Source organism: Cupressus sempervirens, chromosome 1, assembly GCF_028749045.1.
Source record: "Cupressus sempervirens isolate cs-2001-9-10 chromosome 1, ASM2874904v1, whole genome shotgun sequence".
NCBI lineage: Eukaryota > Viridiplantae > Streptophyta > Pinopsida > Cupressales > Cupressaceae > Cupressus > Cupressus sempervirens.
In genome coordinates, this window is record NC_143118.1 from 92595118 (window position 1) to 92667206 (window position 72089).

The following is a 72089-nucleotide window of genomic DNA, read 5'->3' on the forward strand; positions in this document are numbered from 1 at the left end:
GGCTAAGCAAAATAGACTGTGCATTTCTGTATCGCGAACAAGAGGAGCACTATATTTTTGTGGCAATCACAACTTGTTAGATTTCAAAGAATGAGATTATTTGAGCAAGGAAATATATTTTCATTATCCAAGACATCCTTGTGACCCTCCTTTTGTTTTGCGCATTAAAGATGCATCTTCTTTCAATCCTCTATTTTGCACATGTACTGATGATGAGCACAGAAATGCATATGAACAAATTGCCTCATCTCCATCTACTTCTTCTTCCCTGTTTTCCTCTTCTTTCAATCTTTGTTCAAATCAATCCCATTCCACACCACATAAATCTCCCTCTACTCTGGTTACAAATGACTTTCAAGAGGCTGCTTCATCGTTGCCTACAAATTCTTTTGAAGAGCTCATTCCATCTTCCCCATCCTCAAAGCCAGGTAAAAAGCTTCCCTACAATGTGTTTATCAACCATCGTGGCCCCAATGTCAAACACACCCTCGCAGCCGCTCTTTACAATACCCTCTCTGTCATGGGTTTGAGGGTTTTCCTTGATAAAGAAGAGCTTCAATTGGGGGATTGTTTCCCCAAAGAACTTCAAGACATGATGCAAAGTGCTTTGCTCCACATAGCCCTATTTTCAAAGAAGTATGCAAAACCCCCCTAGTGTTTGGTTGAACTTGCATATATGCTTAAAACTGGTACCCCAATCATTCCTATTTTCTACCATCTTCAGCCTAGTAACATCCGATATGACAAGGGACTGTATGCTAAAGCACTCTCGCGGCATAAAAAGAAGGGTCGATATAGCTCAGGAAAGGTTGAGGAGTGGAAGGATGCAATCAGCAGAGTTCTATACAATATTGGCGAGATCATAAATAATGATGAGTAAGTAGTAATTACTTTTTTTTCAGCACTTATTCTTTTCTTATTAGTCATCTTCTATTTACGCTAGGTGCCTCTTTTTGCTCTTTCTTATGCTTTTCGAAATAGGTGTCATGGTAAATGAAATTTGCCCTGTTCTGTTTTGTTTTGTTTAGTGACTCTGGAAGAGTGCTCAAGAATGTTGTTAATCGTGTTCTATCAGTAATAAAAAATGTTCAATTTTTGGTTGCCAAACATCCAGTTGGTCTAGATGAAGCTCTCATAGACTTTGAAAGAACAACACTTCAGCCTACAAAAATCCATCACACTCTGCAAATCTTGGGAATTTGGGGCATGGGTGGCTCTGGAAAAACCACACTTGCCAAACAATTATTTAATAATAAATACATAGATATGGAAAAGTCTAGTTTTCTATTCGATATGAGAGATGCTGATTCAAAAAGTGCATTGCACAAGAAATAGCAATAATTGGTAGAAGATCTCGGTATTCAAAATATATCAATTGAGAAAATAGAAGAAGGGAAGGGAATTCTCGCCTCTCATCTGAAATTTGTGAGGGTGCTCATTGTTCTAGATGATGTGGACAATATAGATCAGATGGATTTGTAGGGCTCTTCTCCAATGCGGTCACCTGTGTGAAAGCAGTTGTCATGATGGTAAGCATCCGCTCTATGTTGAACAAGTTCTTTTTCACTTCAAAGATTGTGGTCATGAAGAAACAAAGAATTGCTCACAAGATGAGGAAACAAAGCTCTATTTGGAGGAAATAAGCTACGGGTTTGATAAGTGTGGATCTTCATCAAATCTCTAGTTTCTCTGGCTGGTCGTTGGAAGCAGAATCTAGGTAAGTAGTTTGGATATTCTTTTATTTTTTAGGCCAAGACCAAATATATATGGTAGGATAGAAGATAGTACCTAAATATCTAATGACAAGTGTCCCTTCAAATCAAACAACTCATAAAAATTATTGCATGCGCTTGAATTGCAATAAATCTTCTCTTAATGCATTAAGTGTAGCTAGTAAATGCTTTTATCTACTATACTATAGATCACTGCCTTATGTGTCAACAAATAGAATCAATACCATGAGGAAAAATAAAAAACTTGTAGTAGACCCCTCAAAGCAAAGTACCCAAGGAGATACCACTGAAAAGAATTTGAAAAATTCATGATACTTTCCTGTAAATTTTGCCCATCTTTTCTCATGTATATACATAGACATATGAAAAGAATCATTCTCTATACATCAAGCTTTGATCTTTTGATCTAATATATTGACTTTAAGATTGGAACTCGTTATCTTCTTTTCATATTATCTAAATCGAACTGTGTCTCCCAGCAAGCATCCAGAACTTTATCCCAAATTTTTAATCATATTTGCTACAACCCGTGTGAAAAAAATGAAATTGTAGATGGGCTACTTAGATCCAAGAAACAAGAAGCATTTTCATATTTGCATTCTATCTTGTGTTGTGCTACATTTAAGGAAGCCTTGCATATGAAAATTTTTCTTGTGCGAAAGCTCCACAAATGGTTGTGTAGGTGTGTCTATGACATCAGGAACACAAAACAAAACTCAAGGATAGCTCTTCAAAGAGCAGAGGTAGCTACTCACTATACAGAAGCATTTTCCAAATATTTTTAAGTCTATCAGCATATCCCTGCATCCACTCTATGTAACTACTACTATTGAAAATAGATAAGAAAGACTTAGAATCAATTGAAAAACAACACATGATAATCTGATCAACTACATAAGAAATTCATTCAAATCAGGTCAAGTGACTTACACGAGGATTCTGCACGATTTTCTATTGTTGAGAATGTCGATGGGAAAAAATGATCATAGGTTGCTAGTTGAATATTATGACCCAACCAAAGAAGAACTATTTTTATAATGAAATGAACCAAGATTGCTTTCTTGCAACTACCACTACAATCCTTAATTGCCTATGCATAAATAGGTAGCATTAATAAAATGTATAATATATGTTCAAAATAGTGATCGATAAGATACAATCCATAAGTAGGAGGTATTTTTCCACAGCAAGTCAAATTGTGATATTGCTATCAAGGTTTAATTGTGTGATTTTTGAGTCAAAGTCATTGACCCATATTTCATGACTAGTGGTTCACTGAAACCATCTCTCATGAGAATGAATAGAACACTTAGCACTCATTGGATCTAGGTGGTGCTCACAAAGGTGAAGCACCGGGACTTCTTGGAGGTTACCCATCCCAGTACTACTCCAGCTCGAGTGCACTTAACTACGGAGTTTCATCCATGGTTAAACCCACTCTACTTGCAACCCCATTTGAAAAACCTTCACCAAGTGTTATGCCTTATGAACCATTCATTAGAAAGCCCCTTAAGCATATCAATTGATAAGTAAGAGTTATTTTTGCACAAGTCAAATTGTGATATTGCTATCAGGATTTAACTGTGTGATTTTTGAGTCCAACTCATTGACCCATATTTCATGAGTAGTGGTTCATCGAACCCATCTCGCATGAGAATGAATGGAACACTTAACACTCATTGGATCTAGGTGATGCTCATAGAGGTGAAGCACTGGGACTTCCTCGAAAGTCACCCATCCCATTACTACTCCAGCTTGAGCACCTTAACTACCGAGTTTACTCTATGGTTAAACCCACTCTGCTTGGAACCCTATTTGTAAAACCTTCACCAAGTGTCATGACTTATGAACCATACATTAGAAATCCCCTTAAGCTCATCAATTGATAAGTAGGAGATATTTTTCCACAAGTCAAATTGTGATATTGCTATCAGGATTTAACTATGTTTTTGAGTCAAACTCATTGACCCATATTTCATGAGTAGTGGTTCACTGAACCCATCTCTCATGAGAATGAATGAAACACTTAGCACTCAATGGATCTAGGTGATGCTCACAGAGGTGAAGCACTAAGACTTCCCAAGAGGTCACCCATCCTAGTATTACTCCAACTCTAGCGCACTTAGCTATGGAGTTTCCTCCATGGTTAAACCCACTCTGCTTGTGACCCCATTTACAAAACCTTCACCAAGTTTTGTGCCTTATGAACTATTCATTAGAAATCCCCTTAAGCTCATCAATTGATAAGTAGGATATATTTTTCCACAACAAGTCAAATTGTGATATCACTATCAGGATTTAACTATGTGAGTTTTGAGTCAAACTCATTGACCCATATTTGATGAGTAGTGGTTCACCAAACCCATCTCTCATGGGAATAAATGGAACACTTAACACTCATTGAATCTAGGTGATGCTCATAGAGGTGAAGCACTGGGAATTCTCGAGAGGTCACTTATCCCAGTACTACTCTAGCTCGAGTGCGCTTAACCATGAAGTTTCCTCTAGTTAAACCCACTTTGCTTGCAACCCCATTTGCAAAATCTTCACCAAATATTGTGCCTTATGAACCATTCATTAGAAAGCCGCTTAAGCTCATCAATTGATGAGTAGGAGATAATTTTCTACAAGTCAAACAAAGGCAAGATACTCCTACAATGTATGCATAAACCCACAAGAGCAAACAATTCTCAAGATGGGGCTATAACATAAAGAAATAATTTCTCAAAGATTGTTTACTTAAAATCTAAGTTATTGGCCTTTGTAGTGGTTTGGGTTCAGGTTCATAGGTCTAGTTTGAGGAGTTTATCAAAACGAATCTAGTGTTGAGTCCATCAATACAAAAATATTTAAAATATAAAATATGCATATTTGCAGCAGTATTTCAGTTCAAAATACTAATGATATATTAGTATAACTCAAATGTTATAATATATATTAAAATTAAATAATAATAATGTCAATTGTCAACAGTGAGTCATCATTTAAAATAAATAAATATGAGACTTACAAAATATCATCACCATCTATATTAGATGATATAGGTAGTGGTAAATTAGAAGAACCACAAATAGGGCTCCACTAGCATTGGCATTGGCACTGGCACTAGCACTCCAATGCCCACAAATTTGCCCATAGTCATCATCAACATCAAGTGCAACAAAGTGGGAAGTGGAAGATCCAAGTCAATATGTTATGGGCTTATTATCTCAGTCCCTTGTGTTCCCTCTTAGCCAATTTGTTTAAGGAGTAGTAGATTTGAATGCACGTAAACCAAGTCCTTTCCCTTTTTTCAGTCACTACTACATTTGACCTCATGTTTCGACCAAACATTTTGACCATCAATCAAAAAGGTTTAGATTGGTCAGATTGTAAAAGAAAATTTTCATTTAAAAAAAATCTAAGCCCATGTTGGTCAAAATTTTGACCAACAGAGGCTTAACTTTGAAACGAAAAATCATTTTCAATTTGATTGTTTCATGGAGTGCACGCGAAGGAGGTGGAGCTGGAGCATGAGCATGGTGTGAGGGTTTTCTTAATTTGGCATTTGATTCGCATTTTCTTCTTCTGCATTTGTCGCTTGTGCTCCCAAATTTCTCCCTTTTGCTTGCTTTTGAGGTAGTGGTGTGCATATCACTAGAAACATTCCTTCATCTTTTATATCAAGCAAAAATGAAAAGTCACAAATAAGAGCTTCAGGGGTTTTAGTAGATCTCTTCCATTTCCAGATGATAAGATGAGAGATCTAATTGAAAACTTTGCTGAATTGAATTTGAGTTGGGTGTATTATGCCTCAAGAAAGGTAGTTTTCATTTTGAAGGTTGACCCGCAGGTGGTCTATGCCCAACCCCCATGAAATAAATGACAGGGGTTGGACTCCTCTTCATATTGGAGCACGTAAAGGTGATCTAAAATCGATGAGTTTCTATTCTTTTATAGATATCTTTGTTTCACTCTGAAAGGGCTGATTTTGTTTATGTTAGATAATGGATTGTTTATTGTATTTGATTTTCCATTATTTATATATTACTCGAATCTTGAAGACAAATATATATGCGTAAAAAAGTATGCATGATTTCATTTCTTAGATTTATAAACATAAAAGCATCCTTTCAGACTTAAAAAATGTTATAACCACACATTATTTTTTCTTAAGAAGATATAGATGTAGTACAAGGAGGATCACTTAGTACCAAAGAAAATCACACAGTCAAAATTTTATTCTATGCTGTTGCAAGAGTTTGGAGAGTAGTTCAAACCTTGATAAGAAGTCAAAAAAGCACTTACAATTTGCAAATTAACAGTTAACCATATTAATTCCACGAAAAAAAATTGCCAGTGTGTGAGTATGTGTGATTTCATATTCTTGACGATCATGGATTTTCTATAGGATTTACTTCCCTTTCTCCAGAGATACTCTCTTTCTCTCTCTCTCTCTCTCTCACTTAGGGAAAACACTTCTCCTGCATCCACTGCATTAACCCGGTATATGGTAGTCAGATAACATAACGTGTATACATATATGAAAACATTTTTTGTAAAATATAATGCTTGTTATTAGCAAGATCATCAAAGGTATAATTTTATCATTTGACATAATTTATCCTCCTAATATAATGATTAACCAATGTCTTAATCATTCAACATTCATGTTCTTGAATCCCCAAAAAAGGCCATAATGGAAAAATGGGATGTAACACAATCTACTCAGGAAGGCTATCCATTCTACCATTGTGATGTGGGACACAAACTCAATAGAATCTCTTATTGTATCCATTCCACCATTGTGATGTGGAGCACAACTCAACTTCATCCCTTATTGTATTTTAGACCTTCACACTTGGCAAGCATGGATTGTTGGAGGGATTTTGTGAGTGAAGGATAGGAGGGGTATCCATTCCACCATTGTGGTTTGGGAAACAAACTTAGCTTCATCCTTTATTGCTAAGTTACCAATTCAGATGTGGATTCCAGAAGCAGGGATTTTTTTTTGGATGCTGATGCGGGAGGAAACATATATATAATTTGCACTAATTTTGTGTACAAATAGTACATGAAGAATAAGATCACAAGGCCAACTTTAGATGACCATTACTTCCTTTGTGCTGCTGCAAATATTTACCATAACCACCTTTTAAGAAGCTTGTGAAATTATCTTCCAAATGAATCTAAGATATCTTTGACTAAAGGCCTATCTGGGTGCATAGCCTTCTTCAACAATATGAGCTATTTGGGAAAAAATCAATAGAAAAAAATGTTCCAATTTGCTCAAATCAGAACTCTGAAATTAGATGTCACAGAACTGGCTAAGGATGTTAGAAATACTCCAAATTGTAATGGAAATGTACTCATTCATAGGATAAGCCCTAGAGATAGGGCAAAACCACATAATGCTCTCCTTATTGGAAGAGGGCATTCCACTTATATTTGCAACACGAGATCTCAAATGTGTACAATCAGTTCCTATATTTTTTTCTTACGTGAGCTCCACAAGATGTAAACATCCAACTGCTATGTGTGAGAAAAGTGATTTTAATTTCAAACTATTAAAATTTCAAAGCTAGCATACACCCAAACAGTTAGGTACAATTTCACACATGACCAATAAAACCAACATAAGGGACGTGTGCTACATGTTGGCATCTCCATAAACCAACTTGTATTTTAATATCATTATTCCCAGATACATCTCAATTTGCTTCTATAGCAGCATAGTATATTGATTATGATGATAAAATGAGTTTCAACTTTAACTAGCAAATTGAAATATAAACAGCAAAAACAAGTTTCAATGTTTATGGATTAGAAGTTGACCATATTTCAACATTTCAAGAGACAACCAAAACTTTAACCTGATGTATATGATTTCTCACCTACCTTACTTTTAGTTGGCCACCAAGATATCCATTTCTCATTTCAATTCCATATTTTTCGTGACATGTTGGATATTTGGATTGTTCATCAGTGAAGTGGATCTTCATGAAATGGTTTTCCTTAGTTGCTTAATTCGCAAGGAGGCCATCAAAGCTTATATAGGCAACTGGATAGTTATTGCTTGCGTTGAAGGTTAGATGTAACCTTTGTGCTTGTAGAAAACCCCCCTCCTAGCTAAGGTATTCCCTTCGCATACAGAAGCTCTTTGTGTTAGGTAGGTTCAAGAGGTCATTTTGTCACATGCTTAGAGGGTTCATCGGCTATAAGTTGCAAATTGTGACCATAAAACCAATGTAAATTGGTAGGCATATATATTTCTGGAGATTGGAATAGTCATGAAATTTCGTGTGCTCCATTTTGCTTTCTATTAATGGACATTTTTCCTCTTGCAAGATATTATGAGCTAGGGTGGGAGACCTATGTGAATATCCATTTAATCTTTGTATTAATCTAGATTAGTGTAAAAGCCACATGGTTTCATTTGAGCTCTAAGCTTCATGAACCCAAAATAAAAAGTTCTAGAATTCCTTTTTATCTTGGAATTTAATCTCCAATTTGATATATTTTACTTCAACAAAGTTTATCCTTTGCATTTTTTAACATATCAAGTATTAAATCCATGTGCATGTTACATGATGTAGCTCAGAATAAGGCTCTACTTTCACGAGACCAAATTAGATTTATCTAGTTCCAAGGGCATCTTGTGAAGAAATAGAGCAAGGCAAGGCTTCTCCTTTGTGTATGGCTTGATTGATCTTTTAGCAAATTTCTAGAACATTTTTCAATAGACGCACATCAAACAAATTCAAGGCTTGTATCTATTGCCCTTCTGTTTTTCTTTCAATTAGAAATGGAGAAATAGAGCAAGACAAAGCTTTCTGTATCTATTCCTCTTCTTGTGAAGAAATGGAGTAAGGCAAGGCTTCTCCTTCGTGTATGGCTTGATCTATCTTTTAGAAAATTTCTAGAACATTTTTCAATAGATATGCATCAAAAAAATTCAAGGCTTGTATCTATTGCCCTTCTGTTCTACTTTCAATTAGAATTTTCTATGTGCCTTGTGTTAGCTCAGGCAAACAATTTAGTTTGTGTGTTAATGATAAAGCTTCTGCATGATCTGTACAATTTGTTAGCACTATTACATAGGGTGAATGGTTTTTGATCATTGTTCAATTCTTTGTGTAGACCTCTATCTGTTGCACAAGCCTTTGCACCATTCAAGTTTTTCTATAACATGTGCAAAAAGTTCTCAGTGTCATTCAACAATTAAATTTGAATTTGTAAGGCAGCAGACATTTCATTATGTTTGTGCACAATCTATTTTTTGTTGCATACTACCTCTTTGTTATTTGGCACACTTCTGCTAAGTGTATAGGTCTATGGAAGCCTCATGAATGGGTTATTAAAATCATAGCTATGAGCTTGTATATTTTAAAGCCTGTTGCTTTCTCATTGGATAGCCAAGAAGTAATTGGAAACTCGTTAACCACATACCTGCTTCTTTTGATATTTAAATCATCCCGTGAGGATAAACCATAACTGTTTCCTTAAGTAGTAGTTACTAGATTTGCATAACTTGGCTTAGGTACTCACATGTTGCAGTAGTGAGTTGAAGACATCATGTAGGTCTAAAGATAATGAAGATAAGTGGAGCTCTTATATATGAAATGGTAGGGGTAGACTACAATTGATGAGAAGAAGACATCATGTTGTATAGGGCTGCATTTAGATTCACAGTATGTTGCAAGTTCCAAAGCTAATGAAGTTATTTTTGACTCTGTATTGCTTTATTGCTTTTGCAGTACTATTTTGAGGGGAGATTTGATCTAGTAAAGTTCATGAAGACAGTGCAACAGGAAGGATTATATGTCAGCCTTCAAATTGGTCCTTATGTCTGTGCTGAATGGAATTTTGGGTATAATTTTCTGTAACTGATCTATATTACATGCGAGGTTCTCTTCTTTCAAACATCCAACATGGTTTATTAAATGTGGATATTAATCCTATTGATCAATTTGCAGGGGCTTTCCAGTTTGGTTAAAGTTTGTCCCTGGCATCAACTTCAGGATGGATAACGAGCCTTTCAAGGTGCTTCTCTATGAAATGATGACACTTTTAAGACTTATAAATTCCTTGTATCTTTATAGGATTTTAATGCATAATATTTGATCCAGTTTCTCATATTGAATAAGTGATGAGTACTAAAGATGGCAATGTAAAGTTTTACATCAAAGGTTTTGGACTTAATGAAGAGTGAAGGGCTCTTTGAGTCTCAAGGTGGACCTATTATTATGTCCCAGGTGTGTGTGTTTCTTACAACATTACCATGAATCTGTGTTAAGGCAATTTTTTCTATCTTAAGGCCACTAATCTTACAAGAGATTAGTGAAACAAGAAGAGTTTTAAGTGTACATCTATATGGAATCAATGAATACCCTGACCTGCTAATTCATCCTCTTCATAGGTAGAAAATGAATACAAACCTGATGAATCTAGTTTGTTAAACAAGAATCTTGAATCAATTCAAACCTAAGAGTTTTCTTTTGCTAGGCACAAATTGGTAGTTTCACATATTAATACATTTGTTGTATCATGTATGGTATAGTGTTGAAGTTGGTGAGGATGAGAATTTTATAAAGAATGGTGGTCTTTCAGTTCTTTCTATAGATTCAGTACGTGATGCATTGCATGTTTTCATCAATGGAGAATTTGTAGGTATAAGATCATCCAACATCCCTGAATTCAGAGTGTGTTTTCTAATTTAGTGCTGTTGAGTCAGACAATCAGAGTGGACTAATAATTGCTAGTTTGGTCTGTGTTTTTGTTTTTGGTTTTTGGATGTTGAGACAGAAATTGAGAATTGGGAGGACTTTTCATGTTGGATTTATGCTTTTGACAAGCTCTCAATTTGGAAGCAAGGAAAACCCTAAAGTGAGATATCCATTCGGTGTGAAGCTTAGGGTTGGGTCAAACATAATTGCACTCTTGAGTATGACAGTTGGTTTATAGGTTTGTTTCAAGCCACATATGTGTAGTTGCTTCTATATTTTTGTCTTATTTGGCAGATGCAGAAGTGAAAATAATAGGTACTAATTCTTGATTTATTTGTTTATGTTATAGAATATTGGACCCCATTTTGAATCTTGCTATATAGGGATTCTTGGTCCACTTACCCTTAGTGGCTTTAAGGAGGGAACACGAGACTTGTCGATACAAAAGTGGTCTTACTAGGTATGAACCATGGTAATGCAAATTTGTTATTTTGTTTTCTTAAATACGATACTATAATTTGGAGTAGAAAAGAATAGTTTATATACATTTAAATTTTTAATTATTGATTAAATTATTTAGATATGATACATGTTTTTGAGAGCACAAATGGATAAGTAATAAAACACGGTTGAAGTCATCAATTTTGGATCAAATATGTCATTTTGTGTCTTCTTGCTAAGCTGGTGATATTTGTACTTTGCTTAATATAACACAATTTGAACTAAAATTGATTATTTTTCTTTCCAAACATCCCAACAACACCATATTTTTCTATATATGTCTTTGCAAATTATAATAACATGATGACTCTACACATTTTACCTGTGACCAGTGGACCTAGGTGTCTTTTAATTTTTTTCTCTTCAGATTCTAGAACAACTTAAGTTTCTTCCTTAATATTCAAGAATATGAGCATTAGTTTTTGAAATAAAGGATGTTTTTTTGGAGTTCAAATGTAAAAGGGTGAATGGTATTGAATGGATTACAAATGTGTGGTACAGATTTCTGGGAGAAATGCTTGTTTGGAATCTTGTGATTTATTATGATTGATAATACAGCTCCAACTCATTTTGTAATATTTTTCTATGTATATGCATATCTAATTTTTTGTGCATGCAGGTTGGTTTGAAAGGTGAATCAATGGATCTCCATACAATAGATGGGCATTCCTCTGTTGAATGGATGAAAGGAGTAGTTGTCCCTCAGAGATAGCCACTAACATGGTACAAGGTATGCTCCTGATGTTAAATGTTAAATCTACGATTGTGTCAGCAACCACGAGAACCATGAAAAGGTTTGCACAGTTACAATTTGTGTACTTTGTTTAACATTTTTTATTAAAATTTAAATTATTACTATACAGGCAACATTTGATGCACCAGCTAGTGAAGATCTAGTGGGATTGGATTTGAGCACAATGGGTAAAGTCCAAGCATGGGTAAATGGTTAGAATATTGGATAGTACTGGCCTTCTTATCATGTCAATGGTGTCTACTCAGATGGATACAACTATCAAGGAACTTTTCATCCAAAGAAATGTGCTGAAAATTGTGGCCAACTATCTCAACGCTGGTGAGATTTCTTATATTTTTTGTGTTCAGCTTTCTACTTGATGCCAATTTATGGATGATACTACAACTTTTGTGGTAAAATGTGAATTTAAGAGCTTTAAAAAAAAAGAAAGAGCTACTAAGAGGAATATGTAGTTGATAGACAATAATTTTTGTTTTTCAGGTTCTATTAGCCATCCAATTCATTTATTGCCAAACCCTTGGTTCTAGGGTCACTAAACTAGGGTCTATTCAATGAGACCTCTAACAACATCACCAAAACAAAAGGACTGCACCAACACTTCATAAATTTCCTCCCCATACATATTCCTTCACCAAATATCATTATCCTTGAAGGAAAGCTCATTCATGTTGACTGGTGCTCACACAGGCTCTTTCACAATCAACAAATAAACACTCAACACTGCTTCTCCACCAAGATTCTCTATTCTCTTGTAGAAAAAAAGAAAAAAAAAAGTATGTACAACATTGTGGAAATCTTCCACCAATCACATAGATCACAGAGGGTGTAAGAGTTGCCACATTGTAGAAAACTTCAAATCTAAACTTGACTGTGCTCTGCCAATCACTGTCTTACAAACACCAGCCCGATTATTTGAACCTAAAAACTATGAAATAAGGAAGAAAATGCGTGAAAAGAATAGGACACAACTTCCTTAAGACTCCTACATCATGATCAATCGAGAGCCAAACTCAACTATCATTTTAGAGGTATTGGTTATGACTATACCGAAACAGTGGCTAGTTAATAGAGAAAAAAATTGTTTTTATTACTTCCAGAGTCTATTACATTCTTATTATTCCAAACACCAACTCTCCATTTCCTTTAAAACTTGACCACCTTCCACTAAATAGCCAAACAAAGCCAATACCCACTGTTGTCTAACCGTAATAGTAACAGTCAATTATAAACTAAAATTTGTTGTCTAAGTTGACACAAAGTGTCAACTTTGACAACTTACAATCATATATGCCTTTAATAAATTTCACTAACCTTTTCAAAGGTTTTATAACTTCACTAACCCTTCCAAAGACACCTAAACCCCTTACAAGCCTTACTAGACCTAAATTGCCACATGGCAAAGTACAACTTTTGAGCACTTTTACAATATTTAATGGCTTTTAGAGACCATATTACATTGGTCCAATACCATATAGGTATTTAAATCCCATAACTAGGCTAGGATCCACAAAATGACCCTTAATAACCCCTTAGGTGCATTTTAATCTTTCAATACCATTTACCTCTATTACATTGCCTTTATAGTTTTAGGCTTCATTACATCAAAACATCAAATACAAAGATGGATCATAGATCTGATTACATTTAACTCTTAATCTTTCAAGCTCACTTTGATCTTCATGAGTCTAAATGACTCTCCTCTCATGCTCTTGCCAGGGTGCCATGCACCATGCATGGTGGTTGCTGGAGTCCATTGAGAACATATGCCAAGAATCTCTTCTTCCTTCGAACAGCCCCTAGACATGCCTAGGTGACCATGCATCAAAATGAGATCTCCTTCATCTTTACTAAAATAAATCTCTTATGGTATCCACTGTGAATGGAGCTGCAACATTTACCTTTGGTGTGAGGACTTGTTTTGTGGTTAGAGTGTAGTTTTTTTCCATCTCTAAAACTAACTCTATCCACTGATGTATAGGAGGGAAGACCGCTGCTTGTGCGATGCCACTCATAATGATCATCTTGATCACCTTGGATTGGTTGACTCCATACATTCTATCCCTTATAAAATTTCATGTCAAATGGCCCAAGATTGGTGTCTCCAATTTTCTCCCATGTAGAGGTGAAGTTGGATTGATGTGTCATTTCTTGTGTATCAGCTTTCAACTGTGCCAACCTTCATGCCTCAACACTTTCAACATTTCTAACTCCCTTTCCTATAGTTGCTTGTTCATTTCTTTCTTTCTCTCTTAAGGTCTATTTTTTTGAGTTTTGGGCCTCATTAGGCCTATTTTCTTGAGCAAGGGGCCAGATCTAAGGCCTCAGATCTACACGTTAGACAATTTGGGGCCTAATGCATTTCTTTCTAGTCCAATTTACAAACTCTAGCTCACACATTTCATGGTAGGGCCTAATGCATTCAGATCTCAGCCCAATTAGAGGCTCACACATTTGGATATTGGGGCCAATCATTGAACAATGGGCCACACATTTGGTTATCAGGCCCTTGCATTTGAAATTGGAACTGTGTGTTCAATTAGAGGGCAGATTTATGTCATGCCTCATTTAAATTAAGGCCTAATTTAGGTCCATATGGTTGATAGAATCAGCTATAAGTTTACATTAAACTTATCAAAATTGAATTAATGGCCTCTCTTATCAAAATGCAGCAACCGACAAAAAAAGTTGAGGGGAGCAGCTCTAAGGAGGATGAGAGTTCAGAGGAAAGTGACGAGGAGCCAAAGGCCAAGAAAGACATTAAGGTAAAAGAACATGCCTTCCTTTACCTATGATCATTTACATCTATGTTAATTTCTAAGGTACATGCATGGATGCAGACATACATTCATTTGTGCACTTATATAAAAGGTGTTTTATAAAATGGAATTCAGAAAGGTAAATCTGGAGTTCAGAATATTTTGCAGACAAAATACTATGTCAAAGTCCAAACAAAAAATTTCATGGTATCTTCTCTTTCTAAATCAATTTTTTTGGCATTTTGGTATCAAATAGAACTTTGATTTTTTTCAAAATATTGGAGTGAAGTGCACAAATATAGCTATTGCAAGAAACTCATAAAAAATATAACCAAAATTATCTCCCACAGAGCATAAGTTCAAATAATAGTAGAGAGGCTAGTAAGACCAGGTCCTAGAGATCTTAAAAAAGATTGAGTACACATATTTGGCAGATTTACACAAAACGGTGAGAAACTATGAACCAAGATACAACACAGAAGAACAACAGAAGTAGTAACTACAAGAATTATTCCCCCTTCTATTTTACATTGCCTTCTTATTAATAGGTTTGAGTAACTTTAGCATTTCTCCAAAAATTTGGTTCCGAACTCTCTACACTTCCTAACCCACCTCTTAGGATAGGTACTAACTGCTAACAATAACATCTGGAAATAGAGTAGATGCATCATCCATGTTTCCATTATCGGAGGAGCTATCTACTAAAGTCTGTTGAAACTTAGCTACATCCAGAATACCCACGTCACTAGGAGCCTTCTTGTTTTTCTCTTAAACAAATTGCATCCACATATGCTGGAGTAAAACTGTTGGAAGTGCTTTTATCTTCAAAATCTACTTCATGCATTGGCCATCCATCTGATTCATGGCTTATGTTCTAAGAATCAGCTCCTCAACATTTCCCCACACTTTAGGAATGAGATTTGGAATGGAAGGGTCCCACTTTAACAAACTTCTTCACATCTTCATGGCATCTTTTTACTTGAAAAGACATAATGGAGATGATAACTTCTCTGGAGAAGTCACCCAGTAATATTTTTTGTCCTATAACACATATTTAATCCTTTCCATTCAAATAAACAATAAGATTTCAGTGGAGAGAATTAACTGCAGTTTGGGCAAAAAGAAGTTTATCATCAGAATTAATAGATCCAAACACAATATCCCACCATTACATAGTAGTCTTTTTGAAGCATGCCATTAGAGATGGAAGAAAATACTTCAAAAGATGTTTCAATAGAGAACAATTACAAAGGAAATGGTAGAAAGAATTCATTTGACCACAGGCCACACACAACATAACTTAGCAGCAAAACAATATACAACGACAATAAACTTTTGATGAAGTTAACAAAAATTAAAACATGGATTTTTTCATTCCTAAACACGGTGTAAGGGTTTCCTTGATTTTTTCTAAAATATTTAGAATCTCTACTCTTTAATTCCTTCACAACATATCATGATGCAGCTACTGATGATCATGATACCACAGGCCAGATGCTCCGGATGTTGTGGGTGTTCACAGGGAATAGAATATTTAAGTTTCATTATGTTCCCTAATTTTTTTGTAAGGTGTTAAGGAAATGTTATGTAAAAAACTATTTTTGTTTCATTATCTTCTGAAAACTTTTTAGGTGTTTTAGAAAATTGATTTGGAAAAGAATAGTTGAGTTCAGAAAACTGATATTGAAAAAAATAGTTATGTTTATACAGTATGTTTTTAATTGTCAAAAGAATGATATGAAAATAATAAAAGTTTTTTTATTATGTTCTTCAAAACTTTTGGAATGTTGGCACAATGATATGGATAGAAAACTTGCGCTTCATTATTTTTTCTAACATGTTAAAAGAATGATATGAAATGTAATGGTAATGTTAAAAGAAACATTATATTCTGCAAACGTTTTTAGATGTCAAAAGAATGATATGGGAAATAATGTTTCATTACATTCTCTAAACTTTTTTAGATGTTACAAAATGGTTTTGAAAAAGTAGTCACATTTCAAATGTTCTACACACATTTTTTTGGAAGCTGAAAGAATTATTTGGGATGATAAATGTTGAATGCAGATGGTGGACTAAGGATACTATAGCTATGGTCACAAGGGAAAACAAAGGAATAGGTTTTGAAATTATACGTCAGTTGGCAGAAAATGGTTTGATGGTTGTTCTCACTTCAAGAGATCTCAGCAGAGGATTGAGAGCCACCAAAACCCTTCATGATGAGGGTCTCAACAATGTTGTATTCCATGAGCTGTATATAGAGAGCTTGCAGAGTATTTCAGAATTTTCAGTATGGCTCAAGGATAATTATGGTGGTCTAGACATCTTGGTATTATTCTGCCTTAAATAACTCTCATTATCTTCTCTATTTAGTCATCTAGAACCTCAAATTACACCAAACTTGTGTTTCTACTTTTCAGAAGACAATATGCCCACATCATTTAGGAATATAGGACTTTTAGTTGACCTTCTCAAATGATTTATTGTAGGTGAACAATGCCGGCATCTTCGGTACCACTATTGATAAGGAAGTTGCAATTCAAGCTGGATCAATTTCACAAATGCAACATGATTTGATGGTAATTTTTAACTTTGTAAGAATACATTTTCTTTTATTTGAAATCTATACTCAGTGGGTAAGGTGAGGTAAATTTATAATATGTAATTTTATTTTGCATAAGTTGTCTTCCACCTTGAAATCAAATATCTAGTAGGATTTGATGAAATCAATATCTACAACTTAATATTATCTCCTCTTTAGTTCTATTAATATGAATAACTCTCCATGCTGGAATCAATACTTAATAGATTTGATATATTACAATAGCCTCCATTAACATGAACTGGTAACCTAATATATTGTCTTCTTAAAGTTTGTAATAGTATGTCTTTTGTAGGCAAGGTTTTAGTTGATAGGCAAGGCTAGGATGTCTGTTTCAGAGAAGGCTTCCATTGATATCACTGTTGAAGTTCCAAAATATGTATGTAGGTGATTATACTTAATACTCTTGACTTTAGTAGTAGCTAACAACATATTTTCATTGTATATGCCATGGGATTTTCTCTTCACATCAGACACCCTTTTGGCAGAGTAGGATACAAGTTGGAGGGAGCAATCGAGCAATTAAATATTTATGTTGCTGGAAAAGTTGCATTAGACTCTGGTGTTTCCATAGGTGGCTTCATAGATTGCTTGCTTCAGCATGGTGCATCTTTTGTTTATGGAGTTGATGTAGGCTATGGGCAGTTGAATTAAAGCATCAGTTTGACAGAATACATGCACATTTCTACAATAAATATATTCAGTTTCATTTTCCCTTTGTTATTAGGAAGTCACATCAAATTTATGCAACTGTTGGATAATGTGATGTCTTACAAGTTAGCATCATATGTTTTATGATTACTTTGTTATTATTTTGATATTTGGATTGTCTTAAGATTCATGTAGCTAGAAGGATATAATTTTAAGATATAAATTGACAAACCTTGTGGAAGAGATGCATGTCTTCAACTTTGCCTTGTTGATTCAAATTCTGTATGTACATTACTAGAAAAACTTAGTGAACTTCTAAACTATGGTTCTTGTCAGAATCCAAAGAATTTCCACATGTTGCCTCCTTGGATGTTTAAATGGACAGTAGGATTAGGAAGGATTAGGAAGGATTAGTTACAACAGTAAAAAGAAAAGTTGGAAATTATTTAATATTGGTACCCCAAATTTGTGCAGTCATAACTCCTAGTCCATTGGGTGAAAATTGAATTTATTTGGTATTAAAAAAAGTTAAAATAAAGAATTGTATTGGGTGAAAATTGAATTCATTGGATATTACAAAGATCTAAAACACAATTTTTACCAATATATTTAATTTAATTTTTTAATTTTTTTTAAAACCATAATTGGTCAAAATTTTGACCAAAAACATTGGTTGAAATTTCGACCAACAATGGACACAAATGAGGAAATAAGAGTTTAGGCTGGACTAAGAAAATTGACAAACCTCTTGTCGGTAAGTCAACCTTTTTAAAGTCAAAATTTTGACAAAAAATCGATGAAAAAAGATCGACGACAGTTTTGGTCATGTATTCGACCTTTTCTCATCAAAATTTTGACCTTTTCTTGTCAAAATTTAGGGCTAAATTTACTAGTGTGGCCCATTGTACACGCACTACTTATAAAGTGCCAAAAGCATATCTTTTTGGGGGGGTCTTTTGATTGAGTGAAAAGGGGGTGTGTGTACTGTGTTTTGTCTCTCTCTTTTGTGCTCTTTTCATTTTCTACATCATGGGTTCATTTAAATGTCCACCTCTAACTTCATGCAATTATTCTACTTGGAAAGATATTGCATGGAGTAGATTAATGGAAAAAGGTTACAATGTTTATCTTGATGGTACAATTACCAAACCTACTGATGCTAAAGAACTCATTGAATGAAAAAAAATAAGACCAAAAGGCTTTAGGAATTATCAAGAGTTGTGTTCATAGAGATCTCTTCTTTCACATTGCCAGTTGTACAAAATCCAAAGCAGCTTGGGACAAACTTGAATCATTGTATTGTAAGGTGGATGAGGAAAAGGGATTTCAGATTCAGGATGATCTACTTCTCTTGGATCCAAAGAACTTTGACACAATTTAGGATTACATCAACAAAGCCAATGAATATAGGGTACTTCTTAAAGATTGTGGAAATCCCATAAAGGATGATTAGTTGATTCATCACATCCTAAAGAGGTTACCTTCAGAGTGTGCTTCCTTTGTTTTGAGTTTTAATACTCACAGGTTGATCATGGGAACTGCTTACCAAAAACCTACATTTGATGTATTTGCAAAGATGTTGATTGTTGAACAATCTCACTTGATGGATTTAGGACTTCTTGTGACATCAAAGACCAAAGCCTTGGTGGCTAGTGATGAGCAACAATCAAGTCAAGGAGGGAAAAGTTCTAGCAAAAACAAGAAGAAGCAATGGAAGTAGAAATCACAATCTGAGAAACAATAGTCCTCCTCACAACAAGGAAATTCTTCTTCCAACAAGAAGGGAAGTAATGAAAAGAAGGAAAAAAAATTTTGTGCATATTGCAAAAATCCAAATCATGACAAGCATCATTGCAAGCCTAACAGAATTGATGAGTTAGAAAACCTGCTTAGGAAGAACAAGATTCAAGTGCCAGGTACTTCCAAGGATTCAACTCCAACCTCTTCAAAGGGACAAGGGCAAGAACTTATGGCAAACTCAAGTTCTTCTTTAGAATGGATACTTGACTCAGGTGCCTCCTACCATATAGGTTCTTCAAAGGGACACTTTTCTTCATTGAAGTAGTCATAGGTACCACACATCTTCATGGGACATGATACTAAAATGGAAGTTGAAGTAAAAGGACACGTGGAAATGGAAAATGTGGAATTCAAAGATGTTCTCTATGTTCCAACCCTTAGCTCCAATCTCCTATCTGTTTACCAAATCACTCACTTTGGAGATGGTCACAAAGTTGAGTTCCTTCTAGATTTAGTGATGGTGCGTAGTCTTAGAGATGATTCATTGGTTGTAGTGGGGAAAGTCAATGATGATAAGAGGCTTTATTCCTTCTCCCACTTTGTGCCTAAGTCTCCTTCTCAAGCCTTTCTGACTCACTCTAATTCACAAACCACATTATGGCATGAGCAGTTTGGTCATCTTGCCTTCTGCCATCTTCAGCAACTTTGCTTCAAACACATGGTCAAAGGTCTACCTAACATCAAATTTTCTAAGGGTGACTATTCCTCATGTTTAGTGGATATGCATCTCAAAGAGAAGTATGATAAAGGGAAGTCTTTAAGAGCACTAGTTGATCTCCAGTTGGTTCACATGGTTTTAGCAGAACCTTTTGCAATGACTTCGTTCAACCAAGGTTGCTACATCCTTGCTTTTGTTGATGACTTTCATGATTCACATGGGTCTACTTCCTTCATCATAAGAGTGAAGTGGTTCATAAGCTTCAAACTTTCAAGACTCATGTTGAACACAAATTTGGGAAAGCCATCAAGGTTCTATGGATGGACAATGAAAGCAGATATGTGGATAGAAGACTTAAAGAATTATGCCAATATGAGGGAATTGATCTTCAAAATCCACCAACATTTAGTCTGCATAAGAAAATGTTGCAGCTATGAGGATTAGGACTCTCAAAACCATGGCAAGTTGCATGATAATAGCCAAATCTCTTGATCCTACACTTGAAGTTGAAGCCATTAGCAGTGCTACTCACATACTTAACAGGTGTCCTCATAATGGGCCCTAGACAGGAAGACTCCTTTTGAGGCATGGTGTGGTAGAAAACTAGTTGTGAGTCATTTTAGAGTCTTTAGTTGTCCAACATGGGTAAACCTATCTTCTAGGGGTTGCAAGGCATAGACACCTAGGCCTTGTAATTTCATTAAGTATGAAGACATAATGAAGGCATACTGACTCATGGATCTAGAGACTCATGAGATTTTTGTGGAGAAGGATGTTCACTTTGAGGAAAGTTCACCTAGCTTATCCTCTAATCCTCTCCACACTTCATACACTATGGAAACTGATAGTGACACTTGCAATAGTGCTTCAACAAATTTAGACATGTGGGGTTCTATCAACAGTTGCAAGGAGAGGTCACATCATCATTCTAGTCCACATGCATATATTGCAATAGTGAAAGGTCCAACACAACAGGGTACATGTTGTCTTCCAGCTCTAGCTTCAGTTGATGACTACATGGTAGACATTGTAGGTTTTTTTGTGGAGTCACACACCACGGACTTGGGAGACAACCTTGAGGATTTATATCTTCTCTTTGATGAAGATGATCCTTCTACAGTTGTTGTGAGGGCTCACTCTGACCCTCATGTCCATTCTCTACATGATCAATCTATACAAGTTGGCATGATTATGGATCCTTATGAACTATAGTTGTCGAAGGTCTCTTTATTAGGGTGGGAGATAGATGGTTCATTGGAATAGGTTCAACAGACATCCTTTCTAGATTTGCATTCATTCTTTTCACCAGTGTTGGAAGCGGTGAATATCAACATCAACACAGGGATACTTGAGCAAGTTTCAGGGCCACCATACATATTTAGGATTGTACCTTTGCCATTGTTTCTTCTAAAGGGGAGGAACATCATCCAACACTCTTGGACTAGCTTCTTCCTTGGAGTGGCTTTCATTGACAATTCTTCATTTTAGGGGGGGTGGGGGGCGACTACCTTGCCTCTATTCCTCTTCTTTCTTATGGGGGGACTTTTTCCTCTTATGAGGTCTTGTTCTTCTCATTCTTCACTTATGTATATACTAGATGTACCTCATAATGGGGGGGTCTTGATTACTCCATCCATCCATGCATCCACTAGTACATTTGAGCTCATTTTTCAACCATTATTAGTTGAAATTTTGACTGAGGTTGCTTGAAATTTGGACCAACCAATTGGTCAAAAAATTTTGCATCAAAATTTTGACCAACATACTAGTTGATCAAAAACCTTCTAGAGCCATGGTGCAAGTTCTACTAGGTAGTCGTCAAAATTTTGACCCATGCTTGGTCAAAAATTACCAGGCATTAGTCAAAATGTCGACTAATGCCTGGTAGAAAACACCCAGACATTGGTCAAAATTTTGACGAATGATGGTAGAAAAAATCCAGGTGTTGGTCAAAATTTTAACCAATGATGGTAGAAACACCCAGGTGTTGGTCAAAATTTTGACCAATGCTAGTAGAAAACTACCAGGCATTGGTCAAAATTTTGACCAATGCCTAGGTGTAAATTTTTTTTCAGGCATTCTATAAAATAGTTCACATGCCTTGCGTACATGTGTATTATTTTATAGGATTCCTGAAAACCATTGATAGTAACTAATCAATCTTAAACACTGATATTAACTAATATGCTTCTTCATTAATATGCCCGATAAAATAAGCGAACTCAACAACTATGCACAAAAAGTTATATGCTTACTTCAGCTAATTACATTTTTTCATATTTTTAAGAAGGTACATGCTCATATATGCATTGTGTTTCATTTGCTACAAGAACAACATTAGGTAATGGGGATGATATCACATTTAAGTATGAAAAAACTATTCATTTAACAACATGAAAAAATGACATTATTTTCTTGAGCATGGTAGTGGGTTTACAGGTAAGGATTCTAAAAAGAGACACTTGTAAATTGCCCCAGTCTGCCTCACCTTTCTTGGAAGGCTAGTAATTCTCCATAATTCTTATAGAATACTGCCCCATTACTCTATACTAATTCTTATGGAATACATTTATTGATCAAATACAAATTGAGCAAGTTATATCAATTGACTTCCTCTTTATGTTTTTGAGTCAAATTTAAATTATGGAAGTTGAGAGCTAAACTTAGGACTGACTACAATCAAAGATAATTATTATTGTTTTCAAGTTTGAGCACATAATCATGGGAGATGAAGGAAGATTATTTCTATTTGTCTAGTCAGGGATGGTGAAGATTGATTAGTATAACCAACAATTTAAGGCTCAAGTGAAGTGGCATACTATTGACCAACAATTCTATAAAGGATGGTCACAGGCTCTTAGCCAACAATCCTATCAGGGATGATAGCTCATAACTTGCAGTCTTGTAAAGTATCCTAATGAGTTATAATCATTTTTTTATTTTGGTAAATATAGTGATTAAAAAAGGCATTACAAATAACTAGTTCCAATCACAAGTCATTGAATTGTAAATAGGGAGCCTTTCAAAATTTCATTAGAAGCAAGATGCAAATAATTAGAGGAAAGAGTATTCTTGTAGATAGTATCCAATAAATAGATATAAGGGTATATCAATTGATGGTACTAGGTTGAATAATGGTGGAAAAATTGCCTACTGTAAGAGTCATTGGCGAAAGATACATATTGACAATAGAAATGTCAATGGTAATTGCTAAAAAAGATGTCAAAACAAATTGTTTGAAAGCTGATATTGTATGTCAGGGTACAATTAACATGACATAGTCATTTAGAGGATCTTGGCTGATTGTTCTTGGGCATTATGCCTAGAGTTCGAATACAATTGAAATATGATAACTTGTCCACAGACACAATTATTTGACTTCACATTCCTATTGTTGTTTCTCTAATACATGATTGGATTATTGGAAAGAATGTTGTGATGAGCTCTTCAATCAGCTATCAAATGATATCATAAAGTCCACTTTTTTCTAGAATTTGTATACGTAGTTTTTGCAATTGTGGGCTCCTTCATACAAGGGCTATGCATTTTACTTATTAAGCATACAGGTTTACCAAATTTACTAAACCTTATCCTATGAGAATGCAAGGCCTCCATTCTCTCCTATTTTCTGGTCAAATCTAGTGAATTTGAAGATTTCTATTTAGTTCTTTGAGTTCTTTGTTTAAAGCTATGTAGCTCTTTGGCATATCCACTAAAGAGTTTTGGATGAACCTGGCTTTTTGGGCTTGGGTTTTCATTCTAACCTACCATGTGGAAGTGGATTGAAGTGGGCTTGAGTGCTAATTTTAACACTAGTTATGGAAGGCCTGTGGAGTGTCATGAGGTTTTCCATTTAAAGATTGATTTGGGGAATGCCAATTAAATATCTAGTAGCTAGAACCAATGTTTCATTATTTTCAAAAGACTTAAACTATTTCTAAGTACTTGCAATGTATCTAGACTACTCATGAGTATATGTTAGGTGGCAAGCAACTTGTGCTTAGACTTGTCTGTTGCATGCAAAGAAGTCTATGCTAGGTTCTTGGCAAGTTTTTTGGTGAGTAACTAGCATGGTCTTACCTGCACATCATCCAAATATGCTCAAAACTCACTTCAAATGAAAAAAACTACTCTATTTCACTTCATTCATCCTCTTTTGTCACTCAGTCTCTTTGAGGTCATGATTGAAGGAATTGAAAGAGAATTATTAGCATGGTTAAAGATGAGGATCATCCTGAAGAGCAATAATTAGAATTGAGTTTGAGAGCAGTGTTGAAACTTGATGCAATGACCTACATAGAGGAATGGGACATGAAACATACAATATAAATGGGGAGGAGAAAAATATAAAATATTGTAACTTGGATGAAATTATATACTGTGAATCTTGATGATGACTTTTAATCACCATGTGTCACATCATATCATCTAAGATATCTATTTATCTATCTATCTATATTGTACTCTTACTTATTCATATCTAAAACAAATTACTTGCCAAAGGTCTACAGACGCATTACATGTGTCATGTTATAACTATATTTTGCTTGACATTTAGGCTTTCTTAATGATTTTAAATTTTCTTTTGTAGTCATCGAGTTTTTCTAAGTCAAAACTACTCTTGCCAAGTTTTGCTAAAATTCTAAAATTACTAGTAGAACCATCCAATATTTTGAGGTTGCTTATGTGATAGATTGGGTGTTTGGATTGTCATGGGGGCTGGCATTGGAAGATTAATTTGGAGAGCACCAACTACATATCTGATACATGTAGTTAGAACCATCTAGTGTATAAGAAATTGGTTACGAGATGTATGCGCATTGTCTTGAATGTTAACTTATTAGATTGATTTGGAGAATAACAGGGAATGAATAATGATGATTTATAAGAATCATTCTATCAACTATGGGGATGAGATGGAGGAGATTCTAGACCAACTAGACAATAAAGTTTGTGGGACAACAATGCTTTGGAAAAGTTTTATCAGAAAAATATGCAGCATCAAGACTAAGGCAATCATAAATATGCAATCAATTTCAAAATCATGGGAAATGTAATAGTTTGTAAAATTGTGTATGGTTGAGATTCAGAGCAATTTTGAAAAACTTTTTAAATTAAATATTCCTTGTGGTTAGCTACATCAAGAGAGGCCATTAGTTGAGTCATATTTTGTGTTTTTGTTATTAAATTGAGCAATGCATGTATGTACTTAAGTATGTAGTCTTATATTTCATTCATGTAACTGTGAGCATACTGTGAAATGGTCCAAAACAAAATGCTTAATTAAAATAATTACATTAAAAAAGTGATAAAATAGTCAAAGATAAAAAAAAAATCTAAAACAGATCAGACAGATTCTAGATTCCTAAAAATTTACAAATACACCTTGAGAACAATGAAGGTTATTTTCCTATTAATTTGAAAAACTGACTAGAAAATATAAACTATTTTGGTTCCTTCCATTGCAAAAGATCTATTCATGGATGTACATAAAAAAAAGTGATAAAATAGTCGAAGATTAAAAATTTCTAGAGCACATCAAACATATTCTAGATTCCTAAAAATTTACAAATACACCTTGAGAACAATGAGATAATTTTCCTATCAAGTCATTCTTGGATTATAATTTTTCTTTTTGCTCTTTCTTAAAAGATATGCCTAACAACATTATTTCAATAGTAAACTATCATATAAATTACCTTATACCAAGTCAAAGCTTGATTCTTAGGAGGACTAGCAACTTTTTCCCATTGCACATTTCCTATTCCACTCTCTACATAAAGATTCAATTGTTCACCTTTCAACCCAATCTGTAGAATCATGCAAAATCAAAATGAGATATCAATCAATTAAAAATAATGCAAATTATGAGCTAACAAACAAAGCTAAACAAGCACATTGAATGGCATGTACTTTTTAACACCTTTAATTTCATAAACGTCAATTTGCTACATAAACTTTTGTATAACTATAAATGGAATGACCAAGCATGTTGTTGATACATGACATCACCTGATATGTCCATGCATTTGTGGACAAGTCTATTGATCCATCTCAAAAACCTTCTAATTTGACCTTTGAAACGCCTGCTCCCACAAAGTCATAATGTGGTCCACCATTCTGTTACCAAAAATCACCCATGAATAGATGTAAGACCATAATATAAATAATATTTTTTTATAGAGGGAATAACTCCAACACAAACTAGGTTAGATCAAAATTGTGAATAATGATGCCATATTAAATACAAGGATTGGATGGTCAGATATTAAGAGCTTGAGATAAATTAATGTGTTGGTACCATTATCGTGATACTGACAAGTGTGTGTATGCATGTAAAAATGAAGAAATCTTAATTTGAAGAGGTCTTTGGTATATCCAAATTCATTTCAATGATAAGATTTAATTACACAAGTGACTCCAACTATTTCTTGATATATTGCTTTCATAGTCTAGTATTCTAAATTCATTATGTTTAGTAATAATACAAGTGTCAAGAGTTCTTAGTTTACAAGTGTCTCTTTTCAAAATCTTTACTTGTAAACCCATTGTCATGCTCAAGAAAACAATGTCACTTTTTCCTATTGTTAAATGAATATAATGCATGCATAACATGGGTTAGTATGATGTTGAGACTTTTGTCCAAATGCCAAGAGTACATAGCACACGACATAGACAACATAAAGCTCTGTTATAGAGCTATAAAGAACAAATGGTGGCTCATATAGTCCATTTTTCTAATTATTGCAGCTTTGACACAACCTTATGGACAAAGACCATAGCATAGCATGAGAACTGTACTACCAAACCAACAAATGCTGACCCAGTGATTGATTATTTCCAAGGAGCTAATGTCTGCATGATTTGGTTAGCATTGTCAGATTGACATACCAACAGAAATAGCCTATCACCAAAACCATCCAAACTCCAAGCATCTTTCTCACAATGACAGACTCCAACATATACATAAGAGATATTGGAAACAACCATCCTTCACACCCAATGCATAGCCCCCCCACCTTGTGTTGCAGTAGCTCAAATCCCTGAAAATAAGGAACAACTAATATTTAAAAATATGCAAACAAAGAGGCTTCCACAATAACACACATCAAATGGAAACAAAAAAATACTTGATCAACCATAGTTAAATCCACCAGATGGCACTTTTGGTTGTTTAGCACCGAAATTGAAAGTTGGCTAAGCAACCTCAGTTCTAGCAAGTAATGCTTGATCATCTTCTTCATCTTCCAGCCAATATGTTTCTAATATTTTTATAGCCTTCTCATAAATCTCATTGTTATCGTGACTTTGCAAGTTCTCAATCTTCTCAAGTCCTTCAGCGTCATCAATATACTGAGCATATAAATTCACACCTCTTGTATTACCAAGGTCCTTCTCTACTTCTCCAACTTTCAATATGTTCTCTAGTCCTTCAAGACAAATAGTTATAATCCTTGGATCTGGACAGACTAAAAGGTCACATAGAGGCTTTATGCATCCTTGATTAACTAGGTACCTACAAAATAATCAAAGTAGGCATTGAAGGTTAAATGCATGAGAATGAAAATTTGAACATATAATTAATGATTCTAGCACATCATTATCATTATTTTACCCATTCAATTATTTTAATATCTCCCACACTAATGTAGATTCACAATTTTATTGTGAGCTATCAAAAAATAAAATACATACTTAATTTTCTCATGTGCACCACCAGAAGTAGAATTTGATATGGTCCATGTTGCTTCCTTTTTAATATCAAACTTAGCAGTTTGAAGGAGTTGAACTAGTGGAGGAATGATGTTTGCATCAATCATAGCCTGAAAATGAAAATATTAGTTAATATATAGCAGGCCTTCAAATATCTTAGTTTCACACCATTCTACATTTATGCCTCTATACTCTAGATAATAAATTGAAAGACCTAAATCTATTCTTTGTTGCCAGCAGTTATGTTTGAAATGGTCTAGTAAGCTTCCTTCTTGATGCTCTTCTTATGATTATGGGTTAATAGTGCTAAAAGGAAAGGAAGTTCTTGGTTGTTGATTATGTACTAAATTTACATAAAAAAGACATAATAGAAGTAAATGAAATTATTCCAATAACACTAGCATACACTTGTATAACAACTAATTGTTAGTACGCAAATCTAGAAAAAAATAATGATATGAACACGTATACCTGAGTCTAAAAATCATCACCAGTTACAATATTACCCACTATTTAGAGAGTTGGGATAAGGTTGGATGGAGAGGGATGACTGAAACATGCATGCATTTTTTTATAAAAATCCAAAAAAAAGCTATAGTGCACATTATAAACATCTATTAACAATACAAATCAAGCTAAAATTTTTTTATCCATTATTCATGGTGCCTTACAAAAAGAAATAAGAACAAGAATGCCTATCTATCATTACCAAAAAACAATTTACACTTACAATAGGAGCTCAACAAGCCTGTGGCAGACACCAGCCTCAATCATAGCTTGAATTTTATCATTTGTACTATCAGAGAGATAAGAAAGAGCCCAACAAGCATCCATCAGAACTTCTTCATCTTTTGAGTGAATAAGTTGCTCTAGTGTAGGTAGAGTTGGCTTTGTCTAGGGGAAAACATAATTTAGCAAGTGGATGACACAAACATCAATATAAACCTTAGTTTTTTAGAAAAAATGTGGGTAAATTGACATACTTGCTCAATTATTGGTTGTGGTTTTCCTTAACATAAATTAGATAAAGCTTAGCATGTTCATTCAATTGAGCAAGAAGTGGCATGAGAGCGCCATGAGAAAGAGCTAGATCTCTACACTTGGGAGAGTCACCAACCACATTACCCAATGCCCAGACAACCTAACAATATAATAGAAAAACAAAATATCAACAAAAAAAATCACTAGTATAGATTAAGTCAATGGAGAAGTGAAACAATTTATGGACCTCCATATCCAAGTCCTACATCAATAATCCCCCATTAGCATAATTTTAATTGTAAGAAGATTACACCCTTGAAATAAAAATAAAGGAATGTATCCATCTCTCTCAATCCTTACAATCATTCTTCCACACAAACATGTAATTTAAAACCCTATACATCACCATTAAATTGTAGAGATATCATTAATATATATCATTTTCTGCTCTCAATGCTACTAGATTTATAAGGTAACATAACATCCCAATAAAGAGCTTATAAAAAGATCTAACAAACTCAAAATTGCATTGCTGATAAAGTATGATTATAGGTATTATGTAGACCAATTTGAGGCTTTTTCATGCAATTTCCCTCTCACATTATTAATTTTCAAGACTCAAAATAGTCCCACATTCTAACTATGAGAAATTTAAGGAGAAGATTTGCCAATGCTGATAACACATGGTACTGAAGTTTCCCAATTTCATTTGGTCATAATGAATGAATTACATTTGTTAACCAAATTATTGGACATTCTTTTGTGAGTCACTTATAGACACAGAGTTTGCCTTAATTTCTTACAAGCACAGGCTCTCCCTAGGTTTTTAACTGTAGTGTCATAGTCGGGTATCCTACGTCTTCCATCTGCTAATAAACAAAACAATAATAGTAATACCATATGGTTGACATTCATTGACTGTGAGCCACACTGTTATGTTCTTGTAATATTTTTATGATCTTATTATTCATAGATATACACTTTAAATTATTGTGTCCCTTCATGTTTGGCACAATCACAACCCTACCCAACACAACAAAAAATGAAAGACAATATGTATTTGACATAAGATTCAGTACATGCTTGACAACTCTGGCCAAAATAAGAAAAAATAAAATAAAAATAAAAATAAATAAATAAATAAATATATGTATACATACATACATACATACATACATACACACACACACACGTGCACGTGCATATATATATATATATATATATATATATATATATATATATATACATATATATATATACATATATATACATATATATATATATACATATATATATATATACATATATACATATATATATACACATACATATATATATATACATACATATATACATATATATATATACATATATATATACATATATATATATACATACATATATACATATATACATACATAAATACATACATATATACATCCTATCTTAAGACTAAGTGGGAGTTGGCATTTAGCCAACAAAAAAGGATATACATCTTTGCATTTATTACAGTTGTGTTATTTAAATTTGGATTCTCATTGCTAGCATGTTTTCAATGTCCTAGTGCCATGCCATGCCATACAAAGAAGTAGAGTGGCTTAGCTAGACATTTTCTGAGGACATGTACACAGGTCACAACATTAACTCTTTACAAAAAGAAATCAAGAGGGAGAAACAATCAAATAACTTGACTTGCAGCAGCTTGTTGGTGTGTTTATTATATGAACCCAATGCCAACTTTCATTTTCTATTTTCATTAGTTCTCCAAGCTGAAAAGATGAAATTGCTTGAGTATTAGACATTTTCTAGAAAATAAAGAGAAATATGAACCAACTATTCAAAATTGCATCTTTTTATATGCTTAGAATCTATTCTACTTCTGGATACACATTCCAGGGTGAGAACCGTCTCCAACAAGGTGAGGTGAATGATTCTACTCACCATTGGATATTCACTTAGCACAAGAGGACTAACCATTGGATATTCACTTAGCGCAAGAGGACTAACTTAGTCATTGTTTAAGGAATAATGTGCTTAAATTAAGGGAAATATTCCTTACCCTACCATCTCTCAACACGAACATAACAAAATATTTAGAATAGGGAACCCGACGAAGTGGTGCTACCTGACAATATTGTGCAATCCATCAAGTCCTCCAAAAAAGGAATAATTCATCCATTTCAAGTGTATTGTAGAATTCTTACAAGTAAAAGTGCCAATTGTATCTTTTGTAAAGGACAAAAATTCTAATTACTTTTGAGAAAAAACAAACAAGTCTTACCTTTTCATCACAGTCAATATCAATGAAGTAAATGTGGTGACCAGACATAGAACTTGGACTATTATGGTATTTAGTCTCATGCCTGAACTCCTTATTTTGTCCCTTGTAATCAGAATGTAACTTTTTTTCTTTGTATGCCATGTCCCTTAGAGACTCATTTGGAAAAGGATTAATGATTTCTACTGATGGAAAACCAAATCTTCTCCATTTCCACGTACTGTCATCTATATACCTATTATAGACTTCACCATTTGTGCCAACCAAAAACAATTGATTAACATCAAAATTTGGACTAGGAGTTGTTGAAAGGGTGACATCATTTTCTGGCATTCCATGCACAATCCATTTCCATCCATCTCTTGTATGCCAATGAAACTCTAGAGGTCCACCATCTTCTGACCGCATAAATGATGAAGCTAACATGGACATAAAAGATGGCCTGACAACCACCCTAGGTAACCTTTATAGCACAAAATGTGGGGCTTGATCATGTTGATACCAAGCTTTGTAACACAGTTATATTGGTAGAAATTCCCATCATTTCCTATCTCAAAAAATAAATTGTACCTCAACAGTTCATGATCTACAATGGAGGCAACTTGTGTATTATCTGGCTGACCACAGTCTTGCCATAAAATTTTTCTCAATGCAACCTATAGAAACAAGATTATTAAAGGTAAACATGACTATTAATGAAACACTAAAACTTTATTTTAACCAAAAGAATTTCAAATTTGAGAAAAGTTATATTCAATTTATTTCAACAAAGTTTATTGACTTAACTGTAAACTGAATAAGGTTTCCATTTTTGTCAATGAAAAATAGTGCATCCTCAGTTGTAGCCTTACAATCTTGACCATGAACATCCCATGGTGATCCTAGTGTCACTTGTCTTCCTCCTTCCATGGTACTATAGTTGAACCATATTAAACTAGTAGCATTCCTCTCATAGATGGAGAGATTACCATAATTGTCAACAACAAATAAACTACTATTATATACTCCTAATATGCCACGAACAACAGATGAATGATCATGTTTCAACCAAATCCATAAGTTTTCATTCAAAAGGTGCTCAAAGGTTATCCCATCATCTGTCACCAAGAAAAAGGATCTATCTGGTTGCATAGCACAAATTTGGAAAAGGGTGTCAATATTGTTATTGGGTTTGTACATATCATCGGTTTAAGAATGTAAACTATGCCTATGCATCTTTTGAATAGAAGAATGGCTTTGATAAACTCTTCCTTTTTTCCTTCTCATTGCTAATGATATTAAAAAATCAATTGTTTGATCTTAACCTTGTGCATCCTTGAGCCCTTCAACACAATTCCAAGGTCCCTGAGACTCTATACAATATCCTACATTTCCACCTTCACTTTCAGGTGCATCTATTACTGACCATTCATAACTAGTGAATAATTTTCATCAAAATAGACTTTGCAGAGATGGGCCAACATCTTCCTTGCCAAGGCCAAACAAATGAAGCTCCCCAAGTCAACCATCATGTAATGGAAAAACAATCCTGCCAACCTGAAGCAACACTCCTAGAATAGATCTTGCAACTTTAGCATCAAATGGTTGTCTATGGTCTATCCACTTTCAAGGCATCATATTTCTTTGTGCTATACCTATCTTTTATTAAAAGTAGGATATATGAGAAAATAAGAAGCATTCATACAAAAAAACTAATCAAAGTTTGATAGAAAGAACTTGAGCATAATATCACATGAAATGTAAATTGATATGTGAAAAAGCAAGGTCAAAGTGAATGGGGTTTTCATATTCCACATGTTTCTTGAGGAAATTTTTGGCTCATGTTAGTTGCATAGACAAATTCAATTCTAGAAAACCAAGTGAATTTGACATCTATAACCACAAAGGGTTTTATTCACGCTCTTAACATAAATAAGAATATTGCTTCTACTTAACATTCCTAACCCATATAAGCATAACATATTATGTATTACTAAACATTATGTGCAACATCTATTTGGGTAAACATTGAGATATTCAATTCATTGTAAATTACATATGCATGTTAATTATAGCCATAATTTGATTGAAAACAATTAATACCCAGAATAAAAGGTAGTATCATCAAGCAAAATTCTACTTACAACACCAAATGCTTTATATATTTCTCTTTCAAAAGGTCCACATTTAATTCATGAATCATGATTTTCTAGTCCTTAGAAGATGTAATTTAACACTAATTGCTTAAAGAAATGTTCCTAAAAAGACATACATTTAATAAGTTATCAATTTTACACTATGGTAGCTTATAGAAATGTTCCCATTAAAGCTCACATAGGTTATTAATTTTATAAATGTGTTTTCCTTGAGTCCAATTTGTGTTATAAATCCTAGAGATATTTTTAAAAACATCCATGTGAGCTCATAAAGCATAAAGAAGTCAGTTTCCAAGCATACAAAATAAGAAATGTTGTTAAATAAATGAAACTTCATGCAATGTAAAATATAGTGGTGGCATTTTCACTAGAAAGAACCAGATGCAAAACAATTAGGTCTATAGGAAAAATAAATGGTCACATTTGAAACCTAAACTATTTCTTGCATGTATGTGTGCCAAACCATTTTTTTTGTCTCTCAGCTTTTGTCACATTTCAAATTTCACAGACATTCAATCAAAAAAATCACCCTCATTTTCAAAAATAGCAACTTCTCCATTGCTCAACTTGCTTCTAATTGTTTGGTAAAAACTAAATATTTTTAACCATAGACCTTAGCACAAATGAAATTATTTCATTTCTTTTGATTCTTAACCTACAAAGCAAGGTGCATGAAACCAAAAAGACCTAGATATTTGGTGCTTGGCCTCTTCACCCCAAATGCAAGGCATGCATGTGATGGTGGGAGCACTTTAGGCATTAATTAAGAGCTTTTATTCTCCCACAAATTTCTTAAAAGTTGCCAAAAAAATTTGAAATGCTGATTTATTGAGACCAACAATGTGGTGAATAGCAAGTATTTTCTCCAGAGGTCTATACTTGAGATTCTTATGCATGTATCAATTCCAAAAGTAGCGACATTTTATTGGGTTTGAAGGAAAAACATTAACCTCAATGCATGGAATAGGTTTATGGCTTTTTTTTGCTTCTTACTGCTAAAAGTGTCAGGAGAAACATAAAATTTTATTATTTTCACCAAAAAATAGAGACCAGTGGCTATATTCACATCTTATGGCTCAAAGAATTCAACATTTTTATATATTTGCATTAAAAAGAGAGAATATACCTCAAAATTTTGGAAGCTGGTACTCATACACTAACCCTATTGTGGTTGTCAAAAATAATGAGAATGTCTTTGTTCCAGATGTTTCATTTACCAAAATAGGCCCTAGCCCTAGTTGGTCAATAGAATAATGTGCCCTAGGCATTAAGGCTAAGAAATCATATTGCTATGACCAAAAGACTAGCTCTAGCAAATATGATGCAGCTACCTTGTGATTAGGGAGCAGAGACGACCTGATTGTTAGAAGAATGACGAAGGCTCCACTTCCCCATCAATTTTTGCCCCTCTGTAATGTGACTACAAATAAATGCCAATGCCATGACTAACACCAACAATAATCCCAAACCAAGAAACATTGAATTGTGCAACCATTTTCACCTCTTCACCAAAACCTTAACTAGTTCCTTCAATCTCAATTTCAATTTCACAACAAATTTGAGGGAATCCATTCAAAAATTAAAACTTAAACCTACTTAACCATCCTCTAGCTCCTTCATGCACTTGGTCAAATAATTTTTCATTTTAAAGTTAAAGCCCGTGTTGGTCGAAATTTTGACCAACACGAGTTAGATTTAAAAAAAAAAAAGAAAAATTTCCTTCTACAATCCAACCAACCTAAACCTTTTTAATTGATGGTCAAAAATTTTGGTAGAAAAATGAGGTCAAATGTACTAGTGATCCCTTTTCATCTCTCCTTTTGGGGGAGGGTTTTTCCCATGAGGTTTTCCCTCTTTTCCCACTTTATGAGAGATTGCATTTCATTATGTAGATGAGTACCTAAAATGGCCTAGTAGCTGAGACCCATCCTACATTTCATCCTATTTTTCATAAGCTTAAGGGCATTCCCCTAAGTTGCACTTAAGTGGGGGTGTTGGTGTAAATACGTATTTACTATTTAAACTTACTTAAGTTTACTTAGGTTAATGCATTATTTTATTATATTGCATTATTTTATAATTTTATTTTGTGAGACACTTAAGAGTTTGTGTACCTTTTTGAGTTGTCATGTTGATAACACAGAAGTATGCAACTCTATTTTAGCACATGTTGTCTACAACACTGGTTTGCATGTTACACCCTTGTAGGCTTATCCTCTCATCATCACACTTACTTCCATGCTTAATGAAGGATAACCCATATCTGGTAGACATGTGCCTAGTTGTATGACTTATCATGTAGCTCTATAGTTGTGCTTGTGTTTGAGTTATTAGTTCTTGGGTGATTTTTTCCCTAAGGAAAATTCTTACAAATATAATTAGCTACCATTAGAAGATATAGTTACACAGTAACACTAGATTTGTTAACTAGGGAAACCTTTGATCAGAGGAAAAATCCTAGTGAGGATGATAGCCATAAAAGGATCTACTAATATAAAAGTTTCTTGGAAGAGGATGGACTCTATTAGGAGCCAATGAAATACATTCAATATATAGAAATTCCTATTAGGATACTTTCAATCCCTATTAGGAGATTCCAACCTTGTTAAGAGTTGTGCAAACCCTATTAGGGGTTGTAGAAGGTAGAAGGACCCACTGTCCAAACATCTTTAGGGGAAAGATCACTGAACTCACTATCTAACTGATCTTTGTATTATTCCTTGTAGAATAATAGAAAATGAATGATCTTGAACTCATCTATCCTCTTAACCAGACCTATCCTCTTCTGATCTAAATACCAGATCACCAACTTTGCATCCAAATAATCCCTTGGATTGCTTACTCACATTTACCAAATACTTCTCATATCAAACTTGAACACACACTTGCTTATCTTACTACACTTTTCTACAAGGAAAATAACCTTCCTTTATACCATATCCTCAAAATAATTCCTTGAGTTAGCTTTGAGGCTTTCCCAATTAATTATAATAGGATCTCATTAAGATATTATAAAACATTACATCTTTTCATAATTACAAGTCACTGTTGGCTCATAGTATTTACAACTTCTCACATGTGTGATGCAATGCCCCGCCCGAAGATCCTTGGAATAAGGATTCAATTCAAGCCAAGATATTTTTTTTTACAAGTATGAATGTACGTAACAACATCATATAGGGACCACAAAGATCACAACGAAAGACTTCACCAATAATTCGAGCAACTAGCGAATCTCCAAATGTCACTACTAAATTGACACACACAAACTCAAGAATGAAAACCAAAGACAACATTACAACACCAAAATCTCTAATCTATCAAAGAATGGAACCATTAGCAATCCTAAAGGGTACTCAAAAGTCCAAGTTGCATTCCTTGAAGAATAGTGGAAAGGTCCCCTATTTTTTGTGTGAGAGACTAACAATTGACAATCTTGTGTGAGGAAGTACCTCTTTGCATGAGAAAGTACACTAAGCCATGCGTGGAAACACCATCTCATGTGAGGACATGCTTGGCCTAGTAGCCAAAACACCCAAACTAGTGTGTGGTTTCATGCAAGGATTCGCCTAAGCTGTGTGAGGAAACCTAGCAAACCACACGAACAATTGCATTCTCGCATGAGAAAGCACAATTTTTGCACAAGGATACAGATTAGCAAACCAAAAAATATAAAGGTAAAAAGTTAAGTAAATAAGTTTCCTCCACACCGAGGAGTATCAGATCCACAAAGATTGAGGAATGAAAAATTGAGTACAACAAGAAGAAGATGTCATGAGTAGGAAATAGGAACATCTATCCATCTAGATCAAAGTAGTAAAATAACATACTAAAAGTAACATCGCAGTGAACAAAAGTAACATCACAATGTACATAATTAACATCTCAATAACTAAATAACCAAACTAAGTACGTGGTTCCTCCCAACCAACAATAGCATCATAAGACCATCGTGGGTCCTAGCCATCCCTCATGCATAATATCCCAAGCCACTGTAATGATCCCATGTTTTAGCTTTCACGTTCTCCAAAGTCTAAGTGGAGGATAAGAAGAAATCAAATTAATTTCTTATAAAGTCATTCAATTTAAAGGTGACTTTGTATTTAATTAATTTAATTATTAATTACAAGGGAGTAGCTTCTAGGGTATGTATTAATTATTGGAAGGATGGAAGCATCTCGTCATTTAATTAATTATTGCTAGGGAGGGATTTCTAGAGAATGCATTAATTATTGGAAGGAGGAAGCTTCTAGCACTTGCAATTAATTAATGTTTTAGTTCCTTCTAGAAGGATGAAGAAAAGGATAAATAGGGCTGAAAGTCTTATTGTTGAGCATGGGATTATTGTATCAAATGATTACGACTTGCATTTGGTAAGAGCTTGGATGTGTGAATCACACTCCTTTCTTTTGGCAATAGAGGATGTTCATTCTCTGTTGTAACATTCTAGACGTCATTCCCTTAGGGTTTGGCCTTTGGAATACATCTCTTTGTAATTGATTACAACATTCTTAGCATCAATATAATTTCAGCAATTGATTCAGCTTTTGGGCATTCCTGGGTGTCCATTACAGTGGGAATTCTTTGTTATTGGCTTCATTATCAAGCAGTTTAGTTGCATTTCCGGCTATAGGCAGATTTGGTATTTTGCTCATATCTTCTTCACTACTTGTTCGACGCTTATGCCGCTTTGAGGGAATGGTATTATGAAGGTAGTGGACTGATTGAAGGACAAAGTATTGTAGCAGCAAGTTTGAAAGCATGGGCTGGAGTATTATGTCAATACTGCTGAAGTAATTAGTGAGTTGTTAAATTTGCCATGTATTTGGTTTTATGAAGCCTTGTCAGGGGATGATGACGTAGCAATAGTGGAATTAGAAGAATGCGAGGATACTATCATATCAGCAGCCACTTCTATGTCAGTTGAAGCATCCAATGAGGAGTTTAATGGTATAAATGTAGTGGTTGATGTATTTTCTAATGAAGCCACACATGTTAATGATTATGAGTTTTCATCAACTACAAATTCAGTTCAATTTTCTGTTGTAACAGTTAATGTTGTTCCTATGTCCATATATTTCGATGCGGCAACACCTATTGTTGATACAGTTAGCATGAGTACATATGGTTCACCTACAACTACATCTTTTTCAATGCATGATGGTGATAATATGCATTCCAGTCCAATATATATTATGTGGATGGATAAAGGGAAGAAGACGTTTCATAGATCTTCTATGGCGTTGCCTTATGGTGACATTCTGACTTCATCAGCACAAGTTTTGAATGCTAGGCTACAGGGGTTGGTCCTGATGATGCGGGTTTGCAATTGGTTTAACTTCCATATGGATATCACATATTGGGATCCAGGTGGAGGTTGGAGTCCATTATGTTACTTAATTTCTTGAGGACAAGAAATTTCAAGGAGGGTGGATTTGTAATGATCCCATGTTTTAGCTTTCACGTTCTCCAAATTCTAAGTGGAGGATAAGAAGAAATTAAATTAATTTCTTATAAAGTCATTCAATTTAAAGGTGACTTTGTATTTAATTAATTTAATTATTAATTACAAGGGAGTAGCTTCTAGGGTATGTATTAATTATTGGAAGGATGGAAGCGTCTTGTCATTTAATTAATTATTGCTAGGGAGGGATTTCTAGAGAATGCATTAATTATTGGAAGGAGGAAGCTTCTAGCACTTGCAATTAATTAATGTTTTAGTTCCTTCTAGAAGGATGAAGAAAAGGATAAATAGGGCTGAAAGTCTTATTGTTGAGCATGGGATTATTGTATCAGATGATTATGACTTGCATTTGGTAAGAGCTTGGATGTGTGAATCACACTCCTTTCTTTTGGCAATAGAGGACGTTCATTCTCTGTTGTAACATTATAGACATCATTCCCTTAGGGTTTGGCCTTTGGAATACATCTCTTTGTACTTGATTGCAACATTTTTAGAATTAATATAATTTCAGCAGTTGGTTCAATTTTTTTTGAGACATCCAGGGGTGCCCATTACAGCCACTGATCAAATCATTGGTACTATCATGATAGTAATGTCACTACTAAACATGCTACAACATAAGCATAAGGAAATCTAACATGTTAGAAGTAAAGCATAAGATAATCCTACAAAGTAGATAACATCACCTATCACATACTAATCATCATAATAAGGAATGCATCAAATAAACTAGCATCATCTAAACATGATATCCAAGCATCCCAATGAAAGCATAAATTACAAGAAAATATACTTCAAAACTCGAAGTACCAAGTGAAAACATCTAGTAACGGTCACATCGGAACATTAAACTATCTCTATACACTAGTCCCTGTAGACACCTAAATTTGATTACACTACTTTGGTAATCTAATTTAGCCATCTCTAAAGGCATCATTAATTAAATTCTTATTTAATTAATCCTTTGTCATCCCCTAGTTGATTAATTTAATTAATCATCTATAGTCCTAATTGATAAATCAAATAATCTATTATTTATCAATTAAATCCTTTTCTCCTATCTAATTCCAAAAATCCCTATTTATTAAATAAATCTATTTGATAAATGAAATCCTCAAATTCAAAAAAACCCTAACCTATCTCTAATCCTCCATTTAGCCTAATCCACCCCATCCACCCATGCTAACCAAGCTTAGCCACTAACTCACCCACCCTCATTAATGCCATCCACTTGCACATCTCTAACATCCCTAATCTAATCCTAAACCCAAGCCTAATCCACCACCTAATGTTGTCACATTCCTTAAACAAGTTTAAGACTTTCCTAAACCAAACCAAAGTCTCCCCTCAAAAAAACCCAACCACTAAGTCATGAGTGCTCTTAAAAAACATAAATACTCTTACACGCCCACTCATGACTCTTACACCCATCTTCCACACTCTTCCCTCTTCCACACTCATTCCTCTTACATCCCTCTTACATACTCAACCCCACTCATCATGCCCTTAACCAACCCTTAACCCTACCCTCTCACACTCATCCTCCTTGTGACAAGTGTCACCTTCCCATTGGTGCTAAACAAGCACAATCCATGTGCTCCCCTTTGAATGCATCTTAGCCCTCCTTAAGCCTTCATCCATCCTTGCATCTAAGCCCTCCATCCCTCTACCCCTTAGCCTATAAATTGAATCCCATCCCAAGCCATTTCATCAACAATATTTGAGCTAAAGTTACCATGCTATTTTGAGAACCAAAGCCATCAACCATACCCTTATAATGCCAAATTGAGAGCTCACAAAGCTACCAATTTGCCATTACCCATCTCCATTGAAGCAGCTTTTGAGCATCTTGAGCATACATCCACAGCAAAAGGACACATCTACAGAATCAAGAAAGCATGGAGTGTTTTCTCTTGTGAGGTTTGCACTTCTTATTTTCTTTCTTAGTCTAAGCATATATGTGAATTTAGTTTTTGGTTTGTGAATGTTTACTTCATTTGTTAATGTTCTTTGCATACTGATTCTGGTTCTACATTTTGGCACGCCCGGTGGGACCCCACTATGGGTCATTTAATCATCTATTTTCATCTATATGTCATTTTTCTAACCATCTAATGTTTGTTGTTGTTTGAGTGTGTTGTGAGGGTGTTTTGCTTGTTTTTGAAGGTTAAAGAACACACTTAGGAAGAAGAAATACCATCTAAAAAAAAAAATTCGCATTTTTCAGCTTTTTTTGGCGCGGTTTTGGCGTTTGCAACCTGTTCTGTCTGCGAAAATCGACTTCTGCGAAAATCCGCGTCTGCGAAAATTGACATTTGCGAAAATCCGTGTTTGCGCAAATCGACTTCTGCGAAAATCCGCGTCTACAAAAATCGACGTCTGCAAAAATCCGCGTCTGTGAAAATCGACATCTCTGCTTGTCACCTGGGTTCTGTGCTGCAAATCTGTTTTGTCCTCTTCATATTTTGGTGCCTCTGTAGTTCAGCATCTTCGTATTTTGGCAGACTGTGTTCTCTGCTTGCTTATGTTCCATTTCTGCTTTACTATTTCTGCACTTTGTGGTTCCGTAGGATTTAGACCATTTTAAGCATTTTTACGCGTAGGAAAAACAACAAAAAAAGTTAAAATTTTTTTTCCCATAGTTAAGCTCTCATTTTTGAAGATTTTGGCTAACTAACTAAAATTGCTTTTTTTTTTTGTCTCATTGCAGGTTGGAGCACATATGGAACCACTAACCATGTTTCTTGCAGGTTTTCATGTTTACTAAAAAAATGAACTTGAATGTTTAACCATTTGTCTTTGAATGCATGTTGCTAAAAAAAAATGAACTTGAATGGTTAAACACATTTTTCATTGAATGAATGTTGCTCAAAAACACACTCTTGAATGTCATGGGTTAAAATCAACTTTCTTTGGAATGCATGCTTAAAACAAAAAAATCCAATCTTGAATGCCAAGGATCAATTAACCATTACAAATCTCTTTTTCACATGCAATCTAGGTAAAGTTGGATTTTTGGACATTTAAGAAACTTTGTTAAGTTAAAATACAAATTTACAAAAATCAATTTGAGTAGTTCCTTGGACTCACCTCTTTTCTAATCACCCATCAAATATTAACCATTGGTTGCAATCTCAGCGCCATTTATGGGGATGGGTCTACTTGAAAAAGGTGTTAAATGTTCCACAATCTAACTCACTCACTTGGTCTTTGAACGTTTGCTTTAACTTTATCAAAATTCTTAAATGGTCAAAACTCTAGATTAAATCGATCACACTTCAAGTTTGGGCACTAAAATTGAACAACAACTGACGTGGAGAGCCTCCGTGCGTGCGCTTGAAATCGAATCTCACACACTTTTGTTTTGGGCTTAAAACAAACTCACACTCAATCTTGAATGCCTTAAAGAAAAATAATCGATACTTGACGTGGAGGGCCTCCGGGCGCGCGAGTTTGCTTTTGTTGACCCTAACTCTTCATATTGTGTGCATTCTTCGATCGATTTACTTTTGTTGGCACTTCAAGTTGGAATTGAACATTGTCTCTTAAACATGAGTGCTTGCAAAGTCTAGATTAGCACACATAAGAGTCAGTTGGTAAAAGAACAAGCGTGTTTTTTAGCCCAAGGTCATCCGAGTCTTCTCTCCCCTTGTCGTATTTCGAGGCCATCTTGGGTGCATAAGATTAGGATCCAAAACCTTGTTTCTTTTTTAGGAGGCCTTCTTGGGGATTTCATCACCCCTTGGATGACCTCAACTCCAGCGTTCCGGCAGAGTATAAGAATCGGGAGGTGAATCGAAAGACACCTCTCTTGGGATCAAGATTTTGTCATTCGGGCTAAGCCTCAAGGAACTTTATACCCTTGAGAAGTGAAAGAGGAGAAGTGGGTTACCGCTCCTCTCGGTTGTGTGACATCCTTTTGGTCTCATCTACGAATTTGGGCCTCACGTACCTTGCGTATATCGAGGACTCCCTAGCTAAACCAATTGTCTGCCTTGCAAAAAACCATCTAGGATGTTAATGTGTTTGGAGTGACTAATCGAAACATTTGTAGAACATACACACTCCTTGGCGCAAGTACCACATTCTGAGAACCACAAACTTCTATCTGGGTGTTCCTATCTATTGCTTGTTTTTATTTTACTTGTTGAAGGAATGTTTGCCAAACTTGGTCAATCCTAGCTTAGGACACACTTAGCGTAGTCACTGCCTATTTTGGAAGTTGAACAAGTTGAAGCAAAACAACTGAGATTTTTCCCAAAGCCAAACAGATTCAGGAATTTATGTCGGAACAACCCAAACCCAAATAGAAGTTTCACAAGGTCAAACTCAAGCCATCTCTAGCATACCAAGAACTTTCAGCCAAGAGAAAAGCAATAACACCAAGCCCACGAATTTCCAAACTCCACAAAGCAGAGAAAAAAGCTACCGACGAAGCACTTCAAGAGGCCTGGTTAGAGCGCACCATCAAATTTAGCCAACATCCAGGAGTTAATCCTGCTTATGCCTTACCAACTAGGCATGATTTCTATGATTAGACACCCTTGTTTCTCCACATCTTCTTGGATAAGATTCACTCTAGAGTCATCTTTGTAGAAGAGCCAGCCATCTTAGCTTATCCCCTTAAGCATTATTAGCTCATCCATCTCATTTAGAATCATACCATTTAGCTAGTAATCGAAAATCTGCACATCTAAACTTTCAAAATTGTTGTCACCTTGCTAAAAGTTTGCCATTCCTAAAATCTTCCAAATCCACCAATCTCACCAAGGTTATCCCTTTGACAGAGCTTTGTCTAGGGTAATCTAGCTTTGTCACTTGTTATCCCTCATCACCTTGAGCTAAAGGTTGGGATTCGCAAGTGGTCAATCTTGTGTTCTTCCTAAAGGATCATCAGTCTATCCTTAAGTTGACACAATCACCACCAAGCTTGCACATAGGAAAGCAGACCTTTTGTACTTTGACAACATATCTTTGAAGTTAGAATCCCCAACCCAATCCTCTTTAGGTTTTTTCATATAGCTTTGCCTCAACCTAGGAAATCATTTGCATAGAAAAGCCTTCCCCCTTTTGCATCCATCAGCATTATTGCATCTCATCCCTAGGAGCATTTTTCATGCCACCCGTCACTCGCTTAGCCAAGAAGAAAGAAACAATGGAGCCCTATCATTTAGATCGAACAGCCTCACCCCCCTTGAGCACTCAGCCATCCTTCAGCCCAGAGCCAGCTATGCCATCACCTACTGACATTGAAGCTTTCATGAACCAACTAGGAAATGCAGTATTGGTAAACGCCATTATAGACAAAAACAAAGAGACAATCATGGCTAATTTTCGAAGGGACAATGTAGGAACCTTTGACTTTGGAAGACCCCCTCCATTATCAGATCCATCTCACCCATTGTTTGGGCAGCTGCCACCACCCATAGGCTCTTATGATCCAAATTATCCTCAATTTATTCCAAAAGAAGAGCCTCCAGCCAATCCATATGACCCAACAGACCCAAACATACCATCATCCACCCAAGTTGAAATCTCCATGCCACAAGCCAACCCAGCCACCACCACTCCATCCTTGGTTCATACCTCTCTGCTCCAAACCCCCTTTACCCAAAACACCTCACCATTCACCCCCTTCACTATTGCTGCTACTCCCCAACCTAGCCTTCCCAATCCACCCATCTCCCAAATCAGTGCAACAGGGATGCCAACCTCAGCAATATGCAACAGGGATGCCACCCATGGGGCCAAGTAATCAACCTTTCATCGCCCCCAACTTGTTCACCACAGCCCAAAGCATAATCCCATCATTTCCATTAGGTCTTGGGAGCTCAATACCACCAGCCACAAATCCACAAGCTACTACCTTCACTCCACAAAGCTATCAAGACCCACAAGCTACTGCCAATCTTCTACCAAGCTCCCAAGTGACCCTAGCTCCCACCACCACTCTACCAAGCTTCCAAATCTAGCCACAAAGCTATCAAACCCCATCAGTTCCATTCCCAAGTTTTCAATTCCCACCACCTCCACCACCAACTAATCCATTACCTCCAATTACCAACTACTTTTCAATGCCACTTCTAGGAGGTAATCCACCACCCCAGCCAACCACCAATTATTTGTAGATGTCGTCCCAAATGGGGGCACAACCCACATATATTGGTCAAACCCCACAAACCCTCCGATCCTTTCCCCAAGCCTCACAACCATATTATACCTTACCTCCACAAAGCAATCCATTTACCCCAAAACCAACTTATGTTCCTCAATCCCAACCTAAAATCCCATATCAACAGCAAGCCTCGTAGCACATGCAGCAATATGCGCCACCTCCCCCTCAACAACCCGTCATCCACCATGCAGCTGCCCAAACAATGTACAATCCCTATCAGCAAATCCCTCATAACCATCCATATTCAATGGCCCCATCCAGCACATACCTATCTCAAGGCATTCCTACATTGGGGGCACCCCAACCATCACCTATCAATTCAGAGTGGGAGCAAATGAAGACAGCTCTGAAAGCCATCCAAGAAGGGAATGATCCAAAGACATTCAAGTTTGAGAATGTGTGTCCTTACCCATTTGACAGAGCCATTACCACGACACCATTTGCCAAACACTTTGAGGTACCTAAATTTGACAAATTTAGAGGAAAAGGAGACCCTGTCACACATATCAAAGAATTTTACATGCATTTTCAGGACGTGGCATACAATGATGTCTTTCTCTTGCGCCTTTTTCCCAAAAGCTTGGCTAGACCAGCTCTTGAATGGTTTTATAGAATCCCCTATGGAACAATTAAAAACTTTGCTGAATTATCTGAGGCATTTGTAGCCCAATATGCCCATCTTGTTGAAACAGAGCTATCAATAGTTGATCTTGTCCACACCAAGCAAAAAGGTGGAGAAAGCCTTGCCGAATACTTGCAAAGATGGCAAACCCTTACCACCCGCATATCCTGCACCTTGCCAGAACGCCATGTGGTGAAAATGTTTATTGATAATGCACATCCCAGCTTGGCTCACCACATGACCATGAACTGTTTGCAGACCTATAAGGATATCAAAGAGAAAGGAATGATCCTTGAGCAAGGACTCATCAAAGATGGTGTGGTAAATATCTACAAAGAGGCCAACCAAAATCAATCACATTCCAATGACAAGTCTAGGTATTGGAACAAAAACAAGCATGTTGCAACAGATGGGGTTACTGACACCAGACATGTGAATATCATTGGTCCTTCTCGAAACCAGTCTAACCCACCATATCAAACAAACAACCAACAAGCTACCAATTACCAACAACGAAATAACCAAAGCTATCAAAACCACAATACAAGACCCAACTTTCAAGGGTCTAACAATCAAGCTAATGTCATCAATGTAGCTGCAGGGCAAAAGCCCAGATTCCAACCTGCACCTAGAAACTATACACCCCTTGGTGGGCCATTGGATGTTATTTTTGAGAAACTGGCTAAGGAAAACCTTATCAAATTTCCTCCTACCCAGCAAATTGATCCAAGCCAATCCAAAGCTGCATGGTACAAGGACAATGAGTATTGCAAGTTCCATAGGGTAAATGGTCACACCACCCTCAGATGCATGAAACTGAAAGACTATGTGCAAGACCTCATCGATCAGAAGGAAATCACTGTTGGTGCCCAAAACTCTCCCAATGCAGGCTTACAAATTTATCAAAATGCTTTTCCTCCACACAACAACCAAAATCTTGGAAAAGCACCTATCCAAAACAACACCAACAACCGCCAGCCAAACCAACAGCATGGGAAGAACAATGACCACACTTCATCCTATATAGACTATGGTAGCCTTATAGGTTGTATATCTGAGAAAGAGCCTTCAGTCAATGTTATCAATATCCGAGGACCAGACAATGAGTGTGCGGTCACCACTCGAAGAGCGCAATTTAACATCGTAGGCCCACCAGTTTCATCAACACCATCAGCTCCATCAAAAAGCCGGTACAATATCTTGGAACACCTTGGGAACATGCCAGCCCAAATATCCATTTTAGACCTTCTCCGCACTAGTCCTGTGTACAAAGACATCCTTGACAGTGCTCTCATAGAATCTCGTGTCCCTTCTGATATCAATGCTACTGATTTTTGTAATCTTGTTGGACACCTTTCATCCTCATGTGCCCTATCTTTCAAACCCACCGACATACCCACGGTTGAGCCAGATCACACCCTTCCACTTCGCATAGCCATCATGGTATCCAATTTTGCCGTGAAAAGAGTAATGATAGATAATGGATCAGCCTTGAACATTTGCACCCTAAAATTCATAAAACAAGCTGGGTATACTGAGGCAGATATGATCAGTGAGGTTATCACCATCAAAGCTTATGACAACTTGGAAAGGACCATAGAAGGGACTATTTTGCTACCAATCAAGGTTGGGCCAGTCATTCAAGAGACAGTTTGCCATGTTTTTGATCTACACCTACCATTTAACATCCTCCTCAGTCACCCATGGATTCATGCTATGAAGGCCGTTCCATCCACCTACCATCAGTGCATCAAATTTCCGCATCAAGGCACTGAGGTAACCATTCATGCCGATCCAAAACCCTTTGCTTACTACAATGCAGTTGAAGCTTCATATACAAACCATTGCCCTAGAATAGACATCGGCACAGCCATCGCCAGCTCATCCCACACTTGTAATGACGTAGAAACCATCCTTGCCTCTACCCTATCTACTGTAAAGATCAACAACAAAGGATGTGGAGAATATAGTCTATCAGATGCATTTTCTGTCAGAGCAATCCCACTTGATCCACATACCCATGGACGACCAACATATCACAAAGCTAAGGAGATTCCACCTCCTCGATACAAACAGTTTGGCCCAACCACCTTTGTGTCCTCAAAAACCCCTCTTCATGAGGAGCTCACTCCAGATATCAACAATTGGCTACATAAGGATGCACCTCCAAGAAATCAAGCACGCCTTGATCACTTCAGCCAAAAGTATCCCCAACAACATAAGCTCGTCACTAAAAAATGGAACTATCAAGGAGGTGGACTAGGACCAGAAGAAAGGGGCATGCAATGTCCCATCGAAGCACATGATTGGGAAATAAAGTCAGGTCTTGGCTTTGGCATACCCACAACTGGGGGCACCAACGAGAATGGTCACGCTTTTTCGAACATCCACCGCAACCTTGTTGAAATCAAAGACATTCCTCAGGAAGTTGAAAAGAGAGCCTACGACGATATCCCAGACCAAATCTTCCTAGGAGACTCTGTTCTCCGAGAACTATCCATCCATCTCATTGACCTACCACTTGCTCATCCACAACTCATAGATTGGGACCAACCAAGTGTCATACATATTGATGAGTTCGCATCAGAGGAAGCACTTGTAAGATTCATGGGAGCTAAAACTCCTCATAAGAAGACAAAGCCAGATTCTGCCTACATCTACAAGCTAGATCCCAAGGGGTATTTTGGAGAAAATCCCCAACCTAGTTTTGATACACCCAAAACTGGAACTAAGGTAAATCTGGGACTAGCTAAGGCAGCAAAGAGAACCCCTCAGCAAGAAAATCCAGAGCCACAAGCAGAACATGAGGATTTAGTATTGCCTCCTCAAGATAATCGACCAGAGGTGTCTTCTATTCTAATAGAGGATACTAGAGAAGTCAACATTGGTTCTTCAGAGATCCCTAGAATTGTTCACATTGCTGCATCCCTATCACAAGACCAAGCTGACCTCCTCTTTGAGGTTTTACGAGAGAACATTGGCCGATTTGCATGGTCATATCAGGACATGCCAGGACTTGATCCAAAGCTTGTAGTTCATCATCTTGCAGTTGATCCAAAGTATCAAACCCGTCAGACAAAAGCTTAGAAAAATGCACCCCAAGGTGGCATTACTAGTCAAAGCTGAACTAGAAAGAATGTTAGCTGCTAAGGTTATCCGACCTATCAACTACTTAGAATGGATCTCCAACATGGTCCCTGTCACTAAGCCTTCCGGTGACATTAGAATCTGCACTGATTTTAGAGATCTTAACAAAGCTTGTCCAAAGGATGATTTTCCCTTGCCCAACATAGATATGATTGTAGATCTCACAACTGGACATGAAATTCTGTCCCTTATGGATGGATTTTCTGGGTATAATCAGATCAAGATTGCAGAAGAGGACCAGCATAAGACAGCATTCACTACCCCTTGGGGAACCTTTTGCTACACCATGATGCCTTTTGGCCTAAAGAATGCTGGGGCTACCTATCAAAGAGCTATGATAGCCATTTTCCATGATTTTATCCATAGCATTTTGGAAAATTATGTGGACGATATCCTAGTCAAATCTCACACCTTCATGGATCATCTTGCTGACCTGGAAAAAGTCGTTGATAGGTTGGCCCAATATCATCTCATGCTAAATCCCAAGAAGTGTGTCTTTGGGGTCACATCTGGCAAGCTTCTAGGCTTCATAGTTTCTAAACAAGGTATAGAGATTGACCCCAAAAAGGTCAAGGCTATCTTAGACATGCCTCCTCCCCAAACACTGCGACAGCTTCGCTCTCTTCAGGGGAAACTTCAATCTGTTCGGCGCTTCATCTCCCAACTTGCAGATAAGTGTACACCATTTTCACACTTGCTAAAGAAGAATGAGAACTTCAAGTGGGATCTTTTATGTCAGCGCAGCTTCGATCAGCTCAAGCAGTATCTCACCAATCCCCCTATCTTGGTTCCACCAGTTCCTGGTCGTCCCTTGATCTTGTATATATCAGCAACACCTATTGCTCTAGGGGCACTTCTAGCACAACATGATGATTATAGAAGAGAGAGAGCCATCTACTATATCAGTAGAACCCTAGTTGGTTATGAAATCAATTACATTCCTATGGAAAAAGCTTGTTTGGCAGTTGTTTTCTCAACTCAAAAGCTTCGCCACTACATGCTAAGTCATACCATCCACCTAGTCTCCAAGATTGACCCTCTCAAGTATATGCTCTCCAGAACAGCACTTACAGGCCGTTTGGCCAAATGGGTTATGCTACTAAGTGAGTTTGACATCCAGTATGTGGACAGAAAGGCAATCAAAGGGCAAGCTATAGCAGATCACCTAGCTGATGCACCTCTAGTAGATGCATATCCTTTGCTCACAGAATTTCCAGATGAGCATATTTTCCTAATTGAAGAACAACCCCCATGGAAGCTTTATTTTGATGGCTCATACACCTCTCATGGATCAGGGGCAGGAATATTATTAGTTACACCTCAAGGAGATTACATTCCAAAAGCCTTCAAGCTACAATTCCCTAGCACCAACAATATAGCAGAATATGAAGCTCTTGTAGCAGGATTAAAGATAGCTGCAGAATGGAATATCACCGAGTTACAAGTCTTTGGTGATTCCCAACTCATCATCAAACAAGTCTTAAATGAATATCAAACCAAAGATGAAAAGCTATTACCCTACAAAGAGCTAGTTGATCAGCTGACCCAGCATTTTACAAAGCTTAAGTTTACACAAGTGCCTCAAATGTAGAACAAGGCAGCAGATGCCATGGCCACTATCGGCTCACTCTTGGAAATTCCCCAAGAAGCTACACAGTATGAGTTTTTAGTTGAGCAGCTCCTCACACCTGCCTATGCGAATGAGGATTCAAACCGTGTTTGTATCTTGGTTGGTCCCCAATCCCCTTGGTACCATGAAATTCACACTTACCTTAACGATGGTATCATATCCCCTCACCTCACACGTACCCAATGCCAGAACCTCATCCGAAAATCATCCCGCTATGTTATCATAGCCAATACCTTATATCGTCGGGGTTATCACGATACTCTCTCTCGATGTTTAGATGAAAATGAGGCCGCGATGGCATTAAAAGAAGTACATTCTGGACTTTGCGGTGCCCACACGAGTGGTATTGTCCTAGCATGACAAATCCTTAGAGCAGGCTACTATTGGCCTACCATTGAAGAAGACTCTTGTGACTTTGTCAGAAAGTGTCTCCCATGTCAGCAGCATGCAAATCTTGTGCACGCTCCAGCACAGGATCTACAGCCTATTGCACCACCTTGGCCTTTCGCTTGTTGGGGCCTTGATCTAGTTGGAACTATCACCCCTCTCTCATCTGATGGACATAAATGGATAATAACGGCTACAGACTATTTCACTAAGTGGGTGGAAGCAGTCCCCCTAGTCTCAGATACAGGAGTTCAAGTCTCCAAGTTCATCTTGTACCACATTGTTTGCCGCTTCGGCATCCCATCCACCATCTTCACTGACCATGGAGGTAATTTTGAAAATCTCAACATGGAAGAATTATGCACTTCCCTCCGCATCCATCACCGCTTTTCTAGCCCATATTTCCCACAAGGTAACGGCCAGGCAGAGGCAACTAATAAAACCCTCCTCAAAATCCTAAAGAAAGTTGTCAATGATTCCGGCCGTGATTGGCACCTTCAAATAAATCTGGCTCTATGGGCCTATCGAACTTCCTTCCGTACATCCACAGGCACAACTCCATACTCCCTAGTCTATGGTGCTGAAGCGGTATTACCTATAGAAGTTGAACTTCCCTCACTATGCATATCTTTGCGAGGACAAATCTCAGATGAAGAATACAGAGTAGCTCGACTCACCCAGCTAGATCTCTTAGACGAGAAGAGACAACAAGCCTATGACCATCTCACAGTCTATCAAACTTGTCTCAAAAGGAATTTCAACAAGAAGGTGCTCCCACGACACTTTCAGCCAGGTGACATGGTCCTCAAAGAAAATATGAAAGTCCAAGCAGATCGAGAAAAGAAAGGCAAGTTTGAACCTACATGGCTTGGTCCCTATGTGGTTACTGCCTCCTTTGGCTCCAGAGCCTATCAATTATCTACACCAGAAGGAGAACTCTTGAATGATCCCACTAACATCATTCATCTCAAGAAGTTCTATGCTTGAGGATCCTTGGTATACCCAGCTTTTGAAAAATACAAGAAAAAAATAGTAAAGAGAAATAAGCGTCCAATGGTGAAAACTTGGCAATTCAAGCGCCTTGGATAGGTACCTTGGTGAAAACCTGGTAATTTAGGCGCCTTGTGTGCTAAAGACTAATCCATTATCTATCACTATCCTATCCCTCATCCATCCACCCACCATCCCATAAAACACCTGCTTGTTCCCTTGGTGTTCCAATCAAATATCCAAAATCTGATGGAGCTTGTCAATACCTCCTATACAGCTTGTAAATCTTGTACCAAAGCTTGTATTATACCTTGTAAATATTGTACCATACCTTGTATATATCCAAATCTTGTCCAAAGCTTGTACCACATTCCAGCTTGTAAATAATCTTGTACCCTAGCCTGTATCCTATCACATGCACACACAGAATCCCATTTTCCTTAAGCTTTTCACAAACCATCTACCTGTCCACCTATCAACTATTATAGACATCCCATCCTTCACAAAAATTTCCATCTCACAAAAAACCAAAACATGAACAAACTTGTACATTTGTAACATATCTTGGTCTGTCAGCTTATACATCCTCTTTAGCTTAGTATCATTGTATCTATCCGACTTTTATGTTAGTTCATCCTTGGTCAACATCTTGCACACATTGCACACCTTGGTTAGATATTCCAATGCATCTTTTAGCTATATCTCCTATCACCAAAGTGTTATCCTTCTTAGTTTAGCTTGCCAGACACATCACTCATCCAGATCCATCAGCTTAGATAGATTTTTGCAGGATATAGCTTTCCTCATGTCTGATCTTGGTCCGTTAGTACCTCGTCTTACCCATCTCGTTGGCAAATAGTTCTCTTTTGGATTTTCACTTTCTTTTGATTTGGGATCTTCCCTTTTGGGTCTTGAAATATCTTTTCCAAGCAATCTCCTTGTTCCCTCCTCAAGGTTTCCATGATCTTCCATATCATGGTATGCTGCGAATGGGGCAATTAGAGTGTAAGGTCTTGATAAGGTCTTTTGCTTGTTTTCTTTTTCTGCTTGTGGGTTACCTAGTGTCATTTCCACGCTGCCTCCTCTGGGATTCATGTGTGATACTGGGGCAATCCTTGTGTGTTTGTTTTGAGTCAGTTTGTCAGTCCTCTGGATGGTTGGTGAAAAGGCCTTGATGTTCTTGGTAACCTTGGCAATTAACCAACAGTCCTATAGCAAATCTAGTGCTCAACTACATGGTGGTACTTCTCTTTGAAGTATCCCCCCACTCAAAAAGCTTCAATGGATTCCTTTTATAGCGCTCCGCTCCTCCATCTCCCCCCCCAATCTTGGAAAGTCTTAAGCTTGCTTTACTATTGTGCCTCTGATTTCCCTTTATCATTCTCCCGTAGTGAGAGTTTGAGCTAATTCAGCCCCTTCTCTTCGCCAACCAGCGTCTCAGCTCATCTCAATTTCTTGTACTTTTTAAGAAGTCGTCAAGCCTCATTTCTCTCCCCGCCGCCTTCTTGAGGGGGCATCATCTAAGTCTAGTCTCTCCTCTTCTTATCCAAGACTGGGGCAACATTGTTGCTAAAACATCTTTCTCATGTTGTCTTCATTCAAACTTCTTTGAAATAGTGTTGTCTTGACACTATGTCAAAGAGGGGCAAAATGTAGACACCTAAATTTGATTACACTACTTTGGTAATCTAATTTAGCCATCTCTAAAGGCATCATTAATTAAATTCTTATTTAATTAATCCTTTGTCATCCCCTAGTTGATTAATTTAATTAATCATCTATAGTCCTAATTGATAAATCAAATAATCTATTATTTATCAATTAAATCCTTTTCTCCTATCTAATTCCAAAAATCCCCATTTATTAAATAAATCTATTTGATAAATGAAATCCTCAAATTCAAAAAAACCCTAACCTATCTCTAATCCTCCATTTAGCCTAATCCACCCCATCCACCCATGCTAACCAAGCTTAGCCACTAACTCACCCACCCTCATTAATGCCATCCACTTGCACATCTCTAACATCCCTAATCTAATCCTAAACCCAAGCCTAATCCACCCCCTAATGTTGTCACATTCCTTAAACAAGTTTAAGACTTTCCTAAACCAAACCAAAGTCTCCCCTCAAAAAAACCCAACCACTAAGTCATGAGTGCTCTTACAAAACATAAAGACTCTTACAAGCCCACTCATGACTCTTACACCCATCTTCCACACTCTTCCCTCTTCCACACTCATTCCTCTTACATCCCTCTTACATACTCAACCCCACTCATCATGCCCTTAACCAAACCTTAACCCTACCCTCTCACACTCATCCTCCTTGTGACAAGTGTCACCTTCCCATTGGTGCTAAACAAGCACAATCCATGTGCTCCCCTTTGAGTGCATCTTAGCCCTCCTTAAGCCTTCATCCATCCTTGCATCTAAGCCCTCCATCCCTCTACCCCTTAGCCTATAAATTGAATCCCATCCCAAGCCATTTCATCAACAATATTTGAGCTAAAGTTACCATGCTATTTTGAGAACCAAAGCCATCAACCATACCCTTATAATGCCAAATTGAGAGCTCACAAAGCTACCAATTTTCCATTACCCATCTCCATTGAAGCAGCTTTTGAGCATCTTGAGCATACATCCACAGCAAAAGGACACATCTACAGAATCAAGAAAGCATGGAGTGTTTTCTCTTGTGAGGTTTGCACTTCTTATTTTCTTTCTTAGTCTAAGCATATATGTGAATTTAGTTTTTGGTTTGTGAATGTTTACTTCATTTGTTAATGTTCTTTGCATACTGATTCTGGTTCTATAGTCCCCAACAATGGTATTTGTAGCTATGCCTCCCAACCACGTAGAACCCATAGGCCCACACCCATCATGCTGATAGAGATAATGATCCAACCACAATCACATGCAAAAAAACATCCATGGCTAACACTCACACCAAGTAGTATGATCACTGAAACCAAGACAAAGACAATGCATGAACTACAGGTCCTAGTCAAACACTCAATGGGCTACTAAGTAGGGGCTGACATCATGGAGATTTTCTTGGCATCAACAAGCCCAAGCTCAAATTTGTGTAGACTCAACTTTCCAATGGAAGGCTCTCACACTGAAGCATTGTTTTATTATCTTAAATTTTATTATCATTCACACATTTTATTTAGTTATCACTTACTTAAAACTTCCTTTGCCAACCCTATGGCATCATGACACCAGGCTATGAGATAGAAGCCCCCTCCATATGCTACCCTACCCTACCCATGCTCATCCAATGATGAGTGCTCATAGGCATGAAAATTCCCAACACAACCCCAATGATCATAACTTTTGACAAGTCACGAAAGATCAGGCCTCACAAGTCACCCAAAAAATATATGCACATGTACTAGTGTGTGGTGCACCACCATCATGGAGATCATAACACAAGGACTAGATGAGAAAACAAATAAAAATATCACTCAACCAAAAATAACTCAACAGGATGGATTCTACACAAATCCCAAAGAATAATAGAACCATACATCATGAAATCACTCAACCAGCCTCAATCCAGAGTATGGATTCTACATGAATCCCAATGATGTAACAAGACCAAACATCATGAACTAACTTGACCAGCCTCAATCCAAGAGTATAGATTCTACATGAATCCCAGTGTCCACAAAACCAAAACAAAGGTCCAAGAGAAACCATAACAATAGGTATAAAATCACTCAATTGAACATGACATCAGGAGTACAAATGCAACATGCATCCCAATGCAAACATAAAAGTGCAATAAAGGTCCAACCAACATCCAAATAGATGATCCAAGTCCATGACCAATCTCATGCCAAGAAAACTTGAGAAAATAGGGTGGCAGGCAAAATGAGGTAAAAAATCCAAATTTTGGAAAAATTCTAAAATTAAAACCCATTTGGCCTTTGGGTAAAAAAACCCCAAAAATCCAGCAATAATTGAGTTTCGACATTATATGCAAAAACAGCTAGCATAATAGTGCAAAACCCCAAACCCTCATCTCAAAAAATAGGGAAATGCTTATACCTAACCAACTAGGCAGAACGAACAAACAGAAATGGAGGGGAACACTAGGTCTCAGCCTCCTAACCAATGGCTACCAAAAATAGAAGCTAAAACGGAGCAGAAACAATAAAATGGCAGAGCCCTACCTCACAACCAAAAGGGCAAAATGGGAAACTGAACCATAAAATAAAAACTCCACAGAAGTAGCTAGAAACAATAGCATCCAAGCTCTCCACAAGTTGGATCCAATGAGATCAAGCTCGCGATGATCCCACTCCCATAGCTCCCACAACGAACAAAATAATAAATTCTCATGAAGAGGATTTTGGGTTTTACTCTCCAACTTTCTAATTTAAAGGTGAGAAGTGAGGAATTAAATTTGTTTTTGGATATTTATTCACTTTTTGAGTGAATAATCGATTAGGGAAAATAACTAGCCAACCTAGTTAAACCCTAAATTGACCCAAATGAAAATAGGCTATTCTTAAAAATAGGAATTCATCTATGGAAAAGCTGATAGAAATTAAAATAAATCAATTAAAAAGCCCAAAAACTCAAAAACATAGAAATTTCCTTAAAAACTTTCGTTACAATGCGAAACTCTAAATACACAGACACACTCACTAGTCTAATCACATAATGCAAATGAATTTGGGTTTAATAATCACCAAAATATTTAATTTAAACATTTAATTAAGGATATGTCAACCATACAAGGATGCCATTGGTAAAATATGAATAGTTGAATCACTAACTCCATGTGCCACTGCCAAGGATATAAATCCTGCACACTAAACAACATGATATTGCATATAATAACATAGCCAAAGCAATAAATGTATTAAATGACTAATTTAACCATTTATACAATTTTACTAAAATAATCTATTTACATCACTCACTTTCACATAAAGCATAACAACATAGGAATGAAATAAATAATCATAGCATTAAATCCATCACATAACATAATCAGTGATATGTCCAAATATCAGATAACCATATATCATCATAAAACACACTATTATCTCAAAATGGCATTATCATGCCAATATGATTAACTAAATAGCATAGTAGTCTAACATCTATGATATTGAAATCAAAGTATGACATCCAACCCTCAGGTCATCTCAAAAGTAAAACATAACATAAGTAACAAATATCTCTTGGATCCAAAACATAACAAGGTAAATATCCTCAATACAAAAAAAAAGAATCCAACATGAACAATCCATTTCTAATTATTTAAGCATTTAATCAAGGTAGTTTAAACAACATGAAAAGGGAACTTAAAAAACATAACTAAAAATAGTCATAAACATGACTAACCACTACTACAGGAGCCTAGTCCAATGTAGCATAGTAATAGTACATAGTGCAATCTTTGCACATGTCTAAGGGTAATCACAGAATAACATCATGATACCACATCAATCTTGGTAACCATTGGCACAAACCTCGATAAACCATAATTCACATCATTATCTTAGAAATTAGACAAAGCATAATCAAGGCAACTAATACAGAACATAAATCCAAACACCTCAATAGTGTAGACCACTCATGGTTAGAATCATGATCCCATCTCAATGAAAGATCAACAAGGTTGCATCCATCAGGATGACTTAAAAAAGTCAAATGGGAGAGGCACTACATGTGATTTTTTCCCTTGTGTACTTACCGATGTCATCATCATGATGTTTACTATCATTGTCTAACTATGCTCATCACGATTCTATCCCTGTAAAGAGATATAACCAAAATATTATAAACCACTTATTAGGTACTCAGTGTGCTTACTGTCCTCTATAATTCATAAATAAAATTTTCATGTCTTTGAATCTCTATATAAACATGTGTCCATAGAACTAGAACACTATGTAGAATACATCCTCAACTATGCTTGATCGGATCATCAATACATAGTATGTATGACCTTGTTCTCTATTTGCTATTCTACTAGTCTTTGCAAAAACAATGTTATGTTGACATCAATGACAAACATAGTCATTAATGAAACATGTCAATCATGTACACAATCTCTCCAATTCTTAGGATACTCCCCCAAAGGAATACCATCAGTATTCATGCTAACACCTAAATGGTTTGAGATCATCAATTCAATATGAGATCATTTTAATGAAACTGGATAGTGTGGAAGAAGCATAACAATGTGCCTTGAAATATGAGGATATCTTGACAAAGAAGCATGATAAAAGATAAAGTAGTAGAGGTGGAAAATTTTATCTAGGAAGAGATATATCTTATGGAGAAAGTGGAAGATTTGACAATTTTATGTAAGATAAGGACAAAATCCAGTGAGGAAATGAAGATAAAGGCAAGGTCAAGTAGAAAGGTGATAGTTCTTACTAAGGTAGTATGGAAGAGGAGGATTTAGTGGTACCTATTTTAAATGTGGTGAAGGACATAGAGCCTTCAAATGTAAATAAATTGGAAGGAAGAATAAAGGTAATAATTACCAAATTGTTGTGGTTCAAGGAGATCTTGAGGGTTCACTGAGTGGACCTGAGGTTAGAGAAAACTTGATGGCAAGGAGAAATTTGTGTAGTGAAAGAGTTGATGAGTAACCTATATTAAGGAGAAGCCTTTCCAAAACTATATGTATGATGGTTGGGAAATGTTGCAAAGTGATCATTAACAGTGATAGTTCAACAAATTTGGCATTTGAGGAGCAAGTTATAAAGTTGCAATTGAAAAGGTTGAGACACTCTAAACCCTACCATGTTTCATGGATCAAAGATGAGTATGAGTTATTGGTAAGTGACAATTTTTTGTAAAATTCAAGATCAAATATTACTTAAATGATGAATTTTTGTGTGATATTATGCTTATGGATTGTTGTCATATTCTATTGGATAGACCTTGGTAGTATGATAGACATGTTATGCATGGTGGTACGTTGAATCAATATAATCTTTGGGTGAATCAAAGAAAGAAAACATTGTTGCCTTTGATTAAAGTTCTAGATGAGGTAAATTGTACTACTAGTAGAGTTTGTATGGTTAACGGGAAACAATTTGAAAAATACATGAAGAAGAACAAATTTTTCTTTGATGTGATTCCTAAAGGACTAATTTGTGATAGTTTTGACCCAATGACAACAAAAGATGATAGTGTAAGCTAAATGCTAGAAGAAATTGAGAAATTGTTTAGGTGACATAGGAAGTAAGTTGAGTACTTGCAAAGTTTCACATTGTTTTATAAAGCATAAAAGTGGAGTCACTAACTATTTTGTGGAAGCATTGAGTAGAAGACATTATTTTTTGAGCAAGATGAAGGTTGAAGTTCTTGGATTTAATGAGGTGGAGGAGTTGTATGACACTGACCTAATTTTATAAGTCATGGAGAAAGTGTAGAGAACTAAATCTATTAGATCAACCAACTAAGTATGACAATTAATTTATTCAAGAAGGTATGTTGTTCAAAGGTATTTAGTTGTGTGTACCAAGAAGTTATAAGAGAATTAATTTGACACATAATTTCTGATATGAATAAATTTGTTAAGTTCAAGAATAATGATGGAGATATTGTTAGAGTTGGTAACAATGCATCCTGTCATATAATATGAATTAGATCCATTACTCATGATGGTAAAACTAACACTAATGATGTTTATTTTGTTGATGGATTGAAGCATAACTTGTTGAGTGTTAGACAGTTGGTGGACAAGGGTTATTAGTTGTAGTATACTGAGAAGACCTACACTGTCAAAGATACAAATGGTAAGATGATTGGAACTGGTACTAGATCCAGAGGTAATGTATTTTAGTTTAATCCTACAAAGATGACATGTTTGGTAGATAAAGTGGATAATAGTTAGTTGTGGCATAGAAGATTTTGTCACATAAACTTTGATAACATTATGAAGGTCAGTAGCACTTTTGTACTTAGATACTTGCCTAAGTTTGTTAAGCCTACTAATGTTGTGTGTAAGGAATGTATTTTGGCTAAGTAGAAGAAAGTATCATTCCCTAGCAAGAAGTTCACTACCATAGAGAAGCTAAAGATTGTTTACATAGATCTGAGTAGAATTTCTAGAACAAGAGGATTCTATGGTGAAAGGTATTTTATGATTTTTGTTGATGGTTTGACTAGAATGATGTGGGTAGCATTTATTAAAGAGAAATTTGAAGCTTTTGAGAAGTTTAAGATATTTAAGAATAGAGTTGAGAATGAATCTAGTGTTAAGATAAAGTGTTTGAGATCCGATAGAGGAGGAGAATTCACTTCTAGAGAGTTTAACATATTCTATGAAGAGAATGGAATCAAAAGATAGCTATATACACTTAGAACACCTAAGAAAAATGGGATTGTTGAAAGAAGAAATAAGTTTGTAGTAGAAGTAGCTGGAGTGATGTTTGAAAATGATGTTTCTGAGACATTCTAGAGAGAAGCAGTTAATATATTAGTATATACTCTCAACATAGTTTAGATCAGATAAGGTATGGACAAAACACCTTATTAACTATGGTTTTGAAATTCACCACCAGTTAAGTATTTCAAAATTTTTGGGAGAAAATGTTATATAAAGAGAGATGATGGCATTGGTAAGTTTGATCCAAGAAGTGATGAAGGTATGTTTCTTGGTTATTCATTAAAAAGCAAGGCTTATAGATGTTTCAACTATAGAACTAAGACAATAGTTGAATCCACAAATGTAAGAATTGAGGAAAATTTTGGAACTAAAGAAAATATGGTAGATTATAATTCAAATGAAGAAGAGGATAACTCTAGAATTTTTAGATAGAATGCTAAAGTTTTGTTTTAGACTAACAATGACTTGCAGACTGATGTGCTAACTTTTGAGCATAGAGGAGAAAAAAGTTCTGAACATAAAGAAGATATAAGAGTTGAGATATCAACTCCTACCCCTAATAGGATTCTGACAAAGAATCACCCTCCTAAGTAGATAATTGGAAGTAAAGATAAAAGTGGGATGCCAAGGAACAAAGTAAATGAGGAGATATGCCTAATATCTCAAGTTGAGCCTAAAAGTGTAGGTGAAGCAGTTAAAGATAATCATTGAATCCAAGCAATGAAGGAAGAATTGGATTAGATAGTGAAGAATGATATGTGGGAGTTAATTCTTATACCTAAAGACAAAAATGTGATAGGAACAAAATGGGTATTTAGAAATACGATGAATGAGAAAGGCAAAGTTGTGAGGAATAAAGCTAGACTTGTATGCAAGGGATATTCATATCAAGAAGGCATAGATTATGAGGAAACATATGCACCAATAGCCAGAATGGAAGCAATGAGGATGTTTCTGGCTTATGTAGCAAACAAGAAGTTCAAGGTTTATCAAATGGATGTTAAATCAACATTTTTGAATGGAGAACTTGAAGAAGAATTTTATATTGAGAATCTTGAATGTTTTCCATTATTAGAAGATAAAGACATGGTATGCAGATTGAAGAAAGCTTTATATGGTCTAAAGCAAGAACCAAGAACCTGGTATGCGTGGTTGGATAGTTATTTGGAAAAGATTAGATTTGCTAAAGGTACAGTAGATAGTAACTTGTATTTGAAAGAAGTCAAAATGGTTTGTTGATTATTGTAATATTTGTTGATGATATCATTTTTAGAGGTAATGATGAAGCATTAATAAATTTTCTGAAGAAATGAAGAATGAATTTGAAATGAGCATGATAGGAAAAAATAAAATTTCCCTAGGATTGCAAATTGTGCAGAATAATGATGGTATATTCATTTCACAAGTTAAGTACCTGAAAGATTTTTTGAAAATTTTTTGTTTGGAAAGTTGTAAACCTATTGGTACACCTATGATAACTAGTCACAAGTTATCCAACAAAGATGAGACACCTGCAATTGAGTAGAAGAAGTATAGATCCACAACTGGAGGTTTGCAGTATCTGACTCACACTAGATGAGATATAGAAAATGTAGTTGGGATTGTAGCTAGATTTCAAGTTGATCCTAAGGAATATCATTTTTTAGTAGTAAAGAGAATATTCAAATATTTGAAAGGGACATTTGATTATGGAATTTGGTATGACAGATTGATTGATTTCACTCTATGTGCATATATTGCTATAGATTGGGTGGGTAGTATGGATGATAGAAAGATTACTAGGGGTGGAGCATTCTTTCTTGGAGGAAGATTGGTCTCTTGGTTAAGCAAGAAGCAAGAAGAAAGATTTTTTCTCACAAAGTACTTTTGAGGCAGAGTGTGTTGTAGTAACAAATAACTATAATCAAGTTATGTGGATAAAGAAGATGCTGAAGGATATAAGAATTGAGATTGAAGAACCTATTATCGTTTACTATGATAACATAAGTACAATGAGTATGTCTAAGAATCATGTATTATATTCTAAGACTAAGCATATATCTATTAAGTATCATGTGTTGAGAGAGAAAGGAGTAGAAAAGCATATTAGATTGGAGTATGTAAGTACTAAAGATTAGATTGTGGGTATCTTTATGAAGCTATTGCCTAAAGATACATTTGAGTACTTAAGAGGTATGCTTGGGGTTATGCCCCTACCTAATTTTGAGTAGATGATGTAGAGAGTGCATCAGTCTAGTGGTATAGAGCACTATCATTTGACTAGATTGAATGTTGATGCTTCCTGTATGTGGGAGTATTTATGATGGATTGAGTCATTGAGGACTCTTGGTATTTGGTATTGAACAGTGTCTTTGGACACTTTATTTGATTGAAGAGTTGAAGAAGTAGTTATAATAATTGGTATTTTTGTATTTGTTTAAGGCCTTTGATATTGACATTAATGGTGGAGAGTATGGCATGAAAAACATCTCCTAAAGCATGGGAGAGAGTATTTATGTGAAGAAATCCTAAGTTATGGCAAAGCGATATTTCTTTATAGAAATTTAGAAAGATTCATGAAAGGATGTTGGAATGTGTGTGTAGACAAATGATGTTGGTCAGTAGTAGTAGTAGAACACAATTTGGTATTTTTGGAACTTAGATTTTTTTCATCTATGTTGCCATCAATACCAAAGGGGGAGATTGTTAGCATGAATATTGATGATAGTACTTTGGGGAGTATCCTGAGTATTGGAGAGTATTGACATGTTACATTCATGACTATGTTTGTCATTTATGTCAACATAGCATGGTTTATGTAAAGACTAGATGAGTAGTAGATAGAGATCTTGATAGTATGAATAATGGTTTGATTGTTTGGTCATGCATAGTTATGGACATGCTTAGATAGTGTCTTGATGACATTATCAAGTGCACAAAGTCTAATTCGAAGATGTATGGAAGATTTACCTAATTTATAGAGAAGTTTAGAGATAGAGTATTGGGGAAGTAGTTCCTGATGGTTGTTAGCTATCTTACATCTAAGATGTAATAAAGAGATGCACAATTAAGAAGTGATAGAGGACAATCAACTAATGACATCAGCAAATTTGCAACCCTTAGTATCACACATGTGAAGTTTTGTATAGATTGTGAGTATAGTGCTATTGTAATTGTAATTAATTAATTATCTTATTTTAATTAATTGGGAATGCCTAAAGGATGACTCAAGGAATTATTATGAAGATATGGTATAAAGGAAAGTTTTTTTCCTTGATTGTAAATATATGAAGTGTATGATGTGTATTGAGATTGTTGTATGAAGTGCGAAGTGCGAAAAGAAGTAGCTCGTGCTTACTAAATGTGTGTAAGAGATCCAAGGGATTATTGGATGTGAGATTCGTGATCTGGTTACAAGATTAGAAGGAGCAGAGGTCTGATTGATAAGAAAAACAAAGAGGAAGGAACAATATAGTATCAATTCTATTATTCTACAAGGAATAATACAGAGATCATTAGAACAATGGGTTCATTGGTCTTACCCTTGAAGCTATTTGGGTAGTTGGTCCAGCTATCTTCCACAACTCCAAACATAGTTGGCACAACTCCTAACAAGATTGGAATCTCCTAACAGGGATTCAAAGTCTCCTAATAGGGACTCATATGTACCAAATGTTGTAATAGATTCCTAATAGGGTCTATCCTCTAACAAGGAATACTTATATTAGTACATCATCTTGTGGGTACCATCCCCACCAGGGTTTTCCCTCTGATCAAGAGTTTTCCTAGTTAACATATCTGGTGTTATTGTGTATAAGTATTTTGTTGTGGGTTCAATTTATATTACTCATATGGTTAAGATTGTTAAAGGTTGATAATTAATTCAACCCCCACGCCCCCCCCCAACAGCCCCCCCCCCCCCCCCCCCCCCCCCCCCAACACACACACACACACACACACATAGTTATAATAGTGTAGTGGACTATATATTCCAACATCTTTCCTTGTTACATATAGTAAGTTGAAAATGAAGAAGTTTTGTCCTTGCAGGATCTTGAGAAAGTTTGATAGTGGTAATGCATATGAAGTTGAGTTTCCTAATGACATGGATATATCTCCTATATTCAATGTTGCTGACTTACATGAGTATCATGATAAAAATGATGAAGTTGTTATATTAGGTGATAATCCTAAGAAGTAGATTGAAGACATTGAAGAGATATTGGACCAAAGAGTTAGTAAGATAAGAGGCAAGGACTACTATGAGTATTTGGTAAAGTGGAAGAAGAGAACAATTAAAGATGCTACATGGATTTCTTAATCAAACTTGGATTTAGCTTAAATTGTGACACCTTCATGATTCAAGAGAATCATTTCTTTCAACCCTAGTTGTCTGATGCAGGAGATTCCTGGGTTGCTTTTCTATCCTACTTATCTTTGTTGTTTTTGACCAAGTTCCAATGTTGGTTGAGTTTTAGTTTTGACCAATTTTGAGTGGGAGTTTTGGTCAAGTTCCAGTGTGTGCCGAGCACCAATATTTCCTAAGTGCTATAATATTGGTTGAGCCTGTTTGATGGTCATTTGCCTGATGCTTGATTGTGTCTAAGTCATTCTTTGGTTGATTTTCTCTATGCATACATTATTTTGTGAGATGAATTGTTCATTTATTTTAAGATGTGATTTTATGCATTTAATGTAAGGATCATGCATTGGGATGTGTGCAAACTAATATGTGGCTGGCCTTCTCTATTGTGAGGATCTAGAATCTTCTATACATTATTTTGGAAAGTATAAATAAAGGCATCTAGGATTAGGTTAGGCGATTGGAGGGACATTTAAGTGGGAGTAGCATATAGATTCAAATTAATAATGAGATTATGGATCTCAACTTGTAATTTGTAATCATTTTGTTGGCTGCAACTCAAAAGGCCTTATAGTTGAGCATATTTGTGGATCATTTGATGAATATATAAGATATTTTTTGTGTCTCTCTCCTTGGTTTTTTTCTCTATATTTTATTCCATTATGGTTTGATAGTTAGGCATCCCTCTGGCCCTAATTACCCAACCTACCTTGTGTCACATTCTTAGGTCTCACAATTATGACATAACTAGGGGCTTGCTCCTCTTTTAGGTTTTGTATTATATCCTTTTATCCAATTGACATTATACTATTCACAATATGCTTCTCATTTTTATCAGCAGGGAGGGGATTCATTGTAAATTTTCACCATTCTTTGTTATGGAGTAAACATTTTTCTTGCCATTATGCGTAGCATCTACATTATATTGTCAAGGTCTACCAAGTAGTAGATGGCATACATCCATCTTTGCTACATCATACAAGATCTTATCCCTATAGTCATACAAGATCTTATCCCTATAGTCATACAAGATCTTATCCTTATACCCATACTTTCTCACTTATCAGTATGTGTTGATCCTTACTCAACCAAGAGAATCTATAAGGACATGGGTGAGGAATACTCTGTAACTTGAGTTTATCTTCCATTTCTTTAGAAGCCAAATTATCAGTGGAGCTTGAATCAACTATTACTTTACATACCTTTCCATTCACCTTGCATGTGGTCCTAAGAAATGACCTTCTTTGGGGTGGTTTCATGGTTGTAGGAACTTTTAAGAGTGTCCTCTTCAACATCAAGCATTCTCCTTGCTCTGGATCTGCAATCCTTGAAGGGGAACATACACTTTGGGAGTCATTCTCTTGGATCAAATGAACTCTTCTTTCTCCACCTTGACTACTTGACCCTTGTTTATCAGTGCATCTAAATGACTGATGGCCAACTTGGTTGCATGTGAAGCATCTCTCTATGAACACACTTGATATTCTTCCTCCAAATCTCCCTTTGTTGTTTGATCTTCTACCTCTATATCTGCCTTTGTGGCCTAAGTCTCCTTCCTTCTCCTAATTGTTTGACTCACATTTAGGTTTTGGTGTAGTTCCTCTTCCTTGAAACCTTCCTATTCCTCTAAAATTTCCCCCTACTCTATTAGTCTCCTTTCCTCTTATGCCTTTCCCCAAGCTTCAATACTAACTAATAGAATTTATGCACATTTTAAGGGTTAAAAAGACTCACTTCATCATGGATATTGTACTCGAGGCCATTCATACACCTTTCTAGTTTTTGAGTCTCATTTTTAGTTACTTTTTACCCCAAAGTTAATTTAAAAACTCTTCTATATAGGTTCCCACATCTAAATCCTTTTTCCTTAGATTTTGCAACTTCCTATGAACCATTAGTTCATAGTCTTTTGGAACAAATTGTTTCTTTACGTCTATAGCCAACCTCTTCCATGTGGAGATGAGCTTATTATTATCCTCCATTCTCTCACTTTGCAAATAGTTCCAGGGTGGACCCACAATAATGGGTTACACTTTTTTGCCTAAACTGACACTGAACTATGAATTTTCAAGAAAACTTTCACATTCAGATGCAAATTTCCATTTAATGGTAAGGAATTTAAAGATGAAGTAAACTAGAGTCCTTTAGGATTTTCTATGTAGATTCTAAATATATTTTTAAACATATATTTTTAATTTATTTGATTGAATTAATTTTTCTCCCAAGAAAATTGCTATGTTATCAAAAACCTGATTTTTAAAAAGCGACATAGTTTTTGACACACAACTTTTTTTCTACAATAGATATCAATATAATTATTTCGAATTTAGTTTTTTAACATCCATACCAAAACTGCAAAGGTGATTTGATATCTTTATCATTAGTATTTTATATTTTATCAGAGTTTAAAGTTAACCTAACACTAATTTGGACATACATGGCTTTTGACACATGTAACTTATTATATATTTATCCAATTTCAAATTTTATTTTTTTGATTGAAAGAGGACTCAAGTATAGAGACCGTAGTTATTTTTTAGAATTTTTATTCTCTTATTTACTATTTTTCCATGAGCGTTCAATATATAGGTTTATTTTTTATAATGAACCTCTATTCAATTAACGTAAAAAAATGTATACTAAAAAAATTCAAAATTTATCAAATCCATATTCATTAGAAAGCTCATTCTAAGTACTTGAGTCATGGAAAATGACATGTCTTTAGTGCTCCATCTGAACCTAGAAATTGAGCCTAGAAGCCATGAAAACAACTAAGAATGTTATAGGCTTTGTAAAAGCCATCTACTTTACTAGTTTCGATAGAAACTAACTTTCTATCGAAACTTTTTTAATACTTTCGATAGAAACTATTTTTAGTTAGTTTCTATCGAAACTAATAAGGCCAAGTTTTCATGTAAAAAATAGTTTCGATAGAAACTAAATAGTTTCTATAGAAACTATTTTTTAGTTTCTATAGAAACTATTTAGTTTCTATCGAAACTATTTGGGATAAATTTTTTTTGCATAGTTAGTTTCGATCGAAACTACCATCAAAAGTAGTTTCGATAGAAACTTTTATAGTTTCTATCGGAACTAGATGATTACATTCTATCGAAAGTTTTTTGGCAAAAAATCCAAATTTCACGATTTTGGAGGAATTTCTTCCTCGAAAAAAGTGTAACCCACTATTGTGGGTTCACCCTCCACCAACTTAGGGCAGTGACCTTCATTCTTGATTTGGAAATATTTACCCTTTGATCTTTAGGGGTTTACTTAGATTCAAAGTAATTACCCAATGCTTCTAACCAATCTATAACTCCATTTAGATCCATTTACTAAGTCAAGATGGGTAGGTTAGCCTTGTTATCCCTCTTTCCTACCCTTTCAAGGGCTTTAAGGAGTGGCCCATGATTAGCAAACACTTCCTCTATGTCCTTTCTTGGAGCCTCCTCTCCATCTTCTCTTTCTTCCTCAGAGTCTTCTCCACTCCATCCTCTTGCTTCTTACCATGTTTTCCCTATTGATCTTGGAAAGATCTGCATTTTTAACTCTTGAAGGTATATCATCTCCCTAAATGTCTCCTTATCTTTCTAGCATCATCTCAATCCAAAGATATCCTTATGTTCTAATACCCTTTGATGCAAAGAGCATAATTGAAAGACAATTTTATGAGAATCTTATTAATTCTAGCACCCAACACTTCAATTCTTCACCACACTTTTGTCTCTCACTTTTGAAGGGACTAAACTACCCATCTAAGTGATCTATAACCCCTACACAACTCTACCAACTTCCTAGGGTTTAGATCAAATCTGAGTAATTTTATGTTTTAGGGACAATTTCCTTATACTAGGCCAAAATAAGGAATTGTGTCTTTCCTTAATCTAATGATTAGAACCCCTCTACTTAGGGTTAGGTTACAAGGATTCAACCATTGATTTGATCCCTAGATACCCACAACACACTTTTCCCAACTTAAGCTAGCATCCTCAATTAAGCCTCCAATTGAGGTTTTCCCACAATACCTTTTAAAATTCTGAAGTGACCTAGAAAAAAAACCCATAATTTCAAATACCCTTTGGGACTTATGTAAGATTCCCAAATTTAAGACTCTCACTCCACTCCAACACCCCTTAACCCTCACAACACACATAGACCTAATAGGCATAATTAGGCTTGGTTTACAAAGAAAGTCCTAAGGAATGGGTACATGGAACTGATCCACCAATTTATATATGTTATTCTATCCCTAAATTTCCTGATTCCATAATCCACCAAGCCACTTCTTTTTCCTAACTGTTTATGTAAAACATTAAGTTTCAGGCTAAATACATGAGGATATTTAGCTTAAGGCCATTGGTAAAAATAGAAAACCAAAACTTCTTATCCAAGGATTTTGGAATCATAAAATACATGATCCTAACTTTCATTTCTCCAGTGATCATAAAAATCCACTATTAAAATCGCAAGTTAGGCCCCCATCTTTGCAAAACCCTAATTATTTGAGGGTTTCATACGAAACCATTTAAAAAAAATGATAAATTACATCAATGAATACAGAATGGGATTAGACATAGTGCACAAAAGGTGACTCAATAGGATATCTTACCATGGAAATTCATCTTATGTGTCAAATGTACATAGTTGCACAATTTAGAAAATTTGAGAAATTAGACAAAAATTTAGTGTTGTTTCATTCATCAACCATGGAATCCATACAATATTCACCCTCTAGCCTATGGAATGTCTCTATGTGCCTATTTAGACCCTTAAAAATTATCACAACTAACTTTAAGAGTTATGACTATTTGCGAAGAAGTTCCATTAGACCAAGCAACTTTTCAAAATGTTGGTTGACAAAGTTTTTGCAACTTTTGCAAAATGTTGTAAATTTTTACAATTTTATCTTCTAGGACACAATTAATGATCAAAACACATGTTAGGGAAATTTCTAAGGCCATTATTGGACAAAATAACATAAAACCACTTTATGATGACCTATTATATATTCCTACCATGGTCATATTGGTCTAATGGGACCCAAGGTTTATAAGATACCTTTGGTCTCTTAGCCTTATATCATGGACCCAAAGAAGTTAAGAGTTGATACAAATGACTCAAAACCCTTATTACATTGCATTGAACCTATAAAACATCAAAATTATATAGGGTTCCTTTTTATTAATGTGACATTGGTGGGAATAATGCATACATAATTGATCTATCCTTTGATATTGAATTATCCCAATTTTCAAAGTTTTTGACATCTATGCATATAAAGGTTATATCAGTGATATTTTTTATGTAGATGATAAAAATTTAGAAAAAATAGATTTGATAAGGTGGTTACCACACCAAATAAAACCTAATATTATGTGCTTCTTGGACAAGAGGGAAAGACATAAAATAAGGAGGCACACTTACTAAGAGTACTTGTTTAAATGGAAGAACCAACCCTTAGAAAATGCAACTTGGATGAAACCATTGAGAAGACCAAACAAAAATTGACAAAAATCCCAAGTCAAGAGACTTGAATTATTTTTATGAAGAGGATTATAGTGCAAGGCACCCAATACAAGTATGATGTTTTATAGGTTCAATGTGATGTAATAAGGGGTTTGGGTCATTTGGACCAACCCTTAAATCTTTGGGTTCAATGTCAAAGTATTGGTTGGCTAGACATTATGCTAACTCAGTAGAGTGCTATATCATTATGTTTGATGAAGATGATTTGAGGAAAGTATGTTGAAGATAAAGTTGATAAGTATAGTATTTAATGAGAACTTGAAGAAGTTGGATAGTGATAATGTAATAATGGTTTGATTATTTGATAATCATGTAATATTGTAAAATATTGAGTTATGCAAGCTTAACCAAGTGACAAAGTTAAAGAAGGAAGTTTGTATTCATTGAGTGACTATAGTGTTCACCAAGAAAATGGAAAAGTAAGAGGGAAATTAAGTATTTACAAAGAAAGTCTAGTATTAACCAAGTACTATATTACTAGAGTGAAATGTTATATTCACCGAGTAATAACTGGAAGAACAAGATTGTAAAGATGGAATCTAAGGTTGAGTTTTGATGAAAAATGGAATATTTGAGATGTTCTAAGGCGTGAGTCAAAGTTTGTTGCAATATCAACAACTGGGAAAATTCAATAAGCATATGATGATAGAGATTAAATAACTTGATAAGGAAGAGAAAAAAATTCTATGCAAGTAATATTTTCTATGTGGTTAAGTACATTGAATTTGAAATCAACAATTGTGATTAAGTGACAATAAATGGATTAATCTAGAAGCACATAAATGACTATTTAAGGAGGAGATGAGACAATTTTTAGGCTGATAATATTTTTTATCATGTTGCTAGTTGGAAGTTGATTAATTGATCATAAGATTGGTGTGAACACAAAGTTGTTGAAGGTGAAGGAAGATAGTTGAACCAGGTGAATTGAGCAGAGTTATTGAAGGAGAAAAAGGAGTGAATCAACCAAGTCAACAAAGTATTAGAGTGGAAGATCAAACAAAGATAAGAACATAAAGGATATTTGAACAATAAAGGTAGTTCTATACCTAAATAGATCATTTTTTTACTGTTACTTTCTAATAATTGTGGTAGAAAATCTTGTAGATTGAGTGGACCAAACAAGTCTTTGAAATACTATATGGTAACATTGATTGGTGGTATTTGTAAGTCCTTTAGAGTAGGCCACTCTTTAGTCAAGATCAAAGACTGTAAGATCTAATGATATTTTTGTTAAAATCCTCTATATTAACAATGTGTTTATAACATTTAACAAGGTTGGCTCCTAACAGAGCTCACTTCAGAAGAGTGCAATTTTTTGGGTTGTCGATCCTAGATGGTTTTTCCCTTTATAGGGTTTCCATGTTAAAATATTGGTGTCAAATGTGTTAAATTTTTTATGTCACAAGTTTTTTTACATATTATTTTCATTTTACTACAAATTGGTAACAATTAAGTTTATAGCTGATAATAACTAAGTGATATTACTTTCAGTCAGATATAATAGAACAATAAACTAACAGTTTTGAGTAAAGTAATTGATTAAGTTAATTATGAAGTTGAATTAACACATCTAGTGAAATTTTATGATTATTATGAATGTTTGTTGGTATTTAAATTAGTCGAAGAAGCTATGGATAACTAATCCCCCCCCCCCCCCCCCCCCTTCTCATTTATCTAACTGGTATCAAAGCATAATGCTTGGAGGAGGAAGTTTAAAGGAACTTTAGATAAAGATCAAAGATGTATAAGAGAGAGGTACAAAGACTTAACAAAGAGAATTTATCATCATAGAAGGACATAATGGAGCTACACATATCTAGAATGAGAAATAATATCTCACATTTGTTGGAATATTAATACACTATCCTTGATGGTCCTCTAATTGTGGAGCAAACGAATGAAAAGAGAAATCACAATAGCCCGATGATCGAGATTTCTTTTGCACTCAATGATGTCAAGTTTGATGATATCAAGAATTACACTACTACCAAAAAGATGTGGGATAAGTTGACACTTGTACATGGAGGAGATGATAATGTGGGGAGAGTTAAAGCTAAAAGTCTTAGAGGAAAGCATGATGACATGAGAATGAAAGAAGGTGACAATGTTGCACAATATGTAAATAGAATCAAAGATTTTGTGAGCGCAATCAAAGTTGTTGGAGGAGAA

The 72089-nt window shown here is 35.6% G+C and overlaps 1 long non-coding RNA gene and 1 pseudogene across 1 annotated transcript; one reads left to right on the top strand and one right to left on the bottom strand.

The window, feature by feature from the left end:
• Window positions 1-10819: 10819 nt before the first annotated feature.
• Window positions 10820-11857, top strand: LOC149576378 (uncharacterized). Its single transcript, XR_016360248.1, has 3 exons — window positions 10820-10898; window positions 11559-11669; window positions 11803-11857. It is a non-coding gene; the product is annotated as an uncharacterized LOC149576378 (long non-coding RNA).
• Window positions 11858-27357: 15500 nt separating this feature from the next.
• LOC149576379 (importin subunit alpha-1-like) lies at window positions 27358-31558 on the bottom strand (annotated as a pseudogene).
• Window positions 31559-72089: the final 40531 nt, after the last annotated feature.